At 46.8% G+C, this 72,089-nt stretch overlaps 2 protein-coding genes across 2 annotated transcripts; both read left to right on the plus strand.

Annotated features, from left to right (window-relative positions):
* Positions 1 to 2,287: 2,287 nt before the first annotated feature.
* On the plus strand, positions 2,288 to 23,460 carry LOC308171162 (zinc finger MYND domain-containing protein 10-like; the record flags this gene model as incomplete). The annotated part of the gene is made up of 15 exons (XM_080546018.1): positions 2,288 to 2,382; positions 7,960 to 8,068; positions 8,646 to 8,762; positions 8,969 to 9,022; positions 9,316 to 9,468; positions 10,014 to 10,102; positions 10,735 to 10,829; positions 11,207 to 11,382; positions 14,870 to 14,975; positions 15,572 to 15,655; positions 21,578 to 21,638; positions 21,801 to 22,008; positions 22,350 to 22,573; positions 22,674 to 22,807; positions 23,444 to 23,460. 15 exons carry the CDS (start codon positions 2,288 to 2,290, stop codon positions 23,458 to 23,460), a joined length of 1,722 nt encoding a protein of 573 aa, XP_080402144.1.
* A 3,253-nt stretch (positions 23,461 to 26,713) lies between these two features.
* On the plus strand, positions 26,714 to 32,124 carry LOC308171163 (uncharacterized protein; the record flags this gene model as incomplete). The annotated part of the gene is made up of 5 exons (XM_080546019.1): positions 26,714 to 26,846; positions 29,021 to 29,142; positions 30,081 to 31,013; positions 31,298 to 31,486; positions 32,110 to 32,124. The coding sequence occupies 5 exons, from the start codon at positions 26,714 to 26,716 to the stop codon at positions 32,122 to 32,124; spliced, it is 1,392 nt and encodes a 463-aa protein (XP_080402145.1).
* Positions 32,125 to 72,089: the final 39,965 nt, after the last annotated feature.

Raw genomic sequence — 72,089 nt, forward strand, 5'->3', positions numbered from 1 at the left:
TTTATTTGTTATTTATAGCTCATGGACCTCAATATATCCTGTGTATCAACAGCCAGTCCAGGTGTGTCCCAATGATCTAAAGCAGTGGCATCCTCCTCTCTCTATCTACATATCCTAAATACAAAGGTTCCATCTCACAAAACATAATGGAATGTAAAAACTTTGACGCTCAATATCTCTGAACGACCCTAAACGGAGATAGAACCGTATCATTCTAAGCACACGATACTGACCTGGAAACACAGGACAGAAGAAGACAAGAGGGAGGACGACTTTCAGCTGATGGTTTCATCTGTTCAGGTCTATAATGCAGAAGAACAGTAGGAGACAAAGAGAGAAGTAAAGGCAGCACTCAAGATGAGGGGGGGTGGCATCCCCCCCTGAAATAAAAACAGTCAAAATCATCCCCCTTCTAAAACTGCCCTCCCCCCTTTCTATCCCTTATGTCATTTTATCAGTGAACGTGGTATTACTGGCTATTTCAACATTTAGTTTTGCGCATATTGAGTAAAATATTGTGGGCGGGGGGGGGGGGGGGGGGGGCACGCACACATGCAATGACATTTTTACCAAGTCACTGACGCTGAAGTCACTGACGCTGAAGTCACTGATGCTGTGGGGATGCTCAAATTGTCCCTGATAAAATCCACCTCTCCCCTGATTGTCTTTTACAACTTGAGTACTGAGTAAAGGAATGGAGGTTCTAGGGGGGCGCTTAGGTGGCGTAGCGGGTTACCCCGCTGTAACCGCAGGGTCCCCGGTTAGATTCCGGCCGATTCTTAACCAAAGACGCCACCTCCTTCACTCTGACTGGGAGACACGTAACAGGAAATCTGTATTCAAAGGCAGAGACTTTGGGGGATTTGTATCCTGTTATGTCGGCCATTTCGCTTCTTATCTATGCATCAGGTTTTTGCCATCCGGTCCAGACTGAGAATGTTACATCACATGGCTTCATTAGGAAACTAAATGCTAATGAATTTATACAAGCCTTACAGAAGTGGAGTATGATCTGATGATACGATATGATTGATTGTAAGTCGCTTTGGAATAAGGCGTCTGCTAAATGCCAAAAATGTAAATGTAAATGATACGTATGTGATTTTATCACAACTACTGTCTGTATGCAATGTTGCAGTGAAAATAAACTGACTTATTTGGGGTTGAGTGACCCACTTGACCCTGTTTGTTTGTCCTCAATCCTCTTATGCAGTCCTCGCCTCTTTGTTAAAGTTATTAACTTACAGTACCAAAGGTAATACAGGTAGCAAAGATAATAGTGTCCTCTTATGTACCTGCCTGCTGAATAAAGTGGGGTTCTGCTGCCCCCCTCTGGCGGCAAGGTGTAAGTGTGAGTGTACAGTAACCATGACAACCAACGACGACAACTGAATTCATCAGAGCAATTGCGCGTCATCACCCTGTCATCAGAATGATCACGCCCCTTTTTGGGTGATAGAAGTGTAGAAGTTTGAATGGTGGTCAATGGGAATTTCTGGTCTTCGCTACTTTAATCCGATACAATAAGAAAACCGTAGTGCTTTTTAGATATTAGGAGCCCAAATCCGATGGCCAGTTAGGCAAACTATTATATAGTGTCGTTGCCGATCAATGATCGACGTCGTTATATAGAGAAAATTAATGAAATAGGGGTTGATTCATCAGAGTAGTCATACGTCATCTCCCTGTCATCAGGGATTTGTAGTTCTTCATTTGATTTGCCGTGTAATAGCTAAGCTCTTTCTGGGCTCTGATATGGGAATGTAAACGCAGCATTTAAGTAATCACTTAAGGACATGGGGAGCTTGGGGGGGATTGGTCTGCACTCTGGTACCCCTTTTAACCTATTTAGGCGCTATGCAGTATCAACTGAAGAACTACAAATCCCTGATGACAGGGAGATGACGTATGACTACTCTAATGAATCAACCCCTATTTCATTCATTTTCTCTATATAACGACGTCGATCATTGATCGGCAATGACACTATATAATAGTTTGCCTAACTGGCCATCGGATTTGGGCTCCTAATATCTAAAAAGCACTACGGTTTTCTTATTTTATCGGATTAAAGTAGGGAAGACCAGAAATGTCCATTGACCGCCAGTCAAACTACACTTCTATCACCCAAAAAGGGGCGTGGACATTACGGGAGAGCAAAGTACCCGGATGTGTTGCTCTGATGAAGAAGTGAACACCTTCCTTGGCAGTTATCGTAACTCGCTCCTTTTATTTCTAAACGTCACACGTTGTTTTACATCGCTTTGTTATTTAACAAGTCTGAGATATGGAGTCAGTTACTTTGTTACTTTCGCCTGGAGAGGCAGAAGGATTCGTCCGAAGTCTGCAAACGTTCTCTCTGAAGGAGATGGGCTCTCCCAGGTGTGGAAAGCTGCTCAGCATCGCAGGGACACACACTAGCTAGCGGCTAGCTGGTTCGCCTCTTAGTCCAGTCAATCTAACTAAAAAAAGGCCCAACCCAGGAGAAATTGCAATAGTAATGTTTCATAGTTTTTATTGTTCCTAATACCCTCCTGCATCATATACTAAAAGTCTTAATTAATTAATTTATTGGATCATACTTTTTTCAAGGTCAAAAGAGGTTAAACAATGTTTTTGAGTGACGCCATCTGGGTAAAATGGTGTTAATATTGGAGGGCCTATGTATACCTATCCAACATATTTGGTGTCTTTTCCTATGTTTTGGGGGTCAATCTTTCCAATAAAATACTTTTTCAGAGGATATTCTTAAGTCTTATACCTGTATTAGGGGTACAACTACCCCAACACCCACTTATTTGCCAAATGTGACGCCAGACAATGTTTTCATCAATCAGTTGCCAACATACACTTTCAGTTTTTTACATATTCTGAAAATACAGATTGTAAGCTTTCAAATGATGTGTCACACATTGAAATCGGACAGAAATTGAAGACGACACGAGTATTTGAATGTTGGTGCACCTCAAACACAGAATGGGAGAAAAGTCACTGATGAAACCACAACAAACGCTGCTAGCTAGGCCTTGTCCACACTACACCGTTTTTTTTGTAACGCGTCCACACAATCACAGTTGTAAAAAAACACCATCCACACAAAACCGCGTGTAAGTGTGTAGTGTAACCATGTAACCAATGTTGTATGTAGGCCTACACCTTTAAGTTTTGTTTTTTTACTGAAAAGGCAGCTCAATTAATATTACCTTGTAAATAAAGCTGACATTTGCTAGCTAGCCACAGCTGGCAGGGTGATAGTGTTCGTTAGCAGAGCAAAATATATCAGAAGTTTAAAAGTGTGCCTTGTTTAATAACTTTGTTCCAGATGGAGACGGATGAGTGTGTATTCTGTGGGAACCAAACATCTGATGACGTGCCGACTGTCAAGTTAACCCAGAAGGGATGTGATGGTTTTGTCAGAGCCAATGAACAATGCAATGTAGGCATAACCGTAGTCCCTGGCCAAGTGGTTCATGTAGAATGCCGGAGGAAATTTACCAACCCACAGGACATAGAAAAACAGAAGAAACAGCAGCAAGATATTGAAGCAGGGGTAGTTGGTTGTAAGCGCAGATCATCTGGCCCCTCATTTTCATACAAAGATCACTGTTTGTTTTGTGGGGTGCATGACAGATATTCAGGCAAGTTAAAAGAGTTCAAACTGATTGAACCAAAGACTTCCAGACCAAATTACTTGAATGTTGCACTAAGCGTTCGGACCATTGGTCTGATATAGTGAGAGGAAGATTGCTATATGTGAATGACCTTCACGCTGCTGACACAGTATACCACAAGTCTTGCAACGGCAGCTTCAGAACTGGAAGACAAGTTCCCAAGTGTTTTCAAGATGGCTCAAAAAGGCGTAAATCTGGGAGGCCCCGGTCCCTTTCTCGTGGTGATGCTTTTTTGAAAGTGGCAGACTATCTGCGCCATAGTGATGAGGAGCAGACGACAATAAATGACCTCATCATCAGGATGAAGGACTACTTAGGAGATGATGAGGAGCCATACAGCTTTCGCCACATGAAAGAACAACTTCAGAGTCACTTTGGTTGTGACATTTTGCTCAGTGAGGTAAAAGGAAAACAGAATGTGGTGACATTCCGAAGGACGGCTTCAGCAATTCTCCATGACTTTTTTGAAGGATCCAAGAGCAATGATAATGACAAGGAGAGGCTTATTATGGCTGCAGCAGAAGTCTTGAAATCTGACATGAGGTCTGTTGTGCAGGGAAATAGTTCCTATCCAACAAGTCTAGAAATGTCATCAGTGATGAAGACATTGCTATATGTTCCACAGTCTCTGCAACTCTTCCTGCGCACACTATTTGTTGGGAAAGAAAAGGAATTAAAAGTTTGTTCCATCGGCCAAGCCATGATGCAAGCTACCAGACCAAGAGCTCTACCCACAGGCAGTCCACATTATCGCCGGAGATTTTAATCATGCCGACCTGAAGGCAGTACTACCCAAGTTCTATCAGCATGTTAAATGTGCAACAAGAGGAGAAAAAACACTGGATAAGGTATACACCAACATCAAGCGTGCTTACAAGGCTAGACCGCTAGCTCATCTAGGCATGTCTGACCATGTGTCAATCCTCCTGATCCCAGCCTACACTACCATGAGGAAAAGTGCTCCCATCACCACTAAGACTGTCAGAACCTGGCCAGAAGGGTCCGCTCCACTGCAGATCTGCCTAAATGACACCTCATGGCAGGAATATGAGCATGAGGACCTGGAACAGTTCACGTCGTCGGTTCTGAACCACATAGTGAACTGCACCAACTCAGTCACCGTGGACAAACGGGTCCGGGTCTACCCCAACACGAAGCCATGGATGACTGGGAAGGTCCAAAAACTGATCAATGAGAGGGACAACGCCTTCTTCGCAGGGAAGGGCACACTGCTGTACAGCACCACCAGGGCTAACCTAAAGCGCATCCGAGAGGCCAAGGCAGACCACAGGGAGAAGATTGAGGAATGCTTCCTGAGCAACGACTCCAGGCGGATGTGGCAGGGGGTTCAGCACATGACAAACTTCAGAGCCAACAGGCTCACAGCCGCAGAGGACAACCCCCTGCTGGCGGAAAAGCTGAACTCCTACGCCCGGTTCGACGAGGGGCGAACGGAGGTAACCACAACACAAACACCACTCTCTCCAGCTCTCAGCAGCCTCACCCTCACAGAGCATGAAGTGAGACGCGTGCTGAAGGCGGTGGACCCCAGGAAAGCCTCGGGGCCGGATGGCGTCCTGGGACGGGTGCTGAGGGAGTGCGCCGACCAGCTGGCCGGGGTTTTCACCAACATCTTCAACCAGTCCCTGTCCCAGGCCACCATCCGACCCTGCCTGAAAACCTCAACTATCATCCCAGTCCCGAAGAAAAGCACGGTGAGCTGCCCAAACGACTACCGCCCGGTGGCACTCACACCAATCATCATGAAGTGCTTCGAGAAACTAGTCCGGGCCCACTTACTCACACGCCTCCCGCCCAACCTGGATCCATACCAGTTCGCCTACAGAGCCCACAGGTCCACAGAGGACGCCATCGCGACGACTCTCCACGCCACTCTATCCCACCTGGAGAGGGGAAACAGCTACGCGAGACTGCTCTTTGTGGACTTCAGCTCTGCCTTCAACACCATCCTTCCAGACAGGCTAGTGACCAAACTACTAGACCTGGGACTATCACACTCTATATGTGCATGGATCAAGGACTTCCTGTCCGACCGCCCCCAGAGGGTGCGGGTGGGCTCCCACACCTCCACAGCCCTCAGACTCAGCACTGGGTCCCCCCAGGGCTGCGTGCTAAGCCCCATCCTCTACAACCTCTACACCTACGACTTCACCCCCGTCCACCCCAGCAACTCCATCGTAAAGTTTGCAGACGACACCACTGTGGTGGGCTGCATCTCGGGGGGGACGAGGCGGCGTACAGGGATGAGGTAGAGCAGCTGAGCAAGCTGTGCAAGGTTAACAACCTGCTGCTGAACAAGTCAAAGACCCAGGAAATCATCGTGGACTTCAGGAGGAAAAAGTCTGAGGTCCAGCCCCTGCTCATCGACGGAGAGAGCGTGGAGAGAGTCTCAGCCCTCCGATTCCTGGGGGTGCACATACAGGATGACCTGTCCTGGAAGAACAACACAGCAGCCACCATCAAGAAGGCACAACAGCGGCTCTACTTCCTGAGAGTCCTCAGGAAGGAACACATCAAGCAGGAGATAATGGTGTTCTACCGCGGCGCAGTGGAGAGCATCCTCACCTACGGCATCTGCAACTGGTTCTCCAGCTGCACAACCGCGGAGAGAAATGCGCTACAGAGAGTCGTGAGAACAGCCCAGAAGATCACCGGCGCCCCCCTCCCCTCTCTGGAAGAGCTGTACAACACACGCTGTCTCAGGAAGGCCTCCAAGATCTCCAGAGACCCAACCCACCCTGGGTACGAACACTTTGCCCGGCTGCCCTCGAAAAGGCGGTACAGGACCATGGCCGCAAGGACAAACAGACTGAAGCACAGCTTCTACCCCAGGGCCATCCAGGCCCTGAACACAGCAAAGACCTAGGTTCTGGGCCCTGGACAGTCTGGACGGATTGATGGCAGCTGCTGGATTGAAAAAATCAGATGTAGTGCTGAGGCACAAATATGTACATTTCAAGCCTACAAACTGCGACACTTTAAATGAATGTGCAATAACACTATGTGCAATATGACAACCCTAGTCGTCTATCTGTACAGTATAGTATAGTGGATAGTGTACATAGCCTTTATTTATGTAAACCAGCTCCTTCCCTTCTTGTTTTTTTTTCTTTTCTTTCCTAACACCAGGGGAGCCACCCCTCCTAAATGTCGTTGTTTGGTACCTGTACTATAGCAATGACAATAAAGACCATTCATTCATTCATTCATTCATACTTCCACCACTTCAGCTTGGGGTTGGTGTACAAATGCATCACCACTTTGCATCAACATTTCTAGTTGACAGTCTGTCACCTTGGGTTTGGCCGTTCATATCATATGTAGAGGTACAGATGTATGAAAGAAGTGCTGCAGTAGCTGAGAAACTTGAGGTACGTGGACTCACACCTGGGCACTTCATACAATATGTTGCTGATAATGCTGACCATAATATCCGAACAATTGATGGCCATGGAACGTTCCAAATTCCAAATTCCCTGTTATAGAGGACCGTGACTCTAATATGACAACAAGATGAAACAAGAATTTTTAACCTGGCTTTATCCAATGTTCAGATTTCTGATCTTGAATGTTATGCAAATTAGCACATATTTCATTAGATAATGCCTAATTTGCATATTTAAACATAATATTTCAGAAAACTTGTAATACAAAAAATAGTAGTCTTAATGTAAGTGATTAACTGGGGAAGTTTCATGGTGATATCTATTAGTTAATTTTTTTTATCCTATTAACTGGCTGTGTTGCGCCTGGCACAAAAAAAACACATTTTCGACCCCTGAATTTACCTTGATCCAATAAATATTAAGACTAAGACTTTTAATAAGTTATTTGGTTGTCCCTAGGGATCACAAAAAAACTTGAATGATTACTATTGCAATTTCCCCTGGGTTAAACCACAGATTGACTGGACTATCTAGTCTAACTGAACTTTACATTTTGAATTTCGTGAGTTTAGAATGATAAGGTTCTATCTCCGTTTAGAATGATAAGGTTCTATCTCCGTTTAGGGCAGTTCAGAGATATTGAGCGTCAAAGTTTTTACATTCCATTATGTTTTGTGAGATGGAACCTTTGTATTTTATGAATTACTAACTCAAAAATGTCAACATTTTAAAAATAACACCACACAGGCATTAATAAACACCTAATGGATCAGATTATGTGAAAAACTAAATTTTGACAAAAATGGAGATAGAACCTCACGATTTGTCAGCAATATGATGTTCTGTTTGTAGCTCATTCTGTTGTGTTTCTTGATCGCCAGGTGGTTCAGACAACACGAGTATATAGAAAAACTCTACATGCAGGCGATAGTAACCGCTTCATTCACGCAGGACGAGTTCATCAAGGAGCTCCTGGTGTCGCACGGGAAGGTGAGAGGTCAACGTCTCTCTGTTAGAGCTACACACCCAGCCATCACCTTGTCTTGAGATGTCTTAAGATGTCTTAATTAACCAAAATAAGACATTTTGTCTGTCAAGATTGTCTTAAGTCGTCTTAAGACCTAACCTGAAGACATGCACACATGCACTCACTTAAGACATGGAGCATAAGAGCCATATTTTCTGTGTCTTGAAGACACAGAACATCTTGAGGTGTCTTAAGACACTGAATATCAATGTCTTAAGACAGTCAGGCGATCTTGTTCCAATTGGAATAATTCAAGTATAATAATGATAATAACACTAGTAGTGTGCTTCCAATGATGGGGCCCGTTCGAATACTCTAACGATGCGTCCTTCCTTCCTCCCCCTTGAAGTAACATACTCAATTAGCTTGGATTGGGTTTGGTTTAAACACGCTTTGCACACCATGCATTGCCTTCACCCATCGAGTCATATCAGATCAGTGATTTCATTCAGTCTAGAAAGGAAGGAAGGATCAATTTTAAGACCACTCAGTGCCCTGGTTCCATTGACAACATTCATTCTCCTCTTCCCTCTTCCTCAGATCCCCACCTTGGTCCATGAGATGATTCTGGTGGAGGTTTGGAAACAAAAAGTGTTTCCTATTCTTTGTCAGCTTCGGGACTTCGATCCGAAGAGCACGTTTCCTCTGTATATGGTGGTGAGAGGAGAAACCGTGTTTGACCTCTGCTGTGATCATATTACAGTGGAGGCTGGTGGAGGTAGAAATCGGAGGACGGGGCTCAGTGTAATGCAAGGAATGCACCACCTCCTACCTCCACTGACATTCTGTATTCACATGCTGATGTCGTTGTTATACTGACAGTTCATTCCATTGTTTCTTCTGCTCTATTGTCTGACATTCAGATTCGCCACGAGGTTTCAATCATAAACCTTCTGGAAACAGTTATGTATCATAAGGTGAGCAGTAGTTTACATACGCCTCAGCACAACACTAGCAATGTTTGCAGTTTGCTTTTTTTTTTTTTTACATCTCGAGATCATTGTGAAGCTCTATGTATATTTTATATGTGTACTTTAACTGTGTAAATTACAATCGAACCATCAGTGAGGTGCAGGGTTGGCCGGTGGAGGTAGAAATTGGAGGATGGGCTCATTCTAATGCATGGGACGGAATGAGGAATGGTATCAAACACACGTGTGTATTATAGGATGCCACTGAATACAGTTTGTGTGTGGTGCCATGGTTACAGGATTCCTGTGAGGCAGCTGGTGACTCGGTCCTGGACCTGGTTGATTACTGTCACCGCAAACTAACCCTGCTGGTTGGCCGAGCCTCCAAGGACGACACCCCCAAGCAGGACAGACTTAATGGAACACCGAGTGCAGACCTCTCCTCCATACAGGTGAAGAGTGTAGCAGTGTTGACTTCAATTCAGTTGAACAGAACTGTATTCATCCCAGAGGAGCAAATCACACATGATATAATCATATATTATTATTATACAGAATCAGATATAACAATAATCACATGAAAATATTTAAATAGTACACAACACCAGCGTTTCTCCTACTATTAACCCTAACCCCACCCCCTCCACGTTGGACTGGTAATCAGAAGGTCTTGATTTCAAATCCCAACCTGGGAACACCACCACTAGTGTGCCCTTGAGTAAGGCACTTAGCCCTAAGTTACACCAGGGAGACTGTCCCTGTAATCTATCTAACTATAAGTCACTTTTGGATAAAAGCGTCTGCTAAATCGTAAGAATGTCAAATGTAAATGTACCCTGCTTAAGAAAACATCTGAGGGAAACGCAACATAAAAACATGAACACAACACTGAAAAATCTGCCGTCTGGATTCCAGGCAAGTAGAGCGTTGTTTAACCCAGGATAGAGGAGGTGCTTTGGTTGTAAGAGCTCTACTGTGCTGTGTGTGTCTGATGCAGGAGTTGCAGGGGCAGAATACTACACTGGAGTTTGACATCTCCCTCAAGGCTCTGTCTGTCCTGCGCTACATCACAGACCATACTGACAGGTATGGGATTCACTGGGACGGGTCCGTTAGGGACTTAGATAATGTGACTTAGATAATGTGACTTTGAGAATGTGACTTAGATAATGTGTTACATCGTGGGACTTGAAGCACTAAGATCAACGATTGCATTGTAGGTCAGCACAGGTGTACTTAATCAGATTGGGAGGCGCATTGATACTGGAAATGCAGTCTGAACTGAAGGTTGTTGGGATATTTACCACTGTTGCTAGCCAATCAGAATCCAGTATCCAAACATGCTGTTGTAGAAAACTCAACTATGTAGTTCATGTAGATGTTCAGTAGATTAATCAAAACTATCTTTTTGGGAGTATTAATACAAATATTAACAAACAAAAGTGATTGGTGATACTGATCTGGTGAACAGACTTAATGGTCTCACCAGATTTCACCCACCGCTTGACAGCACATTCATTGAACAATGTGGTCCTTTTTCTTGTTTAAATTGTATGTATGCTCCCTTGTAAAAGAGACCTTGATCTCAGTGGGACTCCCTGCCAAAATAAAGGTTACATTGAAAAAAAAAATACAAAAAAAACTAATCTTTAGATATATAGATTCTTGTGATAATAGTAATGTTGCTGATGAAAATGGTTGCCCTTGTTGTTTTACAGTATCAGTGTGATCAGTAGGATGCTGTGCACTCATAACCTGCCCTGTGTCCTGGTGCAGCTGGTAGAGAACTGCCCCTGGAGTCGCTACACTGCAGGTTTGTCACACACACACACAAATGCATGCACATGGTCACATGTTAACGTACTTAAATCTGTGGATAGTCTAAGTGCATGCACACGCTCAGACACACGCACACACACGCACACACACACACACACACACACACACACACACACACACACACACACACACACACACACACACACACACGTCACATCAATCTGGAAAATAGATCAAAAGACAATTTTTGGTTTGATAACATGAAGTTAACATAAACATGATCTTTATAGCCACTACAGAAACAACTGATACACTTTGATACCGTTTTTTCATTTCCATTAAACAATGAATTAAGCTTGCATGGCCCTTACCCTACATATCATTATAGCCGTACTCTGTCTCCCCCTACAGGCGAGGTGGAGAAGTACATGGCAGGTGGCAAATGGCAGAAGATTCCATCGGAGGACCGTGTGAAGATGACGAAGCTGGACGGCCATGTGTGGATCGCTCTGTACAACCTGCTGCTGAAGGAAGACTGCCAGAGGAAGTACGACTTCCACAACTACAACAAGAACCAACTGATGAAGGTAAACAAGTTCTCTACTGTAGATAAGGTCCCACGTGTCTATTGGTCTATCTTTATTTTGTATTTTTATATATTTTATTTGGATTATTATTCAATTGTCACTTTATTTTGTTGTTGTTTTTGTGGTCAGAGCTTCTGTAACTCGTGAATTTCTCTCAGGGATCAATAAAGTATCGATCTATCTATCTATCTATCTATCAGTGGCGGCTGGTGCTAAACATTTTTGGTGGGGCACAGCAGTGTTTCCTCCAGGATTTTTCACATCAGTGGCGGGGGGGGTCCTCTTTCGCGCGCGCAGCGTGCACGATTTTTTTTTCCGCGTGCACGCGCATAAAACGCGCACTGGCGCTCAAAACAAAGACGTAATTTCACTTTACCCACGCAATACCCACTTAAACATGTGTGAGGATACGTAACGGCGTTTTGTGACAGAACTTTCACTTTCATTCATGAAATTCACCCGTCTGTGTTACGAAGCACTTGAATTTTGGACCATTGCGACTGACTATAGCGTCATATACCATCAAAGGGGGGAGATGCGACATGAAATATGTCAGAATGCAGCAATATCATGCACAGATCAGCCTTAATACTCTCGCTGCTATGTTATGATTAGCTAAATTGATGCTAACGTAGCATGCGAGCTACGAGCTAGATAACGTACAGTAGGTGCGAGCACCACAATGACAATAGGCTACCGTAGCTAGCCAGCTACATAGCTAACGTTACTAACACCAGAAGACAAGACATACAAACTGTGGTGAGCTACATTGCTTGTGTAACATTAGCTAGTAGCTATCCATTTTTCACTCATACACGGCCGGAAAAGTGAACAGAAATACAACGCTGACTTACGGTGGTATCTGTCTTCACAAAGAGCTCCAGGATGCTTTCGCTTGAGGTGCTCGTTCATTGCAGATGTACTCCTGTGATAGGCCATTTCATTTCTGCACAGTTTACAGACCACCACATTGTTTTCTTTTTTTGTAAAAGCCGGAAATTGCAAAACGTCACGTTTGACGTCAGACTTAACAACCGGATATTCAGGACGCACATTTTTGCGCCCCGGCCTAGAAATAGGAGACAGCCAATTGGAGCGCTGCTACAGCTCACGTGTAAGCGAAAAGTATTCGGCCTGCCATAGACTTGCATTGACCGGCGCCCCGACGCCTCCCCCTATGTATTTTAACAGTGAATTTTACACACACACAGATAAAATGTTTATTGTATTGGAGGATTTTTAATGAATGCTGATAGGCGCCGACAGAATATCAGCCGCATTTTGTGAATAAACAATGTTTATTTAAAAAAAAAACGTTTACAAATCGCAACTAGGAAGTGAAGGTGGGGAACTAGGAAGTGAAGGTGGGGGCAGCGCCCCAGCGCCCTCTATCGGCCAGCCGCCACTGCTATCTATCTATCTATCTATCTATCTATCTATCTATCTATCAGAACCCTTAGTTACCTTCATCTCCCACTACTAAGAGATATATATTTTAATTTTTGCTATATACCAGGGGAGACTGGTGGAGATACAAACAGGAGGATGGGCTCATTATAATGGAACGCAAACATGGTAAATAATTGCGATTTCGGTGTAAGTGCCCCCCCCCAGTCACAGACAAGTGCGCGATGACGCAGTGCCGCCAAACTATCAACGAAGAAATCCAAATGTCCAGGCGACAACTGAGTGGCTCTGCCAAGCGAAAAACTAAGCAAGGCAAAGACTCAAGACATACGGCCACACTTAAAAATTGGACTTTTTTATTTATTTCACCTAGGCCTAAAATTAGCACCGAAGTTAACAGTGTGTGTGTAGCAGAGCGAGCGAGCCCATTCACAGCCACACTGGAGCAAGTCTTGCTGAATGTGGAGTAAGAATGGTTCATGTCATGACCTGAATGTGTAGTAAGAATGGTTCATGTCATGACCTGAATGTGGAGTAAGAATGGTTCATGTCATGACCTGAATGTGGAGTAAGAATGGTTCATGTCATGACCTGAATGTGGAGTAAGAATGGTTCATGTCATGACCTGAATGTGGAGTAAGAATGGTTCATGTCATGACCTGAATGTGGAGTAAGAATGGTTCATGTCATGACCTGGGGTTAGACATGTCGGGTAAATATAACGGCCTCCAGGCGCATCTTAAAAAAGCAAACCCCCTGATTCATTACGTGCCCTGTGCTGGACATTCCCTTCATGTTGTCGGTGTAAACAGCATTAATAGCTGTAAGGATGCGAGTGATTTCTTTGACCTACTTCAGTCATTGTATGCGTTTTGTGCAGCATCCCCTCACCGATGGAGCCGGATATTTAAAAAGAAGGATGTGAACATCAGCAGGACTCTAAAACCACTGTCCAGTACTAGATGGAGTTGTAGGACTGACTCTACCAAAGCGTTGAGAGAGAACTATAGTGCAATAAGAGAGGCCTGATAATAATAAGATTCCCTGCTGGCAATTGAATCCGAGTTGGTCAAAGAGATGGACTTTGAGGATTTAGTAAACGACTTTGCCTGCGTAAAATCAAGAAAAAATAAGTTCTGCTAAAGGTAAGGCTTATTTATGATTATTTGGGGCTAATATGAGGCTGTGGCTGATTTGGGCAGGCTGTGTGATGCACAGGGCTATAGCCTACGTCTGATACAGCATCACAGGGCTATAGCCTACGTCTGATACAGCATCACAGGGCTATAGCCTACGTCTGATACAGCATCACAGGGCTATAGCCTACGTCTGATACAGCATCACGAAGGTGAGCAGAGCGGCAAAGAGAGAGGCGCTGTTTATTTCCATAATACCTGTAGTACGCTTCATTAATGCTGACAGACAATATGTTCTTATTCTTATATGCCTGCAACAGTCGTTATTGGACTTGGTTGGTATTGAGCTTGTTTTATTGTAGTATACAGTATGTGCATTTTCCCCCTTTGTTATGGTTTAGCATGTAGTCTCAGGCCATTTATGATGGAAATAATTAGCCTATATATAGAAAGTCGTGTTGCATTGTGATGTGAGTTGCATTCAGATTTGAGCATCAGTGTAAAGGCTATACTACGGCATTAGGCCCAACTGTGATGAGCCTGTACTGTAGTTATATGCTCTTGTAAATCTATGGGTTTTGTAACCATAGTAAATATCACACTTTCACTTGCAAAGTAGGAGGGTGTGTGTGTGTGTGTGTGTGGGGGGGGGGGGGGCACACACATCAAGTCTGGTCACCCAAGGGCACCCTAGGGGGTTAATCCGGGCCTGCCGGCGCTACCTGATTGGTTGGCGAAGCAGGGAAGGTAGGGCAATACCGCTACCTGATTGGTTGGCGAAGCACTCATGAAGAGCCCCCTCATTGGCTGGCGAGTGAGGGGGCTCTTCACGATGAGGGGGCTCTTCACGAGTGCTTCGCCAACCAATCAGGTAGCGGTATTGCCCTACCTTCCCCTACCATCCTAGGTTCTGCGACCGGGGGCTGGTGCGTTCTCTGACCCAGAGGGGCCTCAGCGTGGACAGCAGAGACAACCGTGGCTGGAACGCGCTCCACGAAGCTGCGGCGCTCGGTGCCACGGCGTGTGTACGTGTGCTCCTCAGGGCTGCAGGTGAGAAACGAGTGGGAGAGCTTTGCGATGATGGCTGTCTGCATGCTTGGTGTTAAAAATGAATATTTACATTGTCACTTTAGCCATTTATGCTCTGGTGAAAAAGAGAGGATGAAGGGGACGGTGCCAAATTAGGTAGTTGAAACATGCCACGATATGTACTCCCCCTCTCAATCTTCCCTATTGTTGTGACTGTAGACCTTGTGCACTCTCACCTAAGATTCCCTCTCTCCATTGACTCTGAGCAGCAGGTTCCTCCCGCGGTCATTGTGACTATTCATAACTCATTGTGAGCAGTTAAGATGTAACCTGAAGAGATAGGTCTTCAGTCTACGACGGAAGATGGGTAGTGACTCTGCCGTTCTGACAGCCGCGGCGTGGGGAGCTCATTCCACCAGCGGGGAGCCAGTGTTGTGAAGAGACGTGATCGGGCAGCCCGACTGCTGTGTAGAGGAGGTGGGGCCAGTCGGGCACACACACACACACACACACACACACACACACACACACACACACACACAGCAATTCACTCCCACTCTCTCCTCAGGGTTACAGGGAGATTGTGTGTATCCTGGCGGGCAAGTGTATTCTTGAAGTGTATGACGACTACAAGATCACACCCTTGTTTGTAGCTGCACAGTACGGACAGCAGGAATGCCTGCAAATCCTCATTGATGCAGGTACACAGCTCTGCATCTGTATGCTTTTTGTAAATGGCTGCTTGTGTGTGATGGCTTACTGGTGGAGTTGTTTATATTTTTCATGTGCATATTCATTACAGTTGTTTACACGACACAAAAGATGAAAGACAAGCATCCAATGCTATGTATGTATGTATGTATATATATATATATATTATATGTATATATAAATATTATGGGAGCCAATATACTGCCTATAAATACTGTTTGGCTAATCCATGGGAGGGTTCATTTGGGGGTTATTTTATTTGTTGTTTGTGATTGGTTAAAAGTATGCATGAGTGGAGTGATTGGTTAGATAGAAATGGGGGCGGGCTTAAATGAGTGTGATCTGAGAGACAGGGGAGAAGGGAGATCAGTTGTATAGAGAGATGGGAGTTGGTAAGTTGAGTTCTGTATGATTGTGTAGTTTGTTAAATCTTTTCTGTTAGTTTGTTCACTGTTGTTTATTTACATGTACTAATATCAATGTATTGTGTTCAGTTTTACAATCTGTTTAATAGAGGAAGAAGGAAATCAAACCGAATTGTGTCAGTCTCATCATTTCACCCGTACTGCCGGAGCAAGCAGAAAATTCACCATTCAGCTAACTAGAGGGAGAGCTGAACAATTGTAAAACACCCGCTGACGACCGCAGGAGGACGGACCGTCAGTTAGCTAAGGAATACAAGCCCGGTTGGACGCAACAGAAGCTCCGGGAGGACAAGGATCCATTCACCGGAGATAAGAGCAAGCTAAAGCCTGGTCAGGTTAGTGACGCAGCCGCCAGCTGGCAACGGAGCCGCGGCGCCCGAAACTGTAGCTAACTAGCCACTTGCTAGCCAGCGTAGCATTAGCAAACTAAGCTAGCGTTAGCCCTGTTGTCGCAATAGAGCAGCAGGCACGCGGTAGAGCTTATAGCACTCAAGGCTACGGCTAACTAGGCCGGAAACGGAGCCGTGGCGCCCGCGACTGTAGCTAATTAGCCACTTGCTAGCTAGCGTAGCGTAGCCAGCTAAGCTAGCGTTAGCCCTGCTGTCGAAATAGCGCAGCAGGCACGCGGTAGAGCTTATAGCATTCAAAGCTACAGCTAGCTAGGCAGGCAAGGAGTGAAACAATCCACGGCTAGCTTCAACTGGTTAACCCAACTGCAAGAATCCACAGCCAGCTAGGCTAACCTACAAGACCCACCAAGAAAGGAATTGCGAGCTAATAGCAGCTACCCAGAGAGCTACCCACACCCAGCACTCTTCTCTGTGACTTTTTGACTGTTTGCATTAAAATAGGTTTGTGTGTACCTGGGTATTAAGTCGTCGGGGGGAGGAAAATCCTCTCCCACTTTATTATTTTATTTTTAGCAGTATCCCTGGGATGACCCCACGGTGAACCTGGTTCCGCTGCCGAAGACTAGTTAAGGAAGTGCAGGGACCAGCGCAAATCAGCTCAGGGAGTCAGAGAGGGCTGAAGAGATAAGATAGAAAGACGAAACAGGTACACACAAGTTATTTCTGAGTCACAGGCAGAATGGAGGCACTAAGGACCGAAAGGGAAAAGTTGGCAGTCACTTTTGAGAGAGGATACCGCCACATCATCAGGTCAGTGGCATTGATGGGCGAAGATGACATGAAACGCGAGTGGATAGCGCTCCTGTCAAACGCGAAAGACCTAAACTCTGCAGACGACAATTATGAGGAAGGTTTGCAGGCGCTCTCGCCGAAGATGAGAGGAAAAGGGCCGACGCTCTCGCCGAAGATGAGAGGAAAAGGGCCGACGTTCTCGCCGAAGGTGAGAAGAAAAGGGCCGACGTTCTCGCCGAAGAAGAGGCCAAAGATCGAGCGACAAATAGAGAAAGGGCCGACGCTCTCGCCGAAGATGAGAGGAAAAGGGCCGACGCTCTCGCCGAAGATGAGAGGAAAAGGGCCGACGCTCTCGCCGGAGATGAGAGGAAAAGGGCCGACGTTCTCGCCGAAGAAGAGGCCAAAGATCGAGCGACAAATAGAGAAAATAAAGAAGCCATTGCCAAGCTGGAAAGGAAAGCCGCAGAGGCAAAACTGAAGTCAGCTGATAGCGTGGCCGAGTTTGAGAAGGAGACAGCGAAGGTGAAATTGGGGGCCGAAGAAGAGATCGCTGAGGCAAGGCAGAAGGCCGCCGTGATTGAGTTGAAGGCAGCAGAAATAGCCGCTCAAGAGCGCGCCAAACTACTGGAGGCTCAGCGGGAAGCATGGGAACAAGCCCGGGAGGCAGGGCTGGAGAGCGCCACATATGGAGGCAACCGCACTAGAGCCAAGATCAAACTCCCTCCAACAAGGCTGCCCGTGTTCAGCGGGTGTATGAGAGATTTTCATCGCTGGCGGAAAGATTGGGAAAGCCTGCAGCGGCAGGGAGACCCATCGGGGTCGCCAGAGGTGAAGAAACTCCACCTCCTCGAGAGCATAGACCGAAAGGTTTTCGAGGAGCTCAAACTCTCGAGCTACCGCTCAGCGGAAGACGTATTCAAAGCCTTGGAGAATCGGTTTGGAGACAAGGCAACCATCGCGCTGCAAATTATTGAGGAATTGGAAAGAATACCAGCGGTAAAAGGAAACCAGCCGAGGAAAGCGATCGACCTTATTCAGGCAGTGGAAAGAGCCCTCATGGACCTGACAGACTTAGGAGAAGTGGGCGCTATGAAGAACCCACTTGTACTTAAGGCCATCGAGGGCAAACTGCCAGATCGCGTGCAGGAAGGCTGGATTACCTTTGTAACCGAACCCGAAAACCAAGTCGCCCCAGACAAGCGGTTCGATGCTCTTCTTCTGTTTCTGAAAAGGCAGGAAGTAATCCTCGAGGGGATAGCTCGAATCCGAGGCTCCACGGAGACCTCTGAGGGAACACCGGAGAGGCCAGTCAGATGGGAGAAGAGGGCATTCACGAGGGCCACGGAGAGAGACTCACCGGTAGATGAAGAAGAGGAGGAACATCGAGGTGAAACCAGAGTCACGGGCAGGAACTCGGAAAGAAGAGAAGAGTGCGACATCTGTGGAAGCGATCAGCACGGTGGCAAAATATTCTTCTGCCAAAAGTTCAAGAGTGTCAGTCTGGCAGAGAAACGAGCCATAGTAAGGCAAAGCAAAGCCTGTCAGAAATGTTTGGGCATGCACAGCGCCGACGGGGAGTGTAGTAACCGGTACCTGTGCAGAGTGTGCAAGCGGGAGGAAGGAAGGGCAAGTCATCACTACCTTCTGTGTCCCGAGTGGAGTGAGGGAAAGAAGACAGGGCCAGGGTTCTCTGATAAGCAACGAGAATTCCTGGATTCTTTGGGACTCAACCCTGAACAGGAAAGGAGGGCGAACGCATTCACCAGTAAGGCTTCGATGACGCTGAGCACGGGCGCAGAAGGCGGGGGTCTCTTCGCGGAGAATGGGCCAGAGGAACATCCAGTACTAATGATGACATTGATAGTCAAAACAGAAGCAGGAAATGCCCTGGGAACCCTCATAGACCTCGCCTCCGACACAAATTATATCACCAACTGGGCCGCCGATCGTCTCCAACTGGAGCGGAGGCAAGTAACACTGACCGTGCAGGGGGTCGGTGGAATGAAGGTCAGGGTCAAGACTAACAAATACCTGCTAAAGGTCAGGGCGTGGAGCAACAACAGATGGAGTCCCCACGAGATGGTATGCTACGGGCTCGACACAATCGCTCGTGCAGACAAGGTCATCAGTCCAGAGCGACTCTGTAAGTTCTTCCCTGGGGTCGAGAAGGAAGAGCTGGTCCGACCTAAGGAAATCGAGCTCTTGATCAGCCACCGAGAGGGACGACTCGCTCCACGGTGGAGAAGAGGGACGGGAGACTTAGTGTTGTGGGACGGGCCTCTGGGGAAGACCGTGGGAGGAACGCACCCAGACCTGTTTGAAAGTTGGGAAGGATCCGCACACAACTCCCAGACGCACTTTGCGCGTTCTCTGAGAACGGAGGCAGTAAGATTTGAGGAGATCCCCTGCAAGACGCCCAACGCAAAAGAAGAGGATGGAGACCAGAAGCCGCAAGGTCATGAAAAGACCGGGAGAACAGCTGCAAGCAGCAAAGAGGTCCTCGAGTGGTGGAGCTGGGATAGCATCAGCGCCGCGTGCGAGCCAAAGTGTGGAGGGTGTCGCTGCGGAAATTGTCAGCCGGGCGGGAAAGAGATGACTCTCGCAGGGGAAAAGAAGATCAAAACCTACGCAATTACCCGCGTCAACATCGGGGACAAGCCAGCCGGATGCATCGCCCAGCTGGCCATGAGGAAGACGGCAAGGCTGCCAGAGGTCGCCCACCTAAAAGAAGAGCGGAGAGCACTTGAGGAGGACACCTATGTAGACGACATTCTAGCGTCTCATGGCGACAGGAGAGAGCTGAGGAGCATCACGGAGGGAATCGAGAGGACGCTCAACGCTGGAGGTTTCGCTCCGGAACCACGGATCCAGTCGGGTCAAAGTGGGAGGAGCAAAGAGGGCCAGCCTGCAGAAACGAGGGCCAATGTGGAGCCAGAGTCAGAGGTGTTGGTGCTGGCTGATCAGCTGAGCGAGGAAACATCCAGGGGAGTGGCTGTAAGTGCTCGAGACAGCGTGAGCATGCTGCAACGGAAAGCGTTCACTGCAACTGTAACACGCGCTCAGGCGAGGAAGGGGCTGGACCCGAAATGCGCCATTGAGGAGGAAGCAAATGCAAAGGGGACATCCACACCGGTTGGGAGTTCCAGGGACCTCGAGCATGAGAGGGACAGGCTTTGGGGCGCTGCTCTCATGGACCTGATTGAGCCAGAACGCTTCAGTGGAATAGGCAGGCTCATTCGGGTAGTTGGGTGGGTCCGGCGAGCTGTTAGGCAGTGGTTGTTTTGCAGGAGGGCTCCAGAAGACGCAAAGTGGGAGGCTACTCGCCTGAGGGAGACAAGAAGCGGAGTTAGCCTCGGCGTCCAGGAAGAAGTGGGACGGTTTTGGCGACAGTGGAGTCAACTAGCTGGGCCCGGACTTCTCATCCGCACCAAGTGGCACAGAGAAGCTCGAAATGTGGCCGTGGGAGACGTGGTCTGGTTGGCTGACCAAAATGCCCTAAGGGGGCAATTCCGCCTGGGGCGGGTTGTGGAAGCGAGGCCAGACGAAAAGGGGCTGGTTCGGGACGTAAGAGTGAGGGCTTGCCTGAGCCAGCCTGCTCTAGGAGTGGGGGCTTCAGGACGAAGAAGGAGCGAAGGCCGCGATCTCTTCCCAACGCTCGACCGAGACGTCAGGCGGGTGGTCGTGCTGCTTCCCGTGGAGGAGCAGTAAAAATGACTGTATTGAAGAGAGGGAGAGTTGTGGTCCATTTAGTTATAAAGAACCAATGGACCAAGTGGGAGGTGTTTGGCTAATCCATGGGAGGGTTCATTTGGGGGTTATTTTATTTGTTGTTTGTGATTGGTTAAAAGTATGCATGAGTGGAGTGATTGGTTAGATAGAAATGGGGGCGGGCTTAAATGAGTGTGATCTGAGAGACAGGGGAGAAGGGAGATCAGTTGTATAGAGAGATGGGAGTTGGTAAGTTGAGTTCTGTATGATTGTGTAGTTTGTTAAATCTTTTCTGTTAGTTTGTTCACTGTTGTTTATTTACATGTACTAATATCAATGTATTGTGTTCAGTTTTACAATCTGTTTAATAGAGGAAGAAGGAAATCAAACCGAATTGTGTCAGTCTCATCATTTCACCCGTACTGCCGGAGCAAGCAGAAAATTCACCATTCAGCTAACTAGAGGGAGAGCTGAACAAATACTGTGATATATTGCATATTAATATATGTCTTGGTTGTAGGTGCGAATGTTAATGCCCAGGCATGGGACTTGGCTACGCCCTTGATGCTTGCCTCTCAAGAAGGGCATGAGGGTTGTGTGGATGTTCTCCTCACCCACGGTGCTGACCCAAACCTAGCCTGCCATGGCGAATGGCCACAGCTCCCCATCCACGCCGCAGCGCAGTTCGGACACATCAGGTATGCAAACATGCATTTGAAACATATTTTCTCCTGCTCAAAGAAACATGGCATCTTCTCACATGTGTGTGGGTGTGTTTGTGTGTGTGTGTGTGTGTGTGTGTGTGTGTGTGTGGGTGTGGGTGGGTGGGTCGGTGGGTGTTTTTGTCTTTGTCCTTGCAGTATCCTAGCCAAGCTTATTACTGTGACGGATCGTGCATGTGACCGTGGAGAGTCTTCAGTGAGTCCGTTGTACATGGCTGTGGTGAATGGACAGAGCCACGCTGTGGAGCTGCTGCTGAGAGAGGGCTTCAGCCCAGACGGCCAGAACTGTAACTCTGTCTTTGGCTCGGAGTCACCCCTATCCTACGCCCTCAGAGATAACCGCTCTGTGTGTGTGTTGAGGTATACACACACACACACACACACACTATGAGTGACATGGATTGATTACTCACACACACACTTCCCTTGCACTCCACCAGTCTTACCTTTACCCTCATCTCTCTCTCTCTCTCTCTCTCTCTCTCTCTCTCTCTCTCTCTCTCTCTCTCTCTCTCTCTCTCTCTCTCTCTCTCTCTCTCTCTCTCTCTCTCTCTGTGTGTCTCTCTCTCTCTCTGTGTCTCTCTCTCTCTCTGTCTCAGTGAATCTGTCCGGTTGTTGTTAGCTGTGGGGGCAAGTTTAAATCAGGAGGTATGGATTTATGCCATTTGCACCCACAAACCCGAGCAGCTGCAGCAAATAATCCAGCAAAGGAGTATCTCCAGACCAGAGCAGTTGAGTAAGAGCATCAACATATCCGGACCAGAGGAGAAGAGCAGAAGCATGTTCACGCCAGAGGAGTTGAGTGAGCTGTTGTATGTGGCGCTGAACACAGGCTTACGGACTGCTCTCTACTGGCTTCCCGCTCTGTTGCAGGCAGGACTGGAGCCCTCCCTTTTCCTGCAGCCCATCATGTAAGACACACACACACACACACACACACACACACATACAGAAACTCTTATAAGCTAATGTCACTGCTTTACATCGTCTGTTGTGTTTGATTGGTTTCAGGCTGAAGAAGGCGGAGCCTGAGGTGCTAAGTTACTTCCTGGAGTTTCAGAATTGGTCGACTCTCCCGCGGCCGCTATTAGACATACTTGACCAGCGACGGACACAGAACACCTGGACTCCACGCTCACACCAAGGTAAGACACATGTCAAGTGTAAAACAGAATATAGCTGCCCAATTGCATATTGCCCTGATCCCAACACTCTACCCTGATAGTAGAGGTGTACAGAGATGTCATTATCGGTATATGTATCTTACTTTCCTGTCTGTCTTCACTATATCTGTCCAATAAAATTAGAAATATGAGTGGGACTGCCCCACTCAGAAAAAATTACTTAAAAAGAAAAATCGTATCGAATCGTGAGTTGAGTGTCCTATGTTGCAAACAAAATGGGCATTTTTATTTTGTGGCCATCAACAATGATATGAATCGATTTGAAGAAACATAATGGCTGACGCACAGACATGTCAATCATAGCTTTTTTCCGAATAATAACGAGCAACTTTGGGTAGAATCTGTGTCTGGTTCCATCGCATTACTTGTGCTTTCATCTCTCACATTTCACGTGTGTATTCTCATGAACTGCCAATTATGTAGTTCACTTGTTTTTAGGTGGTATGGGCTAGTGGTCTATTTGGCGAGTATATAACAGCCACATATGTGTCTGTGTCTGTGTCTGTGCGTGTGTGCGTGTGTGTGTCTGTGTCTGTGTCTGTGTCTGTGTCTGTGTCTGTGTGTAGTGTCTCTGCCCTCTCTCTCTCACCTCTGCAGGCTCCAGATCAGGGTGATGTTGGGCTCTGAGACTCTGATGCAGACAGCTGTAGTTCAGCAGCTCCCTCTGCCCCCTCCACTACAGACATACCTCCAGTTTACAGACATCCTACCACCCTCACAAACATGTTTGCACCCCCACCCTTAGAGGCATCCTCATGTCCCAGAGGTGCCTGTAATCGGGCCCCTATTATAGGGGATGTACGCAAACATAAGATTCAGCTTATGTCATGCCAATTTGACGTCATTCAGTTTGTCACGCCTACAGTTTCACCTCATTCAGTGCTATGACAGCTGCATTTCTTTATGGTTTGATGAAATGCGGACAGGCAGGAGCAACAATGGTAACTTGTTGGTCTTCAGTAACTACTTATACTGCAATAAGAAAATGGAAAGACTGGAACCCATGCTGCACGCAGACTTAACTGTCAATGAACTGCAATCTGTCAACAATGCGCTGTGAGGTGAGTTTGTAGGAATGATGGCAAGCTGTCTTAGCACTAAATGTGTAATGCACAACTTTAAGGTTGACCTAAACTTAACACAAGATGGCAGCATTGAGTTATTTTTTGTTTTGACATTTGTCTTTTCTAATCCACATTTGACATAAGAAGATTGCAACACAAATGTACAAAGATGTCCATACATTTTAAAATGTCATTCATATTTGAAAATAAAGAAATTTAAATAAAAAATGTAAAAAAAATAATAATAGTTTTAAACATTTTAAACATGTAATTAAACATGACGGTGTCTGTTATTGCAAATGAAAGTACTATACTAAAATTATAAAACCAGTTTGGTTATATGATACCATTTCAATATTGCTTTTACACCGTTCACACTGAGTGGGCTGGCATGGTACAATTGTTCAACACTTGCCTCTGCTTCACTTTTGGTGAGTTTGGCAGCAGACCGCATAGTCTTGCTTGAAGTCTTCTTTGCCATTAAAAACACAAGAGGTCTATTTTCCACTTCATGGCATGGTTTACCCCATCTGCCATTGTGACGGCCAGGAGCTTAAGTTGCACCAACAGAGAGTTGCCTTTGGGGGGCTGCAGGGACTGGTGTCCTTCTGTTAGCACTGTTCATGACACTGTTCTGTGTGGCTCTTCCCATGTGGTATTCCTCCATAATGACTCATTGCATTTTCATTAAGTATGCTAGGTGGAATATGCCTAAAGACACGTAGAGGAAAATCACTTAGAAGTGTCATTTATTATATTGCTATTGTATGACAGTTTCTTTTTTGGATTTAGCTTATTTGATATGTTGTTTGCTCGATTTGATAAGCATTGTGGGGTGAGTGTGATACAGTGTTCAAATGATTAAGAAATGTGACATTTAAGAGTTTTAGAAAACATGAAAGCCCAGTTTAATATGAAGGATCTGGGAAAAATATCATCTTTCCTGGGCATTCAGTATGAGCAAAAGGGAGAGGAAATCAAAATGAATCAGAAAACATACATCCAAAAAAATGCTTGATAGATTTGGAATGTCAAACTGTAAACCTAGATATACACCATGTGAACTAAAAGTGGAAGGTGACCGAAACGAGGAGAGTGACACCAGCAAAGATTATAGGCAGTTTAATCTATGCTATGACTTGTACCCGACCAGATATTAGCTGGATAGTTAGTAAACTATCACAAACACTGGCAAACCCAAAAGCAGAGAACCTAGTAGCTGCTAAACATGTTTTGAGATACATAAAAGGGACAAGTGACTATGAGTTGTGCTTTAAGAAATCTGATGAAGACTTAAGTCTTATAGCTTATAGTGATTCTGATTGGGCATCTTCTGTGGAAGATAGACGTAGTACTACAGGGTACTGTTTTAGCCTGACAAAACAAGGCCCTGCCATATCTTGGAAGTCAAAGAAACAACCCACTGTAGCACTCTCGACATGTGAGGCTGAATACGTCAGTCTAGCCACCACTACTCAGGAAAGCATGTATCTAACTCAACTATTAAACGGCATGGATAATAGAGTCTACAGTATTTAAAGCTATCGTATTATCGCTATCCAACTGTTTCGTTTAGTTTGTCAAGCTGTGACATCGGGAGGTAAAGTTTAATTGGTGTTGTACAAAGATTTATGAAGACAACCAGGGAGCCATCGCACTAAGTAAGAACCCAGTGAACAGACAGGTCCAAACACATTGATGTAAAATATCACTTTATTCGTGATGCACTCAGTGAAGGAAAAATAGATATTGTTTACTGTCCATCAGAAGACATGGCTGCAGATACACTTACAAAGCCAGTAGTTAAGTTTAAGTTCAGAAAATTCAAGAGTTTTTTCTTTGGAAACTAATATGGGTATCATCATTTTCGGCTTCAGATGATGAGAACAAGTGGGGGTGTTGGGATGTGTGTTCTCATGTGTTAGGATGAGTGTACATTCATGGTACATATTTGTGTTGTAGTGCCTTGTGCACATTTATTGTGAAGGTTATATTGTTATCTGTACATGTGACATGTGTAACACGTGACGTTTATGTATATATATATATATATATATATATATATCACGTAACGTTTATGTATAAATATCCGTTTTGGCGCGAATGTTGTTTCAGACAAGTTGATGGATACCACAGTATTGAGGAGTTTGCTGGTGCTGTGAAGATTTTGGTAAATAAACCAATAATATGAACAGTGAGTGTGATAGTCCTTCTTTTTATATGGACGAGGATAATATATTGCACATACAGATGGCGGATCAAGAAACTGAACGTCTTACAGAGATTATTTCAACTTGCGTACGTGCCTAGCTACGGAATGTTTTCTCCTCAATAATCGTGTTTTCACATTCGCAAGCTCTCAACGATCATATTCTGCTGTTGCACAATATTCTACTGCGCCCCATAGTGTCTTGGTGGTAAAGTGCAGGCAGTCAAAGGCATACTGTCATTCACAGGAGATTAATGCTGGTGCGTGTAGTTCTTTTGGAAAACGTGTTTATTTTAGAATATTTCTCATATAAATAAATATAAATAATACTCATTACATTTACATTTTTGATCAAATAATGGTTGTGGTCATGTATTATTAGCGACCCCCACAGATGTAGGATTTAGTTTCTCTTAGAGAGAGAGCTGTCAAACACTTGTGATCTGTACATTGTGACATCATAAAAGGTGACATTTCAGTGATGTCATATGATTCTATAGTCAAAACAAAGGAACGCAGTTTCAGACAGTCTTTCATTTCAGTAGGAGATGTAAGAAGTATAGCTAACAAGAGAGAGAGACGATTAATTAAAAGATGAGTTGTGTTCTAAACCAGCTGGGAGGACGCAAATGTGTCTGTGTGGCTGGCCTGGCAGCCGCTGCTGGTTACTACATCTATAAAACCTGGGGCTCTGAAGAGGCCCCTGTTATTATCACTGAGGAGGAAGGTAGGTTACAGTTATCTCTGAACTGCCCTAAACGGAGATAGAACCTTATCATTCTAAGCTCACGAAATGTCAATGTCATTATTCCTTCTAGTCCACCGAGTGGACAAAGTTGGATGGTAATTTAGCTACGGCAAGCATGGCTCGAATTTTACAAATCACGTTACAGTACATAACATCAACCCACTATAAAGTGCATTTATTAGTTCAGGGGGCCTCATATATAAATAAAAATAAATAAAAAAATACTTGAACGTCATCTCATCTTTGACTTTCACGTAAGCACATTTTTCTAAACGGACGTGAACAATTATTTATAAAACGGGCTGAGATGGTTTAAAGTTGCGTGCTTCCTTCTATAAATACCAACGCAGGTAAAATGAACGCAGGTGAGGTTTGTATTAACGCCCTGTGATAGCGGCTCAATTATATGAATGAATGGTCTTTATTGTCATTGATATAGTACAGGTACCAAACAACGAAATTTGGGAGGGGGGGCTCCCCTGGTGCTAGGAAAAAAAAAACTAAAAACAAGAAGGGAAAAGTAGATATGTACACTGCAGGTTATCAATCATATCTACATTACATATCACATTTGATTATACATATCAGGCGGTCGTGTTGTTAAGAGAGAGGCTATCTTTAGACTCCCCACCAAGGCGAAACAGCGGAAATATCAGTTGTTTTTCAAATGTCAGTTATTTTTCAGATGTCAGTTATTTTTCAAACGTCAGTTATTTGTTATAATTGGTATTGGTCTCAGGTATCTGTAGTTAGTTAACGTTACAACATCCACGTCTTAACGTTAGCTGGCTAGCCATGTCCTCTGTGTTACCATAGCTACGGTACGTTAGCTCGCTGCTCTCGGGTGCGTTCGTAAACACGCTCTGGAAATCTGACCAGCACTCATGGGAATGCCTCTCGTCCAATCTAATTACTCGGTCCCTTTATGGACGTTGAACCCAGTGTGCGCTCCGGCGCTATCAGAACGACTTTACGAACGCAACCCTTGTCGGTTTTCTATGAATGAATGAATGAATGAATGAATGGCATTCCCATTATTCATTAGTTAGGTTACCACAGAATGAATGAATGGTCTTTATTGTCATTGATATAGTACAGGTACCAAACAACGACATTTGGGAGGGGGGCTCCCCTGGTGCTAGGAAAAAAAAGAAAAGAAAAAAAAAAAGCGGCTGAATTAAGACAAGTGCTATAATATAATATAATATAATATAGGGTAGCCGTTCGTCTGGAAGCGGGAGAGGGCAGAGAAGGGTGGCTTCTCTGTAAGTTGCATTTGAAACGTTTGATCATGACAACTAACCAGGCACATGCTTAAATACTCTACTCAAGTTGTAAAAGAAAATCAGGGGAGGTGGTGGATTTGATCATAAGAGGACAATTTTAGCATCCCCACAGCGTCAGTGACTTCAGTGTCAGTAACTTGGTAAAAATGTCATTGCATGTGTGCGTGCCGTGCCCCCTCGCACCTTGAAATAGCAGTAATACCACGTTCATTGATAAAATGACATAAAGTATGGAAAGGGGGGGGGGCGATTTTGACTGTTTTTATCGAGTGCTGCTTATACTGTAATAATATAATGGTCTTATTCTTATATGGCTGCTCACTCCCAGACACCGGGTAAATCCAGTATAATTGAGCGCGTGGCCGGGCAAGGTCCGTTGTGGAACGCACTAGGCATGTTGAAGAGAGATAGACAGCTCCGGAGGCATATTATAAAGAAAGACTGAGATACAATCATAAACATCAGTTCCCTTTAAATCTTGAATTAAACTCATTTTCTCGGCTGATAACAACATCGTTAATTTTATTACGAGCCACTTGCATGAATTACAGTAGGCAGTGCGGCTCACATGCCTGTAATAACTCCGCATAACCAGTAGGTAATGTGCGTAAGCAAGTTGAATACTCGACGTCGAGCTACGATCGTTTCCACGGACAAATTGACTCACGTTGAAATTGTATAAATCACTACGTTGACGTGGTTTTCTACGTACGACACGGGTAAGATCAACATTTGATCTAAGCACGTTCTATAAATGAGGCCCCAGAAATGATTACAACACTTGTGTGTTGTTGTGAACCACCTATGTAGCCTGTAGAACATTCTAGAAACCCTACCAATAAACATAATCATGTTTGATATTACTAGTCCTGACCGTGGACGGCGTGGAGGATCTGCCAGTGACTCAGGCGTGTGTCCTGACCCACCCTGTGGGAAACCCAGACCTCGGTCAACCAGACCAAGACTCACCCACTGTCCTCATCTGTGAGGTAAGATCTCCCACTAGGAGAGAATGATGACAGTCTCTAGTCTAGGTGTATGTATGTTAGTAGTACAAAGCATTACGTTTATTTTGTATTGAGTATAAAACAGTATTAATGCATTTTAACATTGAGACATATATTTTGTATTGACTATAAAATAGTATTAATGCATTTAAACATTGAGACAAGAAGCTGTCTTCTGTACCCGCTCTCCCAATATCTCAAACTGTGACCCCCCTCCCCAAGAAAAAGTTTCAGGCGCAGCATTTTCCCCCACTTTAAGCCCTGATGCTGGTGCTGCTGAGTAGCCAGTCAGTTTCCCTATCCCCAACCCCCCCTTGTTCCCAGTTATCCTGTGTCTCAGACACCTGACCCTCCCAGCCTGCTTATCTGGGGTTCCCCATCTCTTGCAAGTCTTTCTCCTGCTCCTATTCCTAGCCAATGTGTTCCTCCCTTAGGTGTATCACAACCAATATGGTAAGGGCATTCAACTGCAATCCTTAAGGGCCACAGTCTCTGCTGGTTTTCTTTTTTCAATTGATGTAATGAATCACTGAGAGTGTACACGTCTGGGTTTCCAGATCTAATTCGAAGTATGAAAACCAGGAGACACTGCAGCTCCTGGGGGGTGAAGTTCAAAACACCAGAGGTGTGCTGTGTGAGAACTGATATGGTACCACCAAACTATATCCACTAGAGGGCAGCGCAATACATTAGGAACAGGCATCCTATATTACAAATGTGGGATTAGAGTGTCATTTGATGTACTTATACTACTGCTATGATGGACCTCTCTGCCACGTGTTTGTATAGGGCCCTATTTAAACTCAATACAGACCCTTCCTCAAAGACTTGCGCGATGCCAGGGATATTCAGCAGTTACCTTGTCTTGCAAGTGTATACAGAACACACTCATTTTGAGCCAGAGTTGTCCTGTCCTATAGGTTGCCACGGTGTCCGAGAAGTCCCGCATCATGGAGCTGGAGAGGGACCTCTCTCTGCGGACAAGGGAAGTGGCCGACTTGCGGCTGCGTCTGGAGTCCCAACAGGTCTCTGAGGGTGCTGACTCCACTGCCTCACCTCTTCTTGAGGAGGTGATCACACTAAGAGCTCAGCTGGCCTCTCAGGAAGCCAATCAACAGGGTGAGCTGACTGAGCTAAAGGAGAGGATGGGGGCTGAAGAGAAAGCCCACCGTGAAGCACTGGCCCAGCTTCAGGCTTCATCCGGGAGGCTCTCCGGTGACAACGAGCAGTTGCGAATGCGCCTGAGCCAAGGTGAGAAGGAAAATGCAGACATCATAGAGTTGTGGCGCTCTAAGCTGGAATCTGCCATTGCCTCTCACCAACAAGCAATGGAGGGGTTGAAGGTGTCCTTCAGCAAAGGGGAAGGTGCCCAGGCGACAGAGCTAGTAGAGACCAAGAGTGCCTTGGAGAGGCTGAAGGTGGACCACAAGTTAGCGCTGGAGGAGGCAGGGGCCAGGCACAGGGCAGGGGCTGCAGTCTTGGCACAGGAGACAGAGGAGCTAAAATCACAGCTGCTGATTGTGTCAGAAGAGAAGGAGCATCTGGATGAGTCTCTGCGGACCAGTGTGGAGAGTGCTGAGGAGCAGCACCTGGTGGAGATGGAGGATGTGCTGGGCAAACTGCATGCTGCTGAGATGAAGGTAAAGGAGCTGGAAGACAACGAAGCAAAGTTAGTCCAGCAGGTCCAGGACAGAGCCAGAGAGGCCCAAGAGCAGGTGGCAGCTATGGCAGCTATGGAGGCCCTGAATTCCCAGGAAATTCAGGACCTCAGGCTCTGGAGCTTATTTGAGCTCCAGAGCCTGAGGACCCAGCTGGAGGAGGCCCAGAGCCAGGCCCGCTCACAGGGCGTCAAGGTGGGCCTACATCCATCTTCCCATTGTCAATCACCATTTCAATCTCCAAATGTATATCCAATCCCATATGTCATAACTAACACATTTGCCAATTGATCATGGAATACATCTGTATGATACTATCTGTTATAGCTTATCCCTTTCATCAAATTCCTTACTTGAATTTATTTTTATTCATTATTACCCTTTCCTCCATATTTATTTTGTTCACTTATTGTCATTTTGTTTTCTTCAAAATGTCCTCCATGTCCATGCATGGTGTCACCATCTGGCCTGTGCTATAGTTCAACGAGTTAAGCTCTGAGTTGGAAGGACAGCAGCAGAAGCTTCTCTCTGTGCAGCACAGCCTGACCTCTGTTCAGCAGGAAAAGAGCTCCTTGGAGCAGGAGCTGGTGAGTTATGGGGCCTACAGAAGGGTGGTGAGGAGCCAGGGGTTGGGCATGGGTGGCATGACTGTTGGGATAGGACTTAAGGTAAGCTCAGGTAAGGAAGAGCATAGCATCATCAGCATGCTAGTGAATGCTACAAAGAATGCAATGTTGTGCTACAAAGATTCATCACATGGTGGTGACACATTCTTCAAGAGGCTAGATGCCTATAGAGGTTTTGACTTATTATATCATCATGGATAAACCATAATTTCAGTCTTTAGTATAAGCATAACTTGGATGTCTCATTATGAATTGTGAGTAATTTTGAGGTGTGTCTTGGAACAACACATTCCAGCATGCACACACATACTAATAACTTTTTTTATTTCCTCAGAAACAAAAACTGGAAGAAAGCACAGATGAGAAGATTAAATCAACACAAACTATGCAAGGTAAATGTATTTACTTGGGTTGATCTTTCATACCCTTTTTGTTTGACAGATCTTACTTGTAGATACATGAAGTAATCTGAATTCAACTCCTTCTTTCAGAGTTGCTTGAGAAGCTTGGCAAAAAGGAGGAGCAATGCACATCTCTCTCCGATGAATCAGAGGCTCTAAGGAGCCAACTTGCAGGTCAGAGCTTTGGCCAGAATTGTGGTGTTTAACGTACAGCACACACACAGTACAAGTCACCATTTATGTGACATTGTTTTTTTGTTCTAGTTGAGTAAAGTGTGAGTAAATTCCAATGAATTGTCTTCCTTATGGGTTATTTTTCATTCCATAAAACACCGGTGTAAGTGTGAATATGCCTGGTTAAAAAGGGGACACGTGATGATAAAAAAATCACAAAATATCACCATTATTGCTCTCCTTGGTGATAAAGTTGTGTTTATGTCCATTGTGTGGGAAAGTTGTCTTTACTGACATGTCCATTGTGTGGGAAATATGCGTATGTTGTAACAAAACGGCGTGTGTTCTTGTTCAGGGACTGACTAGTAGATTTAATTGTGTTTCTCACATTCAGGCCTGGAGAGGAAGCTAAAGGCTGGGGATGAGAAACTTGATCAGATCACGAAGGACAAGGCCCAACTCAAAAGTGACATCTCAGACATGATGAAGTCAACAGGTGATCGCTCAGAACAGCTCACCAAAATGAATGAAGACCTCACTCAAAAAGAAAGGTACATGCCTTTAACAGCCCAAAAATGTTCTGATGAAGTCTCTCGTACATTGCATTTTCAGCAGAGGTGTGTCCTCAAACATGCCAATCCAAATGTTATTTGCTCTGTTGTAGAACAATGAAACGTTAATTTGTATCTTACAAATGTTGATACCTGACTTGCCTTTAGTGTTATTTAAGAAATTACAGTTGTATAATCTTGGGTGATGTTGAAGTGTCTTTACATTGCTTGCTGAACAGAATACAAAATATTCACAAATTACTCATCTTGTACTTGTACTGTAGTTTTAATGCTCATCTCAAATAGTAAGATGTTGCTCATAAAGCATGTGATAGTTGCTATATTAAAGTAGGTCTCACCATATTTCTATCTTGGTTTATCAGGTACTAGTATATTACTGAGGTTAATTTTGTCTCCATATGTGACATGGTCTGGTGAAAAAGTCCCCAAGTAGGGCAAGGTAATTTTTCAGTTCAGAGATTATGAAAGTGCAGATTGTAAGCTTTCAAAGGATGTGTCATACATTGAAAAATAGTTGAAGAAGATTTGCTTATTTGAATGTTGGTATCATCTCGTTGAGCTACCTAGCAGCTAAAAAGAAAACATCGCTATACTGACATGTAACTGCATGTTTAGCACATCAGAACACGCTGATAGAACATCAACATAACTACACATAATTAGATGATCACACAGTCCTTGCTTTTGAACATGAACATTTTAAAACATGTTTGTTTAAAAGCCATGTATCTCTAACCCAGTAGCCTAGGAACAGGACGGCTGGCGATACAGTGAATCCAATTCACAAATTATAAGTATTTAGTGATTCTAAAACTGTTATTTGTTATATTGAGTGGGTTTTTCAACACTTCAGACCTCCTATCTGCAAAATTCACTTTTTCACAGACAGACTTATCATGTGCAGCCTGAAGGCCGATTTAAACTTCTGCGTAAAATCGACGCCGTAGCCTTGCGTCGGCCCGCGTGGGCCCGCCTTGCCTACGGAGAGGCTTGACGCGCACATCTCCAAAAATTTAAGAACGCGTCAGTTTCTACGCAACCATAAGCTCTGTGATTGGTCCGCTTGGTAGCACATGATTCCGACTCTCTCGTCGGCCAAAATGCGGAAGCCATGACAGAAATGTCATTTACATTCGAGACGTGACGTGAACAAGATGGCGGAGTAGAAGCCTCGCGGTTACTCTCCCTTCAATTTAGCTAGGCAAACATTTGTATTCGTGCTACGAAATCTGATGCTGTGCTACTTCAGTTGAACGTTTATTGGCCTGTTTGGTCCTGTCCACAATGGCTAGCCGTACGCGCAAAGGCAAAGATACATTGGCTGTGCCGATGGACGGCGACGAGACCTCAGAGAGCGCTCTCACAGTGGCCTCTCTCGAGGCTACACTTAAACGCTATTTTAATATAGCAGAGAAAAACTCCAATGACCGATTCGACCGGCTGGAGACCCAGCTGGGATCCATGGAGGCAACCCTGACTAAACACGAGAAGGAGATTAGTGTACAACGCACTATCACCTCCAAGCTACATGAGCGGGTAAAGGAATCCGAGGTCACTACCTCTCAACACAGCAGATCACTAGCTCAGCTCGAGTCCAAACTGGCATCCTTCGAGGATAGGAGCAGAAGGGACAACCTTCGAATGATCAATCTAAAGGAGGGAGAAGAATCGGGGAATGCAATGTCCTACCTCACTGCCAACTTCCCAATATGGTTCCCCTCCCTGGCTGACAAGCCGCTGGAGATCATGCGAGTTCACCGCACCGGGTCTCCTCGAGCGTCTTCACCACATCCCAGGTCCTTGATCATTAAATTCCTTCGCTTCACAGACAGAGACCGCATCCTCCAAGAATCAAGGAAAACTCCCGTGGAGATCGCCGGGCGCACCATCCGTTTTGCAGCGGATTACAGCGAGTACACTTCTAAACTCAGACGTCCCTGTTATCCGGTCATGCACCGGGCTCGGGGACTGCGCTGTGAGGCATTCTTGCTGTACCCCGCGGTCATCAAGCTCATCCACAACTCTGAACACCATCTATTCCACGAACTATCAGAGGCAGAGAAGTTCCTTTCTTCACTTGAGGACAATTCCTGATCGGGGTAAGGCTCTTAACAAGAGCTCGCTCTAGACTTTGTTTTTCAAACGATAACTGTTGACGATGACATGCTGGACTTGTTTACTTCCTGGTGGGGCGTTACTCACGGAGGACGTCACTCCAATGACTCTCTTTGTTTATTTCTATCGTGTAGCAACTCAGTGAGTGTAAATCCGGCTGACATCGCTGTAAAACCACTATAGTTATTATTTTTGCTTCCTATTTACTGTAAATGCTGTTCCAGCTGTATGGTGGCTGACTGTGTGCGACACATTTCGCAATCTGAACTCTATGATAGGTTGCTGACTAATCAGATTGAATAGCGGTATAATAGCCTAATGTTTTAAGTTTGCCTGTTCCACACAACCTTGCTTATTTGAGTATTTTGAACATATGGGGTGTCCCAATTTACGTATGACATTATAGGTAGCTTGAACACAATTATTGTTTTTTTTATAATAGAACTGAATAAATATATAATTTCATTGCTGATGGCTTTATAACCCCAAATGATACTTGAAAAGTATTTCTTTTTTTCTTTGGTTTCTAATTCTGTATTATCATAATTTTTTATTATATATGGTAATTACTCAAACAAGGAATAGCTACAAGGGAGAGGGAGGGGTATCTGACTATCTTTTCTTCACTGTCACTTTTTTGGGGGGGAGGGGGGAGGTTGGGTGGGCTCTGGATGGACCTTTTTGTCCATTTATTTTTGGGGGGGGTTGGGGAAGAGGGGTGCCGATTGGGATTAGGGGGCAAGGGGTGGGTGGGCTATGATCATGGGGCTTATGGGGGGGTTGGGGGGGAGGGACAGGATCCTATGGTTGGAGCTCTTCGGTTAGTATCTTTCACTTTTTTCTTTTACCAAGATAGCTATGACTAACATTACACTTCTGTCTTGGAATGGGCGGGGCCTAAATATCCCTCATAAACGCACAAGTACCTTAGACTTCCTACAGAGAAAAAAGATAGATGTGGCCTTCTTTCAGGAATCTCACCTATTGGAAAAAGATGTTAGTAGATTACAGAATAAATATTACCATGTAATTGCCTCCTCCTCAAATACCAAAAAAAAAAGGGGAGTAGTGATCGTTGCCAAGCGCAGTTTTCAGTTTAAAGATCTAGGATCTGGGAAAGACTCTGAGGGCAGAGTAAGCTATATAAAAATGATGGTAAATGATAAGAAACTGGCCTTTGTTTCAGTATATGCACCAAATTCCTTTGATATTGGCTTTTATGACTACTTAACTAAATTGATGTTTGATCTATCTGATTTTGGTTTAATAATAGGGGGTGACTTTAATGCTGTATGGCTACACACGATGGACAGAACTGGGGTTAACGAGGGGAGAGAGCAACACCTGGCGTCCTCTGCACTAAGGAAATGGGCTAGTGACTGTGCTGTGGTAGATGTCTGGCGTTCTTCTAACCCCTCCGTGAAAGAATTCACTTGTTTCTCCTCTCGACACAGATCATTCTCTCGCATAGATTATATTTTTATATCCAAACATATGTATGATAAGACATCAGATTTTAATTTACTTCCTATGTCTCTCTCTGACCACAGGGCGGTCTTTGGCAGAGTAGCGATCTCCTTGAAGCCTAAAAGGGCTCCTCGCTGGCGCTTTAACTCCACCCTTTTGCAGAATGAATCATTCCTAAAGGAAATGAAGGAACAACTTGATGAGTTTATTGTAATTAATAAGCCATCTGTGGATGATCCTGGTATTCTCTGGGATGCGGTGAAGGGGTTCATTAGGGATAAAACTATTGGTTTTGCCTCTAATCTACACAAATCCAGATTAAAACATATTCAAGACTTAGAAAAGAAAATTGCTGAACTGGAGATCACAATGACTCCGCATGTTACCCCTGAGCTAGTTCTTGAGAGAGAAGTGTTATTTAAAGATCTTAACCATCTTCTCAGACATAGAGCGGATTTCCTCATTCATAGAACTAGACAAAACCATTACTTGCACAGCGCACAGCCAAGCCATTTACTAGCCTCAAAACTTAAAACCAATGAACAACTAGCAAACATCTCTTCAATTAAAAGTTCTACAGGTACTTTGTGCACTGATCCAACAGAGGTTAACAATAACTTCTGGGCATTCTACTCGGCTCTATATACTTCTGAGATTGATTATAATGATCAAGCTGTTAGTTCTTTCTTGAACCCCTTACAGCTCCCCCAGCTTTCCCAAAATGACTCCCTTGATTTAGATTCTCCTATTACGCTATCTGAACTATACAAAGCTCTTTCATGCATGAATAAAGGCAAGTCACCAGGGTTAGACGGTCTACCACCTGAATTGTATCTGGCCTTTTGGCCCCAAGTTGGCCCCTTGCTATTGGGAATGATTCATTCTGCAATCAAAAATGGCTCCTTCTCCAAAAACAACAATATAGCTATAATCTCTTTGCTATTGAAAAAGGGGAAGGACCCTACTGACTGCGGAAGCTATCGCCCCTTGTCAATTTTAAATACAGATACTAAACTGTACGCCAAAGTTCTAGCCTCTCGACTGGAACCATTTATGACTACCTTAGTGCATGAGGACCAAACAGGCTTCATTAAAAATCGCCTTGCCTCAGACAATGTTCGCCGCCTTCTCCATATTATTGACTCTTCGAATATTACTGATTCAGCAAATGCTATTCTCTCACTTGATGCTGAGAAAGCCTTTGATCGTCTCGAGTGGCACTTTTTATGGGCGGTTTTACGCTATATGGGCTTTGGAGATCATTATGTGGATATGATAAAACTACTATATTCTAACCCGACAGCAATGGTTCTGACAGGGAACACATGCTCTAAACAGTTCCCAGTATCCCGCAGCTCGCGCCAGGGTTGCCCTCTCTCTCCTTTGCTGTTTGCCCTATCTCTGGAACCTGTGGCCCAGGCCGTTCGCCAGTCAGTCACCCATGATCCTATTACGGTCCAGAACACCAAACATCACATATCTCTGTATGCTGATGATATCCTTCTTTTTATTCAGAATATCCCTCAGTCACTCCCTCACCTTCTAAACATCTTTAATAATTTTAGCCGAATTTCAGGTTACAAAATTAACTGGGGAAAATCAGCTCTATTACCACTGAATGCCTCAGCTAGACAGTTAGATATCTCACTGAACATCCCAGTGGTCCAGAATATTAAATATCTAGGTATCACTATCTACCCCTCAATTTCAAACACAGTATCAATTAATTATAAGAATGTGCTGAAGGAGGTAGATTCTGATCTACAAAGGTGGAAAACTTCACCCCTCACATTTCATTCCCGTATCTCAGTTATTAAAATGAATATTCTTCCACGAATAAACTTTTTTAGTTCCATGCTCTCTCTAGCCCCACCAAGTGGTTATTGGAAGAAACTACACTCTATCTCTTCTCATTTTATATGGAGGGGGAAGAAGCCCAGACTCAAATTCTCAACCCTCCAGAGGCTAAAAAACGAAGGGGGATTGGGGCTACCAAACTTCGAATGGTATTATTGGTCCTTTGTGCTGCGTCCTCTCTCCACATGGTTTGATCCGGCTGCTCGTGTTTCTTGGCGCCCCTTAGAGGAAAACATTGTCCATCCTCATAGGTTACAAGATGTAATATACTGTAACATTTCTATTAAACAGTCCAAATTGAAATTCGGCTCCATCATCACTGAATTAATCTCAGTTTGGCGATGCGCAGAAAAGCTCTGCAAAATCTCAACCAAATGGTACCTCCATTCGCCTATATTTAAAAATTCAATTCTCCAGTTGGGAGGCCGTCCAATCTCATTTCCCCAGTGGAGTGACAAGGGAGTTCACACATTCTCAGATTTATTTGGGGCTGAGGGTCTCCGCTCATTCCAAGACATTCAGAGAAACTTTAATTTACCGGGTACGTCCTTTTTTTTCTACCTTCAATTACGTACAGCTATGCGCACATACGGGGTACCCTGGAATAGCTCATTAGACATACATCCATTTCACATAGCATTCACCAGACCCAGGGGTCAGGTCTCAGCTCTTTACTCCATCCTGGTTAAGGCTTCTTTAAAACCATTACACATTGACAGAGTGTGGAAAGATACTTTATCACACAATAACTTAAATTGGCAATTAATTTGGCAAAACATATCCCTTTCCTCCAGAAATCCCAACCACCAGGTTATCCATTTCAATTTTACTCATAGGACATACTTCACTCCATATCTGCTACATAAAATAAAGACCATACCTTCACCTAACTGTACTCTTTGCACCCGAAATACAGTGGGCACCTTTTTTCATATGGTATGGGAATGCCCGGGAGTGGCTGATTTCTGGAGGACAGTTTGTGATGCATTGTCCCTGATCCTGTCCAAACACATTCCACACTCACCATTAGTCCTATTGTTAAATGACAGTTCAAACCTGGATCTAAACATCAAACAAAGACGCATCTGGCTGGCCGGCCTTACAGCAGCCAAAAGGCTTATAGCTTGCAGGTGGAAGTCACCCCATTTCTTGACTACGCAGAGATGGATATTAGACTTCATTGACATAGCCAGCATGGAACACTGGATAGCCAACAGGCATCATGCAATTTCGGACAATGTCTCATGCTGGGACCAAACTATAACCATCCTCAAGACACTATTATAGGCTAATCGATTTGCTCCTTCCATAGGGTCCTGTAGGGGGGGGGGGGGGGGGGGGCTGTGATTGGGTGGGGGGTGGTGGGCGGGGGGCTGTGATAGGGGGGGGTGGGTGGCGGGGGGGTTGTGATTGGGCGGGTGGGTGGGAGGTATCTGGCGGGAGGGACATTTGTGGGAGGAGGGGTAGGTGGGGAATTATTGGGGTAAAGGGAGATTGGGAAGGGAAGGGGAGGGGGGGGGGGTTGAAAGGTTTATGCGCATTTTGTATTTGTACTGGTAAACCGTATTTGTGTTATTCTATTTTCTCCTTTGTTTATTTGTATGTTACCACTCCCCTTGTTTTACTCCCTGAAATAATAATAAAAAATTGATCACAAAAAAAAAGAAATGTCATTTACTTTTTCTGTAATTACTCATTAATAAAGATTAGAAAAATTATGATAACCATCGTATTATCTTAGTTTAGTGTCATTTCAATGGATCATAGAACTTTTATATACAACAAGCATAACAACAAAAAGATCGCTATTATGCCGCTTTGAGCTTTGAGCTCCGTTGAGTTCCTAACCGGAAGAGGCACAGCACAGGGGCATAGAAAACACACTGCCACCTAGCGATGTGATGGTGTAATTGCAGCGCGGCCTACGCAGAAGTGTAAAGTGCGAGACCCCTTACGTAGATTACGTAAGCTACGCACGTAAATTCGACGCAGAACTTTAAATCGGCCTTTACTTTAATTTAAAGTGAAAACCGCAAATCAGAACATTTTGCAGATAGGAGGTTTTGCGTTTCGGCCATCGATATGATCAATATTCAGTCTATCATTATTTAAAACTGTCCCATAGAATGAGCCTCTAGTTTGTAGTAGTAGTTTAGTTATCCCCCTCTCCCCCTCCTTTTCCTAGGCAGTTAGAGGAGTCACAGACCCAACTGGCAGAGGAGAAGGAACGGATGGCACGTTCTGAAGAGCAACAACAGCAGGAACTGGGCCGGAAGGACCAGGAGCTGAAGGAGATCACAGACAAACATCAGGGTCAGCTAAACAGCCTGCAGAAGAAAATTGTTGACCTGGTGAGTGATGATCTGGATAAAACATTGAAAGTCAGGGACAATAAGAGGTTGGTGAAGACTACCGAAATGGCTTTGAATGTTATTAGAAATGCCTTTTCTTGAGTGCTGCCACATATTAACCTATAACACATAAATTATAGGGACTTGACCAGACCTTTTCCTGATCATTCTCTCCCTCCCTGTCCCTTTCCTAACAATTGGTGATGTAATTAGTTAAAATGTCTCTCTTCTTATGCATTGTATAGGAAAAGCATGTGCAGCAGTGTGAGACCCAGGCCAAGGAGCTTGAGGCCTCTCAGGAGAAGGGCCTGTCTGAGGCCTCAGAGCGCCATGCACAGGAGCTTCAGGGTCAGGCTAACAAGGCGAGGCAGGAACTGAGCATCTCCAGGGAGAAAACCCAGGAGCTGGAGAGGCTGGTATCTGACTTGCAATCTTATAAGGAGAAGGCCCAGGTAAGCACCAACTTATCATAGCATCATATTGTTTGTCTCCAGTGTATTAGAATCACAGATTCTGTGGAGGTGCTGCCTTTTAGTACCAAATATCCACCAATGCAGTGTTTCCTCTATATGCATTTATTCGTGGTGGGCCGCCACGAATGAATTTCCTCCGCCACTAATTGATTCAGACAGTCCACTTTGATTCAGGCTGCGCAGAAAGGCAGCGAGTTATTATGACCGGAGAACAGAAAAAAAGCAGATTGAAGCTAGATTTAGGCCGCTTCCAGACCTACATTTCGTTACGATTTAGGGCGTAGTTAGTTACAATATGTTACAATGTTGCAATTAACCTCGTCGTTTGTGTTCGCACTGCAATCGAGACTGAATCGCTCTCAACAGGCACGCGGCGCGAGTCGACGCGCTTTCAAAACTGTTTTGTGATTGGTCCGAATTTAGCGGGACATTTGGATTTCTCTTTTAGCCCGTCGCCGGTGCCTTTAATCCCGTATCCTAATCGAAAATGCAACATCATCAGCGACGACTGTGGGTTATTGCATTTACTGCTGTTCTCTGGTTCATGTTCTTATACCAGTGCTCAGTATAGAGTATTTTAAATGAACATTCGTAATGTATGTCTCTGATGTTCATGGTCAACTAAATCAGCCTATTTTGTGAAACAAATAATGTTCCCGCTAATGGGTTAACCGAGCATTCTCGCACCTAACGTGCAAGCACCTAGCTTCGAACTATTCATAGCAATATGCGCGGGGCAAAAATAATCTATTGCCTCTAAAATCACCACGAACAGAACGGCGGAGGTACGGGTAAGCAGGGCTCATGTTGGTGTCCTCAAAGGTAAGAGTTGGTTTTCTTTAACTCAACTGATAGCATTACCTTGCTGTTGTTGTTTACCGAATGCTCCATCTGACTGTCACACTGTGATTTTACTTGTGTAAACAGTTAATGAGTAACGTTAGCCGGTTTTGTGCGTGTACTCTCATGTAGGCCTACTTCGTATTGATCTTTCTGTGTGTGTGTGTGTGTGTGTGTGTGTGTGTGTGTGTGTGTGTGTGTGTGTGTAATGCGCCTTCCGCATGTTCCGCTGCAGCTGTAGGATATATTGGTATTTGGTATATTGGTATCACCTTCTATATAAAATCACCTGCTCGGCTTTAATGACTTAACCGCTATTTAAGAAATTATAATTGTTGCCACCCTCTAGTTTTTGGTGAAATTACGTCTTTGTTTTGAGCGCCAGTGCGCACCGCGCGCGAAAAATGAGCGCTCCGCCACTAATATGAAAAATCCTTGAGGAAACACTGCAATGGCCATGTTTTGAGCTGTTAAGTAATGTTTGATTGTTGTAATGCAAACTGTGATTCCCACATGTAGTGGCTATAGACATACAGGATGTTCACATTTTGTTGCCTCAGAGCCTGGAATCTGATTTTATTGTCTTTGTTTCACTGATCTAGACAGCAATACAGAAATACAAATTCTAAATATTTGTAGTAGTAATTTATAAAATAAAATAAAAATAAATACCTGTTTGTAAAAGACCCCCCTCGCTGTGGCTCAAATGCAAATCAATAATTGTGTTTGCAACAATGAATTCAAGTGATGCTAGAAATGTGTTTCTTTGGCTTTACTACAAAGCATTACGTTTATTGCAAACCCAGCACACTGGTGCACCTTGTCCCATGTGAAGAATAGTGGTAGCTGCAGCATGTTATGGGTGTGCTTGTCACTTGATCAGGGGTCAAGAGAAAGTTGAGAAATTTGCTGAGTTGGTAGTGACATCCTAATCTACACAGTGTGTAATTGTTTTCTATTAAAATCGGGGACCCTACAAGGACAATGATATTCATTCCGATATCACATGAACTATTATCCTTGCACTCAGATGGACTCAATTCATCTGAATAAATTGTTGAATAAATGTTTGCATTTTAGCTAATTTTAGGAGCGCCACAGCAAGGGGGGTGTAGACCTTTGCAAACAGGTCTTTACTTCACTTTGTAAGTGTCCAGTAGGCTGTGTAGATCAGTGTGAAAGAAATCCTAATTTAATGTATTTCGATTCCAGCCTCTGGGGCAACAAAAGATGAAAATGTTGAAAGAGGGTGTAGCCTTTCTATAGGCACTGTATATACACGTTATACTACAAATGTCATTGCACATATTTTATTAAGGTTGCTCACCCTGCTTCCTTCTACTACATATTTTGGATGTGTGTAAGAAAATTTGCCTTTGGTCAGGATGGGTGTGAGAAAATGTTTATGAATGTTGGAACCCAGCTCGTCCCTTCAAATGCCCTAGAAGTAATCATAAATGTTCATGTTTATGTTACAATTAACAACCAGCAAATTATGGTCCAAATATTCATCTTCATTTCAGCATTTTCTGTGTGGCTATGTTTTTTTTTTTATGGGCTACTTTGAAAGCAGGGGTACTATAAACTGATGCTTGGTGGTGGTTTTAGTTTACCACCTTGCTCTTATAGATGGAGTTTGATAAACGTATGTGTGACTTGTGAGTTTGTTTTGTAATTGTACCTCAACTTCTTAAGAATCTTGATTGATTAAATGGAACTGCTCTGATCATTTAGCATAGTGTTTTGGATGCAGTATGCATTATGCCATATGAAAAGGCTAATTGATATTTCAACCCATGAACTGCTCTCCTGGTTTAGTCAGTGTTTATCCTGTTTTACATGCAAAATGTAAGTAATGGAAAAGTAGACACTTTGGTCCTTGAGAAATCACTAACATAGACCTAAAAAGAGTTGCCATCACAATTATAATTCACACACAAACCCATACTCTCAATTGAAAATGTTTGATTGCTGTACCCCTGTTTTCAATGTATTTGTTGTAAGTTCAGGGTGGTGTCTGCTGTGGTATCTTTTTCCCCATAATGTTTATGCTTGCACCAGCTTAACTCTTCCAGTTGCATTTTATTACTTTTGTTCATTTGCTTTACTTCATTTTTGGTTGTGTTCACTTCACCTTTCCCCTTTTTCTTTCAACTTTTTTCCCTCAGTCTCTTTCTGCTGAACTTGACTCCTCCAAGCAGGACGTTGAGTGTTTGTCTGCAGACCTGCAGAAGCAAATCACAGCTCTGGATTGTATATCTAAGGAAAGTGCTACGTTCAAGGCTCAGAAGGAGAATCTTGAGAAGCAGCTCTCAGATGTACAGGCCAATCTCTCTGCCTCTGAGGCTTGTCACAAGGAGCTCTCATTCAAGACAGAAGAACTCTTGACATTTAGGGACAAGCTCACAGAAGATCAAGATAATCTTTTGACCACAAACCAGCAGTTAGATAGAGAGAAGGCTTCACTGTCCAAAGAGGTGGAGAATCTGAGAGCTGTTGTTCAGGAGGCACAGGTCAAAAACACAAGCCTGAAGAATGCTGAAGCTGAGCACCAAGCCCAAATTGAAGAGCTTCAAAAGGTCAATACAGAGAAGAATGAGGTCCTCCTGAAGTACCAGCAAGAGATTCAGCAGCAGGAGACTAAGAGGGAGAAGCTTGAAAAAGACAAAACTGATCTTGCAGAGGAGCACAGCAAACTAAAAGTTGAAGCTGAATCTGTAAGTTTGGAGCTTGTTCAACAGAGGAATAACCTAACAAAAGAGAGGGAGCTCCTGCTGTCCCAGCAGGCAGAGCTTCACAAGAGCCTACAGCTCCTGCAGAAGGGCAAAGATGATCTACTTCTGCAGGTTAAGGAGCTCAAAGGCCAGGCAGAATCATCTGCAGAGGCAAAGAAGCTTCTTGAATCTCAGCTGCAGGCTAAAGCCAATGAGCAAAATACACTGACCTCTGCTAAGGATGCCCTCTCTAAAGAAGTACAGGACTTACAGACAAAACTGTCAACTGTGACACATGAAAGGACTACTCTCCTGGAGTCTGAATCCAATCTGAAGGCAGAGGTTGCCTCTGTTTGCATTGAAAGAGATACAGTGGCCTCTGAACAACATCGCTTGCTTAAAGAGGTAGAACAATTTAAGGCCACTCACACTGGATTGATAGCTGAGAAACAGGGTCTGCTTGACGAGAAAGTCCAACTGCAAGCCAAAGTACAGGACATTACTCAACAATCTCTCACTGGAGACAAGGCCATGGATGAGATGTCTTCCAGCCTTAACAATGCTGCACAGGAAATAAAAGGCTTGAATGCAGAGGTTAAGGCCTTGAAGTCTGAACTGAAGCAGAGAGACCAGGCAAAGGGGGACTTGGCTGGAGAAAAAGAGTGTCTGTCTACCAAGCTGGAAGAGCTTGGCAAAGAGGCCTCCTCCCTGGCTAAGGAGAAAATGGACCTCCTAGCTGTACAGTCAAGGCTGGAGCAGGACATTTCCTCTCTCCGCAGCAGCCAAGAGAGCGGTGATGGGGAATGCTCAAGGCTCTTTAGTGAGGTAGAGAAGCTGCGAGCTATCCAGAAAAGGCTTGAAGCAGATGCCCAGGCCCTACATGCTGAAAGGGCACTGATAGAGGGACATTTCAATGCTGCCACGGAGGAGGCATCAGTGTCTGCTAAGGCAAGAGAAGAATTGGACACCAAGGTGGCATCCCTGAGTGTTCATAAGGAAGCCTTGCAGAACGAGAGAGACAAAGCCACTCAGCAAGTCACCCAGCTTGAGGACCAACTCAAAAATGCTCTTTCCAAGCAGCTTGAGGTATTCCACACTAACATGTCCTGAAACTAATAATCATATTTGAATGGCTGAGGTTGTGCTGCACCCTTAATGCTTGCATGCTGATTTGGTCTCCTTTCCTGTTGTGCTTACATTTTTATTTATTTTTATTTTACATCTTCACATACTAACTTCTTTATCTTGCTTTTAGTCCCTTACAAATAAGTGCTATTAAAAACCTGGAATCCTGTGGACTAAGAACGTGATTTGAAAAGTTGGGGTCTTCTGTTCTGGACTAAACGCCATGTTCAAGTTAATTTCCTAATGCGTTCTAGTCCAGGAGTAGGCTTAACCTACTAACGGATTTGCACTGTCGGACATTAGTTGTGTTTCTACATGCACACATGATTCAAAGACGCAGCCATCAGAAACAGAAAGGCGAAAATCAGTGAGCCCACTCCCCTAGAACATCCCCTGGCCACAACATGTTTGTATACATACTGAGTATTGGGTAGGACACATTTTAAAAACCGCTTTTGTGGGACCAAAATAAATAAACATTGTTATACAGTACAGCTGTAAATCACTGATGGATATTTCCATTGACACAACAGATTGAAAGTATCCGTTCTCAGACCACAGGATGTAATAAATATATTTTCTCAACTCACTTTTCACTTTTAAGTTAACCTTTCATGAGGTCCCTCTCATTAATGCTGTAGACAAAGCCATTTGCCTGTTGCGTAGCTGTAGATCTTGGCATTGCTATGATTCCTGAAAATTACGACTAAATCACACAAGATCATTGTAAACCCACTAAAGCCTCAAAATCTAATTTGGAATGGGATGACTGACATGCAAAGCATGCAATTTAATTCTGCATGGTATTACAAATGTTGAATAATTGTCTCACTAACTAGTTAAAGGTAATTTGGGCTGTACAAAACAACGCTTAACCAGAGGATTTGCAAATCTCATGATATCTGAGTTTGCCACTCACCTCAACCAACCCACACACTAGTGAGTTCTTCTGGCATTATATTTGTCTGGTTGACAATGTCCATCTTTCCATACAAAGGCAGCCGAGACCTCAGGGAAGACTTCAGAGGCCCTGGAACAGCTGACACAAGAGAAATGCCGTCTGCAGCAGGAGAAGAGCGAGGCCCAGTCTCTGCTGGAGGAGTTCCGCAGTGCCAAACAGGAGATGCAAAGTCAGGTGAGACAGGAATTCCAATGCTGGAATACCCTAAGGGGAGCATTGTGGGTTGTAAAAGTAGGAGGAGTGTAGAGTGGCAAGTCACTTAGCTTGGGGTTTCCTGATAGATCAATACAATCAAGGGAGATTAGGGGTGTAACGGATCGCCCCCCACGGTTCGGCACGCATGTGTACCGCGGATCAATTGCAAAATGTAACCAAGTAATAATATTACTTAATATTAGTTAATATCCCTTGTAAATCACAATGTAGAGTTGCCATGAAAAGATAGACGCGACAGTTGCGTGCTTTGTTTTACTCTAAAGCGCAATGATAGGTTGATAATGGGGGGAAAAAACTCCAGATCAACAAGGCTGCGTTCGTAAATTTGCTCTGGAATCTGATCAGCATTCATGGAACGCCTCTTGTCCAATCAAATTACTTGGTCCATTTATGACGTCGGACCCAGTGTGCTCTCCGGCGCTCTCAGAGCAAATTTACGAACGCAGCCCAAGTGTATCATGGCGAGTGCTGCTAATGTTGGCGACAGAGAAGAACTCGAAATGCCTCCCTCGTCATTTAAATCCCATGTATGGGAGCACTTCGGCTTCTCTGTCAATTATAACAATGACGGACAGTGTCATTGGAAGTGTGGTCGATAAAAAAGTTACGGTGTTTAAGCGTTGTGCAACGAGAAAGTCGTACGAGCGTGGCCACACATTTGCCGTGACATCACCCTGGTGTGTTGACGGGAGGCACGAAAAAGGCAGCTTGACAACTTCTGATAATGTAGCCAATTTTTTCATACCATGTTTAAAGTAAGGTTTCACTTTATTATTTAGTTAAAAGTGGCATAAAACATGTTTATTTGTCTGCTTTAAAGAGCCCAGTGATTCACTGCTGCAACCAGGTGCCTCCTCCCTCTCTCCTACTGCATCATTTAAGTTGAATGTGTGTTTCTGTTTAATATGTAGCCTAATGTTTGAGTGTAGAATATGTTATATGTATGTATATATATATATATACACACATACACACATATATATATTCCAGTTTTGACATCTTGAATGTTGTTGGGTTTTACACAGTGAAAGTGGTGTTTTTACAGAATTCGAGAAAAACGTTTTTTATTTTTATGTTTTGTGTTGATCCGAAAAATGATCCGATCCGTGACTCAAAAACCGTGACACGATCCGATCCGTGAGTTAGGAGATCCGTTACGCCCCTAGTAGAGAGACAGACAAGACATCATCATTGTGTCTTTATGTCCATGCATTCTGTGCTATTGTTGCCATGGAGGCCATGGAGGTCAGGTCGTCTGTACTGTGGGCCTCTGGCCATAAGGGTAAGACATGTTTTACTATCCTAGCTTGTCAGTCTGTTGGATTGATAAATGCTAAATGCGATCCTTGGGACGGCCCAACTCTGACGTCACCCGTTGGGTAAGGGAGATAGATAGAAGTTTATTTTTCACAGGGGGAACTTTTTGTGGGGTGGTAGGCTACAAGCAACTGTTGGTACTAATCCACATGTCCATTAGAGAGCCAAGAAAACCATCATTAATAAACAAATACAGTACAAGACAGAAGATTACAACTGAATATGATTGGGAGGAGTCATTGTTCAAGGGCAAGGGTCAAAGGTCACCCCAGAGAACCCACTTAGGGCTTGATTAGGTTTTGCTCGTGCAAAAAAATAATAATCACCGTCAGCCCCCAGTTGGACTTTCAAAAAGTAACGTCCAAATGGTGAGTATAATATCCAGTCGATTTCACAGCAGACCTGTGTTCCCATGAAACACATAAGTATGCTTGATTTACTTTTCCTATTGCAATGAAAACAATGGAATTTCAATGGGGTTGGTTGGCAAAAGTGAAAAAGAAATCCTATTTTACTACATTCACAGTCATCTCCACCCTATCAATTATAGACCACCATATATAATGACATTAATAATAATATAATGTATACATATTTAGGCCCTCTCTGGCCCTGGCCCCGCCCCTGGACATAGCTCCGCCCCTGGTGTGTGTGAGTGAGAATAGCAAAGAGGGAGGGTTTGTGATGGTCTTCTCCTGTGTGGCTGTGTGACAGAGAGAGAGAAAGTGTATTGTGAGTTTACTATGCAGGCTGGGAACTGTGTGTGTGTGTGTGTGTGTGTGTGTGTGTGTGTGTGTGTTTGTAGTATGTGTGTGTACGTTTGCGATGTTGAATCTAGACTGGTAGATCTTGGCAGACTGGCTACTTGAAAAGTAGATATTGGGCACCCCTGGTGTATAGTATATCCATCCCTGAAAAAAAAATAAGAGAAAAATGAAATCAGCATCTCTACATTTCTGGCAGCCATTCCATTCCAGTGTCTGTTGAATTCCAACACAGACACACCTTATTCTACTTAGTGAGGTACTGATTAGGTGATGACCAGAACCAAATCTTATTTAACAACAAAAAGTATAAAAACCACTGCTGTGGTCATCACTATCCTCTTAGTCATACTAAAAACAGTGCTAGTTGTACCTCAAAGGTAATTGGAATAATAATTTTAAAAAAATACTGACCATGCCAAAACAGTTGAAACGAAACGTTTTTGAGTGAGGAAAAGAACTGTTAAGCAACACTCACTCATCAACTTAAGATATGCGCAATTAATCTCTCAAATACCATCATGATTTGTATCCTACCACAGTTTACAAGTCATATAGAGCCTGTTTCAGCTACACGTCAAGAAAACATTAATGATTGGTAATGAAAAATAACTGGCCCCCACAATGAAGGCTTTGCTGCTTGACGCAGTCAGAGGTAACTGCGTCAAGCAGAGGTAAGAGGTAAGCAGAGGTAACTGCGTCAAGCAGAGGTAAGAGGTAAGCAGAGGTAACTGCGGTTCTCGACAGTGCCTTTCTCTAAAGCAGTGGTTCTCAAACCTCTCTTCCGGGACCCCCAGGCCCTCCACATAATATTTGATCTGTTCCACCACCAGCACACCTGATTCAACTTGATTAGTTGGAACAGATCAAATATGTGGAGAGGCTGGGGGTCCCCGAGGAGAGGTTTGAGAACCACTGCTCTAAAGTGAATGAGCCTCGATCTCCCAACTCTCCAAAATCTCTTATTTATTAATACTAACATAGAAGTTGATGTACTTTGTAATTATGTATTTGAGGGGTTGAAAAATCATCTCACTAAACAGGGTCTCTCTCTACCAGGGTGTACATCTGTATGTGAAGAACCTGGACGACAGCATGGATGACGAGGCCCTGCGCAAGGTGTTCGCCCCCTTCGGAACAATCACCAGTGCAAAGGTGGCGACGGAGGGTGGACGCAGCCAGGGCTATGGCTTTGTGTGCTTCTCCTCCCATGAGGCGGCCACCAAGGCCATGGCTGGCATGAACGGCCGCATCGTGGCCACCAAGCCGCTGTTAATGGCTCTGGACAATGGCAGGGAGAGAGCAAGGCCCTCACCACCAGCCAGCGCAGGGCGATACAGGCCTCCAGCCCAGAAGCTGGACCGCACGACCAGAGACAAGGTTTGTGAATTTATTAATACTAACATAGAAGTTGATGTACTTTGTAATTATTGTCTATGTATTTGAGGGGTTGAAAAATCATCTCACTAAACAGGGTCTCTCTCTACCAGGGTGTAAATCTGTATGTGAAGAACCTGGACGACAGCATGGATGACGAGGCCCTGCGCAAGGTGTTCGCCCCCTTCGGAACAATCACCAGTGCAAAGGTGGCGACGGAGGGTGGACGCAGCCAGGGCTATGGCTTTGTGTGCTTCTCCTTCCCTGAGGCGGCCACCAAGGCCATGGCTGGCATGAATGGCCGCATCGTGGCCACCAAGCCGCTGTTAGTGGCTCTGGACAATGGCAGGGAGAGAGCAAGGCCCTCACCACCAGCCAGTGCATACAGAGGACGGCCAGCGCCCACGCCACGCCATTCTGCATCCCTAAGGCCCAGACACTGAGAAGTGTGTGAGGGGTTGGATTGGACTCTCATGGCCAAACACACACACACACACGCACGCACGCACGCACGCACGCACGCACGCACGCACGCACGCACGCACGCACGCACGCACGCACGCACGCACGCACGCACGCACGCACACACACACACACACACACACACACACACACACACACACACACACACACACACACACACACACACACACACACACACACACACACACACACACACACACACACACACACACACACACACACACACACACACACACACACACACACACACACACACACACACACACACACACACACACACACACACACACACACACACACACACACACACACACACACACACACACACACACACACAGTCACACATACAGACAATACACAGAATACACAATAAAATTATTTAAATTTAGATTCTCTCCTATTGACTTATTGTTTGCCCCAAATACACCTATCGCACTAAAGACACCTAACTTGGCTATATGACAAGCTCTTTTGGAGTCGGTGTGTGTACACAGGTGAAATAGGATGCTGACATCCTGATAGATATATTTACCTGATAGTGAGCCTGAGAGGTATTCCAAGAGCTTTCCACGGAACCTCATCGGATATATGCTATCAGATATATGCTACACAATTACCATCATGGCATGGATCAAAATAAAGCTTCTGCAAAGCTTCTCTGGACTTCATGAAATGCATTTATGCAACGAAGTGTGTCTATAGGTTCTAAACTTTATGTCCACTATCGCAGCGAGTAGGACTGGGGCGCTCAATACACACACACACACACACACACACACACACACACACACACTTGTCTGACATGGGGAATTAGCCTCCTGTGTTTGTGTGTGAAGTCTTTCTAATCTCTGATCTCTTGGATAAGAGCTCAGATGTGCCAGAGTTAACCTGTAGCGGGGCGTCCGGTGTCCTGGTGTCATTTTACGCACACATTTTCAGGTCGGTTCAAGACGGTTGCATATTTTAAGAAATAAATAACATTTTAAGTAATTTTTTCTGAGTTGGGTTGTCCCACTCACATTTCATTTTATTGGACAGATATAGTAAAGACAGACAGGAAAGTAAGGAGAGAGACATGTCAGCAGGGCATGGGCCAGACTCGAACCCATGCCAACATGGGCACATGTGTGCACTGTAGACAGCGGTGCCAGACCACTGGACCACCACAGGCCACGGTTGCATATTTTCTGACTTATATATCTTCTTCACTACTTTTGTTTTCCCCTTTGCTTCTGGGTTTGGATATCGTGTCTGGTGTGTGTGCGTGTGTCTGTGTGTGCATGTGCGCGTGTGTCTGTGTGTGTCTATGTGTGTGTGTGTGTGTGCGCTTTCATGTATGTATGTACTTTTTTTTACTGTCTAGCCTGGGGAGCTGTGACCAAGGTCTCTTTTACAAGGGAGCCATGCAAACAGAAGAGTAGATCATGGAGAGAGACACAGACAGTACAAACACGCAGACAATGAAGACAGTAACAGCCATGTCACAGTCAGAAACAGACAAAACACAGACAGCAAGACAAGACACAGAGTGAAAAGAGGACAGATGGAGAGAGAACAGAAGTGGGTTGATAGTACAGGCATTATACAATATGACCTCAGACAAATTGCAACAGAAACTCTTTCAACTGTCCTAGTCTCATGGATATGTCCTTCATAACATATCAAAAGTCTTAAGAAATCCAAGTGGTGGAAAGTATTGAAAAATACTGAAACTGGTGATGCCACAATTTCCCCTTGACGCCCATGTTAAATAATGTTTTTATGCATGTCTTCTTGTCTGATGTCCACACAAAGTGTTCAATACTGTCCACAATCACCCAGAAACTGTTTTACATGAGACATGGAGTTGGATGCAGTACTATATGTGTGTAAAAGGAAATTCTTAACCCATAGATGCATACAGGTAAGTGGGTCAAGAGGAACCAGTGGGTTCGTTTTCTTGCAATATATTCGTAATGAAAGGTTTTTATCATTTCATATTCCAGGTATTCCTAAAAATATATATCAGACCATCTAACCCTAACCCATTTAAAAAAAAAGATTTACCTTTTACACTTTTTAAGTATTTTTTGTATTACTAGCCCAAGCTTCCATAAGAGGGTCAAAGATACCTGCATGCATCTGATCTGGATGAAGTTGCTGTCCTCTATGCACAGTTGATGGAGGGATCAGTGTCTGCAGAGAAGGCTTGCAATGCTGATGTGATACTCAGAATAAAGGAACAACTCAAAAGCAAAAGTGAATACTTAAAATCCTGTAGCAGGACAGCTGCCCTCTGGTTGCAGTACATGGATATGGTGGACATACTTCGCAAGTTTCTGAGAGCTGAACGTACTGGCAATTGGGCACTGCACCTTGTCTGTCTCAAGAGGTGGTGGATCACAATACCCAAGACAATAAATCAGCCCTCAGATCTTCAGTTCTAGTTGTGTGGTGAAACCCTCGGCCACCATAGTACAGTAGGTGATTGGGTCCATCCTTCTGTTCTGAACGATGAAACCAGAAGGACTGTTGTCGCTGAACCGGAAGTTGATCGGGTGTTTCATCATTTTCAGCCGCCGATGTTGGGGTCCAGGAAGTTGTGTTCGCTGTCCGACCAGTACTCCTCGTCGCACGGGTCCCCCCTCTGGCTCTCGGCGTCGCTCTCCGTCCGGTTGGGGTCCCAGCAGGCCTGGGGATCCGGCGGCTGCAGGGCGTCGGGGAAGAGGCGCCCCTCCGGGGACGGGGTTCCGGCCATGGAGCCTCCGCACGACTTCCAGGCGTTCTCCTGGAGCCCCAGCGGGGTCGAGCCTCGACTCTCTCCCGCCTTGGGCCACATCTTGTCGGGGAAGCCCCCTCCGGCTGGGTTGCCGTACCCCATGGGCCAGGCCTTGGGCTGGGGGCTGGGAGCGGGGCTGTCCCAGTGGCGGGGGGTGCCTGGGTGTGGGGAGGGAGAGGGGAAAGGGGCGACCTTCAGTGAGGGTGATGGGGAGGGGGCGGGAGAGGCCATAGGGGTGTTTGGACCGGGGTAAGTGTTCCACTGCTGCTGCTGCTTTTATTGCCTTGCTGGGGGTGAGGGGAGCCAGCGTGCCGGACCTCCGTTTTGACGACCGCGGTCTTCTCCGGCGTCTCTCCCGACGCGGCCGCCTTCTCCTGCTGCTTGCCTTTCTTCTTCTCCGAGGTGGCCTTCTTGGCCTCCAGGCGGCGCTGTCGGCAGGACTTGGCCGGCTCGGGGAGCTTGCGGACGGCACGGCGGAAGTTGTCCAGCACCTGGATGGTGTCGGACTTCATCTTCTGCCGCTGGCCCTCCTCGCTGCCGTGCTCGTCGGTGAGCGACACCTCGTAGAGGGGCAGCACATGGAGCTGCTCGTCCTCGGGGATCTCCCCCACCTTGCGGTTGTCCTCTTTCGTCAGGGTGCACACCTGGGAGAGAGGCGGTGGTGGGGGGGGGGAAGGGGAAGGGGAGAGGAGAGAAGAAGAAGGGACAAGGTTTAGTGTCTGCTGAGTCATCGTGGCGGTGACCGGGCAGGGGGACGTTGTACTGCGGACACACACACAAGTCTCTCTGGCAACTACCCCCCTGAGAAACAGACGAACGACCTAAGAACAACATAGACATGCACAGATAGAGTGAGAAGGAGCGAGAGAGAAAGACAGACAGAGAGGCAGACAAACAGAGAGACAGATGGACAGAGAGAGACAGACGAACAGACGAGAGAAAGAGAGCGCGAGAGAGACAGAAAGAAAGAGCGAGAGAGAGCAAGAGAGAGAGAGGTAGTGGGGGGTAGTGGACGTCGACGCATCGTCCCAGCCCTACTTACAGGATAAGCTGTTGAACTCAGACATACCCTGTCTGAGACCAGAGTGTTGTGGAATTTAACCTGTATGCAGAGTGAACATAACACACTCCGGCTTATATGAGAGAGGTCACTTAGAGTACCGAATGGACACAATTGTCTCATGTCAGCGCAACCAAGATCTCTCTGGCTTCCCAACTGTCTGTTGAAGAACCCGTCGGAAGACAATGGTATGGGCTGTCAACTGATTATCATGTTGGGATAACAACAATCCCCTTCAATTCCTCTATTAAGTTACATTTACCCATCTGTCTTGCATTGTTGAATATAATAAACGTGTAATAACAATGAACAGATTTCCGAATTACACCTAGCGGAGTAGATATCACAGATGCCAATACCAGTGTTTCCTCTATATGCATTTATTGGTGGCGGGCCGCCACGAATGAATTTCCTCCGCCACTAATTGATTCAGTCCACTTAAAATAAAAAAATAAAAATAAAAATAAAAATCCACCTCTGAACATTTTAGCTGATTAAAATATATCTGATCCTAGATCAGCGCTATAATGGATGTTGACTAATGCGATTTTCAGAAGTCTGAAAACGACAGAAAACGCCCGGTTATCAGATGGATCTTAACATTTTCCAATAACAAAATCCTGGGGTGTGAGGTGTGTTAAGAGTCACTTCTCTTCAATTGTGCAATCAACTCTCCCGGCAACCTGCTCGGAAAATGGGCGTGGCCGGCAATCGTAAATGTGAAATGCGTTCAATACTTCCGACCAGAAACCATAGGGTTGCCAGATTGTTTGGTGAAATTAGCGGTTTTAGAGAGCAATCTCGCGTGAACCCATCGTTTTTAATATTGCCTTTATGGATATGATTTTGTTTGTGGTTTATTTTCTCTTATTGACATGGCTTGGGGAACGAGACTAGAGAGTTTGGAGTCTGTCGTAACGAACATCTTTATGTCTGTTGGGTGCTGAAATGGGGAAATTGGCGCACACCACACACAACACGATCAAGGCTGTTCAAATCCAAGATTTTGTTTCTTCATGTGTGGGGTCTGTCTCAGATAAGATTTCTGTTAAGATTTTGAAATTCCTTATGTGTGTACCCCGCTTAAAAGTGCACCTAAATCCACGCCCATCTCTCTCTAACCGCTGATCCAAAATCAGATTAATGACATTAAACATTCAGTTGACGACGTGACACAAGGGCTACTCCTGATTGGTCTAAATGTGAACCGGCATGAGAACCGTGCAGACTCAACCATCCCTGCTGAAAAACTGTCGCAAGTTGGAGAACTCGCGCAAGTTGGAAATACTCGGAAACTTTCGCCAAGTTGGACATACTTTTCCTGTTGTGTTTGAGACGGAGCCAAGACTGCTCGTTTGGAAGGACATTGGATCCGTGAGTAACGTAAACCTTCAGAGCTGATGGATGGAAACCGGTATCACAAGTTTATATTCTGTATATTCTTTTTATTTATTTTTTCATCCTCCCTCTAGTTTTGGTTGAAATTAGGTCGTTGTTTTGAGCGCGCATGCGCGTTTCATGCGCGTGCCCGCGAAAAAAATCGAGGGCTCTCCGCCACTAATGTAAAAATTCCTGGAGGAAACACTGCACTGCTATGTTTAGCCAACTTGAATGCCAACATGGCCATCAGGGTTTTTCCTGGCTCAAAATGAGGCGGAGGTGGTACCAGTGGTGTTTGACATCGGGGGGGACCCATGAAGCAGGGCTGTCTGGGGGTCCTTAAACATCAAACACTTAATTTCTTGCATTCTGGTGAATTGATATGCACCAATTTGTGCCCTTTCTGCATCAATTTATGGTGGAAATGTCATTATTTATGTAAAGGAAAACACAATATTCAGGCACCAGATGACCATTCAAAATATAATGTAATATAATGCAATATAAGGCTCTCAGGCATTCTGTACTTTCAAATATGTATTCTCCTTGAGCAGTCAACATACTATCAGCTATTTCGCTAGCAAAAACGAAAGCTAACTTATTTGCGAAACAGCGCCCCCGCCACCACGTCGGCGCAGTGCCGCAATTGCAGTTAGACATTTTTTGCGACTTTGCGACGCACCGACGCACATTACGCAAGTCGACGTATTGACGTAGTCGATTACGTCGACGCGTCGTCCCAGCCCTAACACACACACACACACACACACACACACACACACACACACACACACACGCACACCTCTAAACTGGGGTCCTAAACCAGCATCCATGTATTACCTTGGAGGCCTCCTCGTGCAGGCAGCAGTACTGGATGCTGCGAGAGCGACCGCGGACAGAGCTCTGGGGCCTCTCTCTCTCTCCCAGGCCATACTGCACACTGAGGGAACGGAGCTTAGGCCTGCCCTGGCAGTGGTGGTGGTGGTGGTGCTTTTCCCTGGGGCGATGGGGGTGGAGGGGAGGAGGAGGAGGAGGAGGCGGTGTGGAGCAGCCTGGCCGGGTGGAAGAGAAGGAGGAGGAGGAGGAGGAGTGGGGTGGTGGTGGGGGTTCCTCCAGGAGGATGGTGTACTGGCTGTGGCTGGAGGAGAGTGACCCGCCCAGACCCGGAGGCTTCTGCTGCTGCTGCGGTAGCCCCACCAGGGGGGCCTCCGTCTCCGTGCGCCGACCCAGGGACCCGGGTCAGCCCTCTAGTGGAAAAGCCCCAAAAGTCAACAATCGACAAAGTCATTGTCTTCCTCGTTCTCCTCCTCCTCCTCCTCCTCATCAAAGTCATCAATATAGTGAACAACGTCACACGCAGCCTGGCAAAAAGGTACCCTTCGGCCCTATGGTTCCTGCTCACGATGGGTAGCTAAGGAAGCGACCCGACCCGACCCAGGCCGACAAATGGAAAAGCGCCAAAGAAGCAGGCCAGCCCGGAAAAGCCCCAAAAGTCATCAATATAGTGAACAAAGTCATTGTCTTCCTCGTTCTCCTCCTCCTCCTCAAAGTCATCAATATAGTGAACAAAGTCATTGTCTTCCTCGTTCTCCTCATCCTCCTCCTCCTCAAAGTCATCAATATAGTGAACAAAGTCATTGTCACTGTCACTGTCAAGCACCACAGTGTCACTGTCACTGTCCAGCACCACAATTGGACATGAGGAATTGCTCCCCTGGCTCTGCTCCTCTTCATCCTCACTGTCCAATAGTAGTATGTGTTCTGGCACATCATCATCATCATCATCATCATCATCGTCGTCCGATAATACGATCAGTGGAGGAGGAGCGTAGAACACAAACTCCCTCCCTACTTCATTCCCTCTGGTTGTCCAGGGGATCACTCTCAGGGGTGATCTGTCTCTGAAGCCAGGAGACGATACATGAGTGTCTCTCAGACGATGGTGGGACACAGAGGAAGAAGGATGACCTAAGAGAATAATGACATTATCATATAGTCATCAGTGTTTCCCCTAGGTTTGCTGCCTTGGGAGGGTGGCATGGATCCTCCACCTCCACCTCCACCCCCCCCCCCCCGTTGTGAAATGTAAATTTCTCCTCGTAATCGTTTTTTTTCAATTCTAACACTTTATTTCATCGGTGAATCGGTATTGTTTCATAGTCCGGGTCTCCTTTTTTATGCGTTAGCCGCTTGGAACTCTGGGAAGTGGCCAATTTTCTGTGCAGCCTCCTCAGCCCAGTGGGCCTCCAGCGCAGCGACCGCTTCATCCACCTGGTAGCGCAGCGCCTCAGGAGACGCCAGCAGGCACAGCAGATCACGGTTGTCCATCTCCAGCAGCATGCCCGTGACCTTGGGGGCGATGCTGGGGTGCATGCTGAGGATGGATGGGAAGAGATGCTCACCTGGAGGGAGGGGAGAATAGATATCAGTAACAGTAACTGTTAGACAGTTAAAAGAGATGGATTAATATGTTACATGATTGATTGACAGTTAAAAGAGATTGATTAATATGTTACATGATTGATTGACAGTTAAGAGTTATTATTTATCGTTAAGGTAGTTAAAAAAACAAGAAGTACATTTCTGTTGTATTAGTTAAAGAATGGGTTTCAGAACTGCAGGTTCCAGAATGCCTTGCAACAAGACGTCTCACAGAAGTCGACAGTTTGTTGTTTTTGAGAAATGCAAATTGTACCGTCCAGAATATGAAAGTGAATATCTAACAGCTTGTTTTATTGAATTGAAAGTGATCACAAGTGTATGTCAGCAGATTTGTATATAAAGAACATTTTCGCTTGATAACACCAGTCATAGCCATCATTTCAGAAGGTAGAAATTCTACAGTACCTGTAACAGCTAATGGGGATCCATAGAAACAGACAAATAGACTCGCCTATCATCTGCTTCTGGTCCTCATGGGGAACTGTAGCCAGTATGGAGGCAGTCAGTGTCTCCTGGTCCTGGTCCTGGACATGGACAGCAGGCTGCTGCACGGGGACCTGTGGCTGGGGAGCCGTGTGCTGCTGGCGGTGGTGTACACCAGCTGTGGACTTGTTCTGGGGCACAGCGTGCAGCCGTGCCATAGCTGGATCACCATCTGCAACGGCAGGGTGCTTTCTCAAGGCCTGGGTAGCTGAGAGGGGAAGATAAGCATAACCAAAGGGATATTTATGGCAAATGTTTGGATAGTGCTCTTGTCTCTATGTCAGGGGTCCCCACACCTTCTGAAACATCCCATTCAAGCACCTTTCAAGGACTTTCAAGACTCGATTCCCTCAAATTCAAGGACCCAACACGGCATAGTTTGAGACGGAGCTAGTTGACGAGCTGAGTAAAACATTTTTAAATATATATTATTTATTTTTTAGCGAGAGAGAGAGGGGAATTCAAGCACTTTCAATGGCCCATGTCTATTTTCAAAAAACCTTTAAGACCTTGATTTATTTTTCTCAAACTCACAAACTTTCAAGGGTTTCAAGGACCCGTGGGAACCTTGCTATGCGCAGGGATGCTTCACTAAATAAACTGACCTATGTGCTGAGACGTCATCCTACGGGGCACCTGGGAAGGTGTGGTGGGGGTCATAGCATCGAAGGTCTGAGGCCCGGTAGCCCATGGAGACGTGGTGGTGTCGTCGGGCGTGTTCTCGAAGTGCTGAGGTTTCGCCTCAGGTTCGAGGGTAGCCAGGTGATGAGTGGGTCTCAGCTGAGCTGAGGAGTATTGGGCGGTTCCACAGTCCTGGGTCTGTGGAATGTGAGAAGCCATGAAGAGTCCAGGTGGGGGAGCAACCTGGTAGGGTAAGTTAGGTAGGAAGTCTGGGTCGGGAACGGCGTAGACGCTGGCCATCCTCTGTGGCATGTTCCGGTTGGTTCTGAGAGCCTGGCGCTCCTCCTTGCGCTGGGCCAGGGCCACGTACAGGGGCTTGGTGGCCACGATGCGGCCGTTCATCTCGGTCACGGCCTTGGTGGCCGCCTCGGGGGAGGAGAAGCACACGAAGCCGAATCCCTTGCTGCGTCCTTCTTCCGTCATCATCACCTTCGCGCTGGTGATGGTTCCGAAGCGGGAGAACTCTTTGTGCAGTTGGTCGTCGTCCAAGCGGTCGTGCAAGTTCTTCACGTACAGGTTGACACCCTGCTGGTAGAGAGAGAGCATGTTTAGTGAGATGTTTTTATACCTCAAATACATCAGCAATGTTTACCGAGACTATCAGCTTCTTTTTCTTATACACATAATAATGTTAGCTGTAGCTATCTCACCCAGTGACTAACACTGACAGATATTGACAGCTGTCAATCTAGAGGGGGAGTGGTTGTGTTACCGCCCATTAGCTGGCTGTGTGAAGGTGTGAAAAACAACCAACTCTTTAAACAGCTTTTTCTCTGGATTGTGATTGTATGACACATCATTCGAAAGCGTACAATCTGTAGTTTAAGCATATGTAAAAAAAAAAAAATGAAAAATGACTTTGCCTACTGGTTGCTTTGACTACTTTTCACCAGCAGCTGTCAAATTTTTTCCTTCATAAACACACACCTGGTATGTGGTCCTGTGGCCCTGGTTCAGTTGCTCAAACTGGCTCTTCAGGACAGCCTGGCGCTCTCCTCTCTTCTGGGCCCGGCCCACATAGACCCGCCTCCCGTTTATCTCCTGGCCGTTCATCTCCTCGACGGCCCTCTTGGCGTTCTCGTGCCTCTCGAAGTTGACGAATCCAAAACCCACGGATCTACCAGCGCCATCAGTCATGACCCGGACGCTCAGGGCCGGTCCGAATCTCTCAAACCTCTCCTTCAGGCGTCGGTCGTCCATATCCTCCCCAAAGTTCTTGACGTACACGTTAGTGAACTCTCGCTCTTTGCGAGACTTCCAGTGTCCGACAAACACTTTTTGGTCGTTCAACAACGTGCCGTCGAGTCTCTCGATAGCTCTCTCTGCGGCCTCCTGGGTGTTATACTGGACGAAGCCGAAGCGTTTAGAGAAGCCGTTCTCGTCAGACGCTACCTTGCAGGAAAGGATGTCCCAGAACTCGGAGAACGTGTCGTAGAGGTCCTTGCTGTCGAAAGCCTTCGCTAAATTCTTGATTAAGATGTTGCCGACTCCACTGTTCCTTCTAGAGGGGTCACGCTGACACCACATGATGCGCATGGGTCTCCCGTTGACGTCGTCGAAGTTCATGGTGTCCAAGGCGCGCTCGGCGTCAGCTCGCTGTTGGAAGTTGACGAAAGCGTACCCGAGAGACCGGCGTGTCCTCAAGTCCCTGCACACTCTTATAGAGGTGATCGGTCCAGAAGGGCTGAATTTCTCACATAGCATTCCTTCAGTGGTGTCCATGTGGAGATCTCCTACATACAAGGAGGCCGTCGGTTGAATAGGCGCACTAGGATTCATTGTCTGGTGACTTTCGGATAGCGAGAGTTGGAGAAAAACTTTGAGAAGAACGAATAACTAATCTATCTATCTAGCTCTTCACAGAGGAATGGCAGGTAAATGAACGGCATGTGTACTGCAGCTGGATTCTAGAACCCCAGCTGCATGTTCTACATTGTTATGTCATCACATGGTGACATCCTTAATGACTGGATGTGATGTGGGGAATGTTTTAGAAGAATTCTAACTTTGGTCATTGTTACATCACAGACCATAGCCAGGGTCCATTTTGTATAGAGGTCAGCAAACCCATTTTTTTTCTTTTTCTTTTGTCTCCCAGTATGAGTACAACGCTTGGGCAGCAGACTGGTCCAAAGAAATGAGGGGGATCCCCCTGATCAGCAGCCGGCCACTGGACAACTGGATCATGTTCCTTACCCACCGCAACGCTGACGTAGCCCACGCCCTCCTGGACGGCTTAAATAAGGTGTCCCCACCCATGGGCATCCGCATGCAGAGGCCTGTTATGTGAGTTCTCACTCTGGGTTGGAGGAGACTGGAAGGAGGCACACACACACACACACACACACACACACACACAGTGCTATAGCACCACCTAGTGGCAGGGAGCAACATATGATACCTAAGTTAATTACAACGGTGAGTCCAGCTGTGAATGGGCACAGCTAGAATTAAGGTTCCAAGCTTGAGTTAATGAGCACTTTAAGCTGCAGTATTGTACCACAGGTGTTTTACAAAGCCTTGAGTATTCTTTGCCAATCATACTTGGGTGTTATCTCAAAATGAACATGGTATCATCAGTGGAAGTCCCATTGGTTAGATGTCCCAGTGCTTTGACAGTTTTGGTCTGTGTACAGGGTGGAGTACGAGGACCGCCAGGAGTCTCTGCTCAAGGCTCTGCAGCACAACGTTACAGAGACCACCCAGATGGTTAGTCTCTGAGCATAACATGTCTAGCAATCGTCTTAATCTGTGTCCAGGTAACCACCTCTAGGTGTTGAATGAGGACTAAAGCATGTGTGTTACCTCCTCAGGTGGTGGTGATCCTCCCCAGCAACAGGAAGGATAAGTATGACAGTGTGAAGAAGTACCTGTGTGTGGACTGTCCCACCCCCAGCCAGTGTGTGTTGGCTCGCACCCTTTCCCGCCAACAGGTCGTCATGACTGTGGCCACCAAGATTGCCCTGCAGATGAACTGCAAGATGGGAGGAGAGCTCTGGAGTGTGGAGATCCCAGTAAGTCGACCCAGTAAGTGGTCAGAGATGTACTGCACCCCCTCCACGGCCTTCCACAAGGAGGGGGACAGGGAGAGGAGACCCTGGGCATCCCTGGGGGAGTTGCTGGAGCCTCCAGCCTTGGTGACGTCTGCCCGGCATGGACCCCCGCCTCCGCCTGTGTGACGCCTACACAGGACAGGACAGCTCCGCCTCCTCTCCTCCCCCCCCAGGGGGTGGGGCTGGTTCTGGGAGAGAGGAGGCTGTGGCTGACTGAGGCTTTTACCATTCAAGCTCTGCAATGAAACACAATGAAAATAGAATTGAATAGAATAGAATGTGTTGTGAATCCCTCATCGGCTCCGCCCCCTCCTGCCTCGTTGGCGCTCGTTGAGCCTCATCAGGCTCAAGTGGAGACAGCTGGGTCCAGCTATCAACTCAGGAGGAGGCAGCCCTATAAGAAGCCCCAGAAACCTTCCTCCGACGCTTGATTATTTTGACCCATGTGGTTAGTAGTTTGGCTCTCCCTGTTGTCAATTCTCGTTCAAGTAGTTTCACTTCAGGGTTTTGTTTGTTTGTTATCTTGCTAACCTTAGTTGTTTTCTTTGTTGATCCTCGCTCCCCAAAGGAACCTGCCTCCCCCTGCCTAGAACCCCTGCCTGCCTATCGACTACGTCTCCTGCCTATGTCCCTGCCTGCCTAACGACCACCCCTCCTGCCTATGCCCCTGCCTGCCTGCCGCCTACTCCTCCTGCCTAACCCCCTGCCTGCCTGCCGCCTACTCCTCCTGCCTAACCCCCCCGTCTGCCTGCCTGCCGACTATTCCCCCTCTCTGCTCTGGACTGGTTAGTACACGTACATATTTCAACACTTCACTCATCTACATATCTACACCACACTAGTTTTGCACGCTAGACACTCACACCCAGACACATAGAGTACAGTCCCACTCACACCTCATTTACATTATCCAGTTCTCTGGCATCCACACATTCCCCCCACTTAGGCCCCGTTAGAGTAGGTTTATTCTTTTGTCCATCATTTTAATAAATCCTTTTATTGTTAGTTTGCCTCCTGTGTCCGTCTGTTCTGGGGTTCTGCCACACTTGACTCTTTTGCTAGTGCTACCATAACAGAATAATCAAGCCCTCATGAGTCAAGGCAGCACCTCGGGGCAGACGCCCGCAGTTAAGCCCAACCCAGTATCCCATTCAGTTGACGAGCTTGTTTCCGCCCACGCGGCCGAGCTCGCGTCACTCCAGGCGGAGTTGAGTAAGGCTTTCCCCTCCGTTCAGGGTAACATCGCTGAGCTCCAGAAGTCGTCCACCTCCGCCTCAGCTGCTCTCGCCTCCCTTGCTGTCCAGATGGGCACTCTTGCCTCTGCGGTGGCTTCCATCCAGCTGAGGCTGAACACGCTCCCTGGAGGAGCTGCAGTCCCTGCTCCCCCTGCTGATTCACCGGGGGTTCCAGCCCCCCCAGGGCGAGCTCCCGCCCAACCCGAGCCCAACCTGGTTACCCCTCGACCCTTTGGAGGGAACTTTGATCTGGGCAGAGGGTTCCTGACCCAGTGTGAACTTTTTTTTGCTTTCCAACCGTCCAAGTATGGGTCAGAAGAGGCTAAAGTAGCCTTCGTTATGTCCCTCCTGGTGGACAAGGCTCTAGACTGGGCCATAGCCGTGGTGGGCAGAGACCCACATCTTGCCCAGGACTACGAGGCGTTCCGCCGGGAGTTTTCCTTTTTGTTTGACCACCCCTCTGACGGCGCGGACGCCGCCTCCAGGATGCTGGAACTCCGGCAAGGCTCCAGGACCGTCGCGGACTACACCCTAGAGTTCCGGATCCTCGCCGCCGACAGCGGGTGGGGAGACATAGCGCTCCTTTGGGCCTACCGGCGGGGTTTGAGTGAGGCGGTGAAGGACCTTATCGTCCGGGACCGCCCAGGCTCCCTTCAAGAACTGGTCACCTTGTCCCTACAAATGGATGAGCGCCTGCGGGAGCGCCGCCAGGAGCGCAGCCAACGCGCCGTGGGGCCCCCTCACTCGGTCCCCAGCCGCACGTCCTCTCTCCCCCGTTTTGCGGCCGCCCACTCGGCCCTGCCCCCTCGGGTTCCCATGCTCTCCCCAGCCCCGTCCACCTCTGAGTCAGCGGAGGAGCCCATGCAGGTCGGCCGGTCCCGCCTCTCTCAGGAAGAGAGAGAGCAGAGAATGCGGGGCGGGCTGTGCCTGTATTGCGGAAGACCCGGACACGTCCTCCGAACCTGCCCGGCGCGGCCAAAAGTCCCGGCTCGCTAAAGGAGGGGTTTTTGGTGAGCCGTGCCTCGATCCCCCAACCCATCAAGAACCACAACCGGCTGTTCCCAGCCACCCTCTCCTGGGGTGAGGAGTCCATTTCTGCCGGCGCCCTCATTGACTCCGGGGCCGACGAGTGCTTGATGGACATCACCCTCGCTCGGCAGGCCGGCATCCCGCTCGTTCCCCTCGACCATGCCTTGTTCCCCCAAGCCATCGATGGGAGGCCCTTAGGTAGGATCACGCATAGCACTGAATCCCTCACCCTCACCATGTCCGGTAATCACGTCGAGACGGCACGTTTTCTTGTCCTCCACGCCCCCACTGCACCCCTAGTATTAGGTAGGCCGTGGTTGGAGAGACACGATCCCCACATCTCCTGGACCACTGGACGGATTTTGGGCTGGAGCATCCCCTGTCATGCCAACTGCCTACGCTCCGCCCTCTCTCCGTCCAGCGGTCCCAGGCCCTTAGTCTCTCCCCCGGACCTCACTGGTGTTCCCTCTACGTATCTTGACCTGGCCATGGTGTTTAGTAAGGACCGCGCCCTTTCACTTCCTCCTCACCGGCCGTATGATTGTCCCATCAACCTCCTTCCCGGGGCAGCCCTTCCCAAGGGTCGTCTCTACAACCTCTCGGTCCCGGAGAAGGAGGCAATGCGCAATTATATAGCTGAGTCCCTAGCCTCGGGTGTAATTCGACCATCGTCTTCCCCCCTCGCGGCGGGCTTCTTCTTTGTGGCGAAGAAGGATGGTGGCCTGAGGCCCTGTATAGATTTTCGTAGTTTAAACACCATCACTGTTAAGAATAAATACCCACTCCCCCTTATGAGTTCCACTTTCGAGCCACTCACTCACGCCCGGGTGTTCACTAAACTTGACCTCCGCAACGCCTACCATCTGGTTAGGGTCAAGGAGGGGGACGAGTGGAAGACCGGGTTCAACACCCACCTCGGTCACTTCGAGTACCTGGTCATGCCCTTTGGCCTGTCCAATGCCCCCGGAGTCTTCCAGGAGCTGGTCAATGACGTGCTGAGGGACATGATAAATGTGTTCGTGGTTGTTTACCTGGATGATATCCTGATCTTTTCCCCGACCATGGAGGAACACCACCAACACGTGCGCCTGGTCCTACAACGGCTCCTGGAGAATCGTCTCTTCGTCAAGGCGGAGAAATGCGTCTTCCACTCCTCCTCTGTGACGTACCTGGGTAACGTCGTGGAAGAAGGGCAAATGCGCGCCGACCCGGCTAAGATTAAAGCGGTGGCAGAGTGGCCACGACCCACCGACCGAACACAACTCCGGCGCTTCCTCGGGTTCGCCGGGTTTACCCGGCGGTTCATCAAGGGGTTTAGCCAGGTGGCGGCCCCTCTCACTGCTTGTACCTCCACTGTTCGCCCGTTCTCTTGGACCCCTGAGGCTGAGGCGGCCTTCTCCACCCTGAAGGGCCTCTTTACGACCGCGCCGGTGTTGGCCCACCCGGATCCAGCCAGGCAGTTCATCGTGGAGGTAGACGCTTCAGACACGGGCGTCGGGGCCGTTCTCACCCAGCGGTCGGAGGAGGACCAGAAGGTCCACCCGTGTGCCTACTACTCTTGCCGGTTTGACCCTGCCGAGAGGAACTACGATGTGGGCAACAAGGAGTTGCTGGCCATCCACGCTGCCCTCGGAGAGTGGAGGCACTGGCTGGAGGGGGCTAAGCTGCCGTTCCTTGTGTGGTCTGACCACAAGAACTTGACCTATATGAGGACGGCAAAAAGGCTTAACCCTAGACAGGCACGCTGGGCCCTGTTCTTCAGCCGATTCGACTTCACCCTCACCTACCGCCCGGGGTCAAAGAACGTCAGGGCGGACGCCCTCTCCCGGCTGTTCCCGGGGGAGTCCCCGGATATGCCGGTGACCCAAGACACCATCCTCCCCCCTACCCGGGTGGTAGGTGTCGTCACCTGGGCCATCGAGTCGGTGGTCAGACAGGCCCAGCGTGCCGAGCCGGACCCAGGTACCGGACCCCGGCACAGACTTTTTGTTCCCTCCACTGTCCGGCCGCAAGTGCTAGAGTGGGGGCACTCTAGTCACTTTGCCTGCCACCCTGGCTCCCACCGGACAGCGGAGTTTATCAGCCGACGTTTTTGGTGGCCCACACTCCGGGGGGACGTTAAGGAGTTTGTGGGTGCCTGCACCATCTGCTCCCGGAGTAAGGCCTCCCATCGTCCTCCTTCGGGCCTCCTATGTCCCCTCCCTATCCCCGGTCGTCCTTGGTCCCACATCGCTTTAGACTTCGTTACGGGGCTCCCCTTATCCAAGGGTAAGGACACCATCCTAACCATTGTGGACAGGTTTTCCAAGGCTGTCCACTTTGTCGCCCTTCCCAAGCTCCCCTCCGCGGCCGAGACTGCTGACCTCCTCACGCTCCATGTGGTGAGGCTTCACGGCATTCCCCACAACATTGTGTCCGACCGGGGCCCCCAGTTCATCTCCAAGGTGTGGCAGGCCTTCTGTAAGGGAATTGGGGCCTCGGTCAGCCTCACCTCTGGATACCATCCGCAGTCCAACGGACAGGCCGAGCGGACCAACCAGGCCCTGGAGGCAGCCCTGCGTTGTGTCACCACCAGCAACCCCGCCTCCTGGGCCAAGTACCTACCATGGGTGGAGTATGCCATCAACACCATGGAGAGCTCCGCCACGGGTATGTCCCCTTTTGAATGCTCCTTGGGCTATCAACCTCCTCTCTTTCCCCAACAGGAGCTGGAGGTGGCAGTCCCGTCCACCAGGGTCCACCTCCGCCGGTGTCGGCGCATCTGGAGGACCACCCGGACCGCTCTGCTGCGGGCCACTGAGCGGTCCCGTCGCTGTGCCGACCGGCGGAGGGTGCCAGCCCCGGCCTATCGTCCCGGCCAGAAGGTCTGGTTGTTGGCCCGGGACCTGCCCCTCCAGACCGCCCAGACCTCCTCCCGTAAGCTAAATCCCCGGTATGTTGGGCCCTACACTATTGACCGGATTATTAACCCTGCAGCGGTTCGATTAAACCTTCCCCCTGCTCTCAAGGTCCACCCAGTATTTCACGTGTCCCTCCTCAAGCCTGTTTCCACTAGCCCCCTGTCCCCCCCCGTTCCAGCCCCCCCACCTCCCCGGGTCCTGAAGGATGGCGACCAGGTGTGGACGGTTGACCGCCTACTGGCTGTCCGCCGTAGGGGACGGGGGTTCCAGTATCTGGTGGACTGGGTGGGTTACGGCCCCGAAGACCGGAGCTGGGTGCCCCCATCCTACCTCGCCGACCCCACACTCCTGGAGGATTTCTATCAGGCCCACCCGGACGCTCCAGGACGGTCGTCAGGTGCCTCCCCTAAGGGGGGGGGTACTGTTGTGAATCCCTCATCGGCTCCGCCCCCTCCTGCCTCGTTGGCGCTCGTTGAGCCTCATCAGGCTCAAGTGGAGACAGCTGGGTCCAGCTATCAACTCAGGAGGAGGCAGCCCTATAAGAAGCCCCAGAAACCTTCCTCCGACGCTTGATTATTTTGACCCATGTGGTTAGTAGTTTGGCTCTCCCTGTTGTCAATTCTCGTTCAAGTAGTTTCACTTCAGGGTTTTGTTTGTTTGTTATCTTGCTAACCTTAGTTGTTTTCTTTGTTGATCCTCGCTCCCCAAAGGAACCTGCCTCCCCCTGCCTAGAACCCCTGCCTGCCTATCGACTACGTCTCCTGCCTATGTCCCTGCCTGCCTAACGACCACCCCTCCTGCCTATGCCCCTGCCTGCCTGCCGCCTACTCCTCCTGCCTAACCCCCTGCCTGCCTGCCGCCTACTCCTCCTGCCTAACCCCCCCGTCTGCCTGCCTGCCGACTATTCCCCCTCTCTGCTCTGGACTGGTTAGTACACGTACATATTTCAACACTTCACTCATCTACATATCTACACCACACTAGTTTTGCACGCTAGACACTCACACCCAGACACATAGAGTACAGTCCCACTCACACCTCATTTACATTATCCAGTTCTCTGGCATCCACACATTCCCCCCACTTAGGCCCCGTTAGAGTAGGTTTATTCTTTTGTCCATCATTTTAATAAATCCTTTTATTGTTAGTTTGCCTCCTGTGTCCGTCTGTTCTGGGGTTCTGCCACACTTGACTCTTTTGCTAGTGCTACCATAACAGAATGAGCATTTTAGATTTTTTTGGGTGGTGATATTTGTCTTCTGCCTTTGCTGACCCTCCAACACATACGCACACACACACACACACACACACACACACACGCACACACACTCATACACTCATACACACACTAGGGCTGTCCAGAACGACTATTTTTCTAACGATTAATCTAGCGATTATTTTTTCGGTTAGTCGACTAATTTAACGATTAGTCTAACGATTTTCTTTTCTACTGTTCGATTAATGTATCACTTAATTTTCCCAAAAATAATGGCTGTATTGTCTCTCTCTGTTTAACAGTGTCTTTATAAAGCACTCTGGGTAATAGCTGCTGCTCTTATAAAACAAAGCAGCGTGTGACATGCACATTACTCAGACGGCCGCCCCTTTAAATGATCAGCTGATGTATGGGGGCTGTCTGTGGGCCCGCAATTAAACACAGACACCTTTAATTCGGCGACCTGCTACTACTACTACTACTACTGTAACTGCCTCTGTCAAACAGCCCCAGACACAGGGCAGACTCACTGCTATGTTTAGCCAACTTGAATGCCAACATGGCCATCAGGGTTTTTCCTGGCTCAAAATGAGGCGGAGGTGGTACCAGTGGTGTTTGACATCGGGGGGGACCCATGAAGCAGGGCTGTCTGGGGGTCCTTAAACATCAAACACTTAATTTCTTGCATTCTGGTGAATTGATATGCACCAATTTGTGCCCTTTCTGCATCAATTTATGGTGGAAATGTCATTATTTATGTAAAGGAAAACACAATATTCAGGCACCAGATGACCATTCAAAATATAATGTAATATAATGCAATATAAGGCTCTCAGGCATTCTGTACTTTCAAATATGTATTCTCCTTGAGCAGTCAACATACTATCAGCTATTTCGCTAGCAAAAACGAAAGCTAACTTATTTGCGAAACAGCGCCCCCGCCACCACGTCGGCGCAGTGCCGCAATTGCAGTTAGATTTTTTTTGCGACTTTGCGACGCACCGACGCACATTACGCAAGTCGACGTATTGACGTAGTCGATTACGCCGACGCGTCGGCCCAGCCCTAACACACACACACACACACACGCACACACACACGCACACACACGCACACCTCTAAACTGGGGTCCTGAACCAGCATCCATGCATTACCTTGGAGGCCTCCTCGTGCAGGCTGCAGTACTGGATGCTGCGAGAGCGACCGCGGACAGAGCTCTGGGGCCTCTCTCTCTCTCCCAGGCCATACTGCACACTGAGGGAACGGAGCTTAGGCCTGCCCTGGCAGTGGCAGTGGTGGTGGTGGTGGTGGGGGTGGTGGTGCTTTTCCCTGGGGCGATGGAGGTGGGGGTGGAGGGGAGGAGGAGGTGTGGAGCAGCCTGGCCGGGTGGAAGAGAAGGAGGAGGAGTGGGGTGGTGGTGGGGGTTCCTCCAGGAGGATGGTGTACTGGCTGTGGCTGGAGGAGAGTGACCCGCCCAGACCCGGAGGCTTCTGCTGCTGCTGCTGCGGTAGCCCCACCAGGGGGGCCTCCGTCTCCGTGCGCCGACCCAGGGACCCGGGTCAGCCCTCTAGTGGAAAAGCCCCAAAAGTCATCAATATAGTGAACAAAGTCATTGTCTTCCTCGTTCTCCTCCTCCTCCTCCTCCTCCTCAAAGTCATCAATATAGTGAACAACGTCACACGCAGCCTGGCAAAAAGGTACCCTTCGGCCCTATGGTTCCTGCTCACGATGGGTAGCTAAAGAAGCGACCCGACCCGACCCAGGCCGACAAATGGAAAAGCGCCAAAGAAGCAGGCCAGCCCGGGCTGACCCGGGTCAGCCCTCTAGTGGGAAAGCCCCAAAAGTCATCAATATAGTGAACAAAGTCATTGTCTTCCTTGTTCTCCTCCTCCTCCTCAAAGTCATCAATATAGTGAACAAAGTCATTGTCTTCCTCGTTCTCCTCCTCCTCCTCCTCAAAGTCATCAATATAGTGAACAAAGTCACTGTCACTGTCCAGCACCACAATTGGACACGAGGAATTGCTCCCCTGGCTCTGCTCCTCTTCATCCTCACTGTCCAATACTAGTATGTGTTCTGGCACATCATCATCATCATCATCATCATCATCGTCGTCCGATAATACGATCAGTGGAGGAGGAGCGTAGAACACAAACTCCCTCCCTACTTCATTCCCTCTGGTTGTCCAGGGGATCACTCTCAGGGGTGATCTGTCTCTGAAGCCAGGAGACGATACATGAGTGTCTCTCAGACGATGGTGGGACACAGAGGAAGAAGGATGACCTAAGAGAATAATGACATATTATCATATAGTCATCAGTGTTTCCCCTAGGTTTGCTGCCTTGGGAGGGTGGCATGGATCCTCCACCTCCACCCCCCCCCCCCCCGTTGTGCAATGTTAATTTCTCCTCACCCCCCACAATTAGTGTAACAGAACAAGTTATCTCTATAATATCAATTATGTGACTAGAACAAATATGATAATTTATAGACTTTATTGTTGAGCCACAAAGCCATCACTTATTTTTTATTAATTGTTTTACTGTTTTGACACTATAACAATCTTGACTTCACTATCTGTCCACTTTCTCACCTGGTTCTTCCTGCTCTTGCTCTCTCACTCTCTCTCTCTCTCTCTCTCTCTCTCTCTCTCTCTCTCTCTCTCTCTCTCTCTCTCTGTCATCTCCATCCTCCTCTCTCCCTCTTTGCACTGACAATCACACACAAACATATGTGACAGGGTCTGGTTAAAAAGTCTGCAAGTCTGGCAACATCATTTTCCAGTTGTTTTACTACCTTTCATTATCTACCTGTCATCTGTCAGTGATGACATGCTGACATGTTTAAATAGCAAAAATGTTTTGCTAATTCAAGATTCATGTTTTTTTATTGCCATGTGTGTCAAACGTTTATTACATCCTATTACAAGTAATGAAGGGGGGTGCTGAGGGTGCTGCACCAGAACCATCGGTTCTCAAGGCTACTTGTGGTCTTGACTACCTGTCCACTTTCTCACCTGGTTCTTGCTGTCTCTTTGGTGTGCTGACTCCATCCTGCTCTCTCTCCTCCTCCTCCTCTCCCTCTCTATCCTCCTCTCTCCCTCTTTTGCTGTCCACCGAAAGGCAAACATAACAACCAGAATATGTATAATCTAATAAGAGGTATACATTGATCCAAATCAATCCACTGCCCTGCCCCCCC

This window comes from Nansenia antarctica (assembly GCF_963989245.1).
Source record: "Nansenia antarctica genome assembly, chromosome: 15".
Taxonomy (NCBI): Eukaryota; Metazoa; Chordata; class Actinopteri; order Argentiniformes; family Microstomatidae; genus Nansenia; species Nansenia antarctica.